Source organism: Callospermophilus lateralis, chromosome 12 (assembly GCF_048772815.1).
Source record: "Callospermophilus lateralis isolate mCalLat2 chromosome 12, mCalLat2.hap1, whole genome shotgun sequence".
NCBI lineage: Eukaryota > Metazoa > Chordata > Mammalia > Rodentia > Sciuridae > Callospermophilus > Callospermophilus lateralis.
The window spans coordinates 111,578,545-111,648,562 of NC_135316.1; the positions used below are offsets into that span (position 1 = coordinate 111,578,545).

The window sequence follows — 70,018 nt, forward strand, 5'->3', positions numbered from 1 at the left end:
GAAGCTGCCAGATGCCTGAGTGCTGGGAACTGTGAGACCCCCCCCTCCCCAGTTTTGGCCATCAAGAAATAGGTAGACAAGACAAGAGACCAAAAAGAAACAGGTGGGTGGCCTCATGCTACGACTTTGTTTCTCTCAGACTTGTGGGCACAGACTACTATTTTCTATGATAACACCACCATGATTGTAGCATGTAACCCTTACAATACATATATTTACTGTAAGGACATGCCCAGCTTTATTCCCACAGTTCTCTTTAACTATCTCATGGACAATGGCATGTCAGTCCTATGAAGTATCAGCTCTCATTGTCCCCATCTGACATACTCCAGAAGAGAACGCACAGAGAGGTGTTGGTCTTGAACACAGCAGCTCAGCTCCAGAGCCCACATCTTTCCAGGCCCCACATGTTGCTGCCTCAGATGTGGCCTCACACAATGACTTTCTAGGGCTTCCTGGCCTTTGTGGTTTTACACCTCTGCCTCTGGCTGCATCCTGAAGGTCTGCCCTCCCTACCCTGGGGCAGCCCTTCAGTGAGGAATGGGCAAGTCCCAAGGTCACAGAGTTAGAAGGAGATGGTTCTGGAACAGAATCGATGCACGGAGTTGTTTTCCAGGAAGAAGGATGGGTTTTCTTGGACCCATCTGCATTCTTACCCTTGAGTAATAAAGGTATGCCTAGGAAGGCTGACTCTGGTAAGGTGGGGTCCCCCAGATAGCCATACCCAAACCCTGACCTAGGAACATGTTACCTCAGATGGCAAAACAGACTTTCCAGGGGTGATCAGATCTAGGATTTTAACTAGGGCAAGTATCCTTGGTTATTTGGGTGAGTGCAGCGTGTCCATGGGATCCCGCCAAGCGAAAGAGGGAAGTGAAGAGATTGGAAGGTGCTGCTCTGCTGCTTTGAGGATGGAGGAAGGGACAAGGAGCCAAGGGATGCAGGTACCACCTCACATGTCCTCCAATGTTTGCTTTGAGGAGCACAAAGACTGCAGGGTGGTGAGGACCAGGAGGCAGACCAACAAGTGGTGTTTCTGTGAGGACAGGACAGGGCACTGCTGAAAGGAAAGGAAGACTTGGAAGCCCAGCTTGAAGGAGATGGACCATGTGTTAGTCTGGGTCCTCCAGAGAGAGAACAGAGAAAGATAACGGACTTGTTATGAGGACTCGGCTCACATGATTTTTGGAGGCTGGGAATCCAGGATCTGCTCTGGCAGATAGAGACCCAGGAGAGATAAGGTCTAAGTCTCAATCCAAGTGGAAGTCTGAGTCTGAAGCCAGGAGAAAATGATATCCCACTTCAGTCAGGCAGACAGTCTTTTTGTTCTATTTGAACCTCAGTGGTTTGCATGAGGCACTCACACAATGGAGTGTCTGTTTTACTCAGTCACTGACTCAAGTGTTCATCTGATAAAACACCAACCCAGACACACCCAGAGTAAGGTGTGAGCACCCTGAGGCCCAGGCCTTTACTATGGTGGCCACTCCTTATGGCACATGGGGCTGATTTGCCCTGCATCAAAACCCAACCTGGCTGGGCATGTGGCACACACCTGTAATCCCAGTGGCTTGGGAGGCTGAGGCAGAAGGGTGGAGAATTCAAAGCCAGCCTTAGCAATGGCGAGGCACTAAGCAACTCAATGAGACCCTGCCTCTAAAAAAAAAAAAAAAAATAGGGCTGGGGATGTGGCTCAGTGGTTGAGTGTCCCTGAGTTCAATCCCTGGTACTAAAAAAAAAAAAAAAAAACAAACCCTGATCTAGCAGAAATGACATGACAGAAACCCAGTCATCAAAGACAGCAAAACAGGCACTGATGGGTAAGATCTTGAGGTATGCCAGTGCACATGAAACAGAATCCCTCTGAAATTAAGGGCAACTTCCACATACTGAGATCCTGCCCACATCCCGTGCATGCCACGGAAACAGGGTCCCTCCGCGTGGAGTAGGCTGGTGGTGTAAAGACCACAGGTCACGGAAGTAATTTTTTATAAAGGATGGCTCTTTGTACTTACAGGCCAAGCTTCCACACTGGAAAAAGAGAATGCGAGAACCTGTGTTTCCTTTATTTATACAAGGGGGCTTAAAAAAAAATTTCGATGGAATGTTCTTCACCAAATAAGGCAAGGGGTAATATCCAGGTCCAGAGCTCTGAGAAAGCAGACTCCTTAGCCCAGCAGAGGTAAAGGCCACAGGCATCTGTGGCAATCCATCAAGTGGGAGGGGCCACAAAACAGCATGCAAAGCCAGACCCAAACCTCTTTGGTTCAAGGCTGAAAGAAGACACTAAATAGCTCAGGGGTGGCCCCACACACTAAGAATTAAAGCTCCAAATTGTCTTCACTTCTCATGCAGGGAACTGGTCACCCCCTGCCCCAGCTAGCAGCCTGGCATAACACAACCTAGCTACATCTGTTTATGTACTTTTGTCTCTGTTCTCTTGTAACAGCTTTCCTCACCCTTGAGTTTTCTGAAGACTGTGAAAAAAATATTTTCTCTATCCCTCTCTAGAGCTGGCTTGAATACAATCCACTCTTCTGCCAATTTGACTCTGTATTTGTGGAGCACTACCTCGAGAAAGTGTACCCCTTGTCCCCATGAGGTAATAAACATATGCATCATCCCACTTTTTGTAGAAAGGAGACATATTTGTAATTATGCACTCAGGCAAAGAACAGAAAGCAAGCAGAAAATGCACCACAATTGGTTGGAAGCCCCTGGTTTTGGGAAGAGGAAGGGGAAATTTCAGTCTTACTCCTTCATGGTGGGATCTTCAGCAGATAGAGTATATCCTGTGCAGATTATGCACTAGGATAGACAGCCTAAGAATGTAAGCCACAATTCTTCCATAGGAGGGCAGCTAAGTGAGAAGCAGCAGTTGAAAATACTGCTTACATTGGCCAGGCGCGGTGGCACATGCCTGTAATTCCAGCAACTTGGGAGGCTGAAACAGGAGGATGGAAAGTTCAAACCCAGCCTCAACAATTCAGCAAGGCCTAAGCAACCTAGCAAGATCCTGTCTCTAAATAAAATATATAAAAGGGCTGGGGATGTGGCTCCGTGGTTAAGCACCCCTGGGTTCAATCCCAAGTACAAAAAAAAAAAGAAAGAAAAAAATTACAGTTTACAGCATGCTTTACCCACATTAATAGGCACAGAGTGATCACTACCTGATACATAGGAGTTGGGGAGGAGATGGAACTACAGGGTACATAAAACTATACCCTCAAAACACTACTTGGCCATACAGGCATGAGCGTGTGTGGGAGACACTCTCAAGGGATAGAGTGGGTTCTCTCAGAAAGGACAATATATCCCTCCTACCCTCTAGTTTCATTGGGGGTCCCCAGAGAAGATTCTATAGTCCCACCCAGCTCCACCTTTTGACTTTTGACTGACAACAGGATTGCATCAGGCTTCTAAGTCCCTAATGCTCTTGGTAACACGTCCAAGGCAACTCCATTTCACTTTGGCCTTTGCTGACCAGTTGTAATTCAGCATTTATGGGTAGGGGAAATTATCCTTAGCTCCCTAAGTTCTGGAATCTGGCTGTGAATGCGTAGCAAAAGTCCACCACTCTTCTGGGGAACGTGTTCTTGTCAGCATTTCGGGCCTGCATTTCTCTTGCAGATAAAAGGGTGTTTGCTGAGAAATGCAACATAGCCTATTGACTGAAGCCAGGCAGTGTTGCAGGCAAATTGCTTTTTAAAAGAAAGCACATGTGGGTTGGGAGTAGGGTCAGCATAGTGGAACCAGTTTGCAGAACTACTCCCTTAACTTCAAGTTTCCACTGCTCATGTCTGTGTTACCTATCAGGAAGGATGTGGTTGATAGAAGTGAGAGCAGCCTTTTCTGCTGAAATGGAAGGAAATGTGATTCCTTATGGGAAATCATGTGTTCTTCCCACTTTTTTTTTTTTTTTTTGGTACCAGGGATTGAACTCACAGGCACTCAAGCACTGAGCCACATCACCAGCCCTATTTTGTATTTTATTTAGAAACAGAGTTTCGCTGAGTTGCTTAGCACCTTGCCCTTGAACTTTCGATCCTCCTGTCTTGGCCTCCCAAGCCACTGGGATTACAAGCGAGTGCCACCGCACTCGGATCATTTTTTTTTTTTCCCTCTTTTTTAGATTCAAAAGAAACATTTATTTTGAGGCAGGATCTTGCAAGGTTGCCAGTGCTGCCTCCTAACTAGCCATTTTCCTGCTTCTGCCTCCCAATGGTTGGGACTTCGGGAAGGCCATTCCTAACCATTTACCTTCTAAAGCTAATTCAGAGCAGGGACTGAGATTCAAACAATCACGAAATTCCAGGGCTGGGCCGCTAACCCCGACCTCCCGCCCAGAAGGGCTCAAGGGGGCTCTCCCAGAGGGTCCAGCGTAGCCCCTCCCTGCCTCCCTCCCTCCTCCCAGAGGGTCCAGCGTAGCCCCTCCCTGCTTCCCTCCCCAGAGGGCCTCCCGCCTTCCTCCCAGAGGGTCCAGCGTAGCCCCTCCCTGCCTCCTCCCAGAGGGTCCAGCGTAGCCCCTCCCTGCCTCCTCCCAGAGGGTCCAGCGTAGCCCCTCCCGCCTTCCTCCCAGAGGGTCCAGCGTAGCCCCTCCCTGCCTCCTCCCAGAGGGTCCAGCGTAGCCCCTCCCTGCCTCCTCCCAGAGGGTCCAGCGTAGCCCCTCCCGCCTTCCTCCCAGAGGGTCCAGCGTAGCCCCTCCCTGCCTCCTCCCAGAGGGTCCAGCGTAGCCCCTCCCGCCTTCCTCCCAGAGGGTCCAGCGTAGCCCCTCCCGCCTTCCTCCCAGAGGGTCCAGCGTAGCCCCTCCCTGCCTCCTCCCAGAGGGTCCAGCGTAGCCCCTCCCTGCCTCCTCCCAGAGGGTCCAGCGTAGCCCCTCCCTGCCTCCTCCCAGAGGGTCCAGCGTAGCCCCTCCCTGCCTCCTCCCAGAGGGTCCAGCGTAGCCCCTCCCTGCCTCCTCCCAGAGGGTCCAGCGTAGCCCCTCCCTGCCTCCCTCCCCAGAGGGCCTCCCGCCTTCCTCCCAGAGGGTCCAGCGTAGCCCCTCCCTGCCTCCTCCCAGAGGGTCCAGCGTAGCCCCTCCCTGCCTCCCTCCCCAGAGGGCCTCCCGCCTTCCTCCCAGAGGGTCCAGCGTAGCCCCTCCCTGCCTCCTCCCAGAGGGTCCAGCGTAGCCCCTCCCTGCCTCCTCCCAGAGGGTCCAGCGTAGCCCCTCCCTGCCTCCCTCCCCAGAGGGCCTCCCGCCTTCCTCCCAGAGGGTCCAGCGTAGCCCCTCCCGCCTTCCTCCCAGAGGGTCCAGCGTAGCCCCTCCCTGCCTCCTCCCAGAGGGTCCAGCGTAGCCCCTCCCTGCCTCCTCCCAGAGGGTCCAGCGTAGCCCCTCCCTGCCTCCTCCCAGAGGGTCCAGCGTAGCCCCTCCCTGCCTCCTCCCAGAGGGTCCAGCGTAGCCCCTCCCTGCCTCCCTCCCCAGAGGGCCTCCCGCCTTCCTCCCAGAGGGTCCAGCGTAGCCCCTCCCTGCCTCCTCCCAGAGGGTCCAGCGTAGCCCCTCCCTGCCTCCCTCCCCAGAGGGCCTCCCGCCTTCCTCCCAGAGGGTCCAGCGTAGCCCCTCCCTGCCTCCTCCCAGAGGGTCCAGCGTAGCCCCTCCCTGCCTCCTCCCAGAGGGTCCAGCGTAGCCCCTCCCTGCCTCCCTCCCCAGAGGGCCTCCCGCCTTCCTCCCAGAGGGTCCAGCGTAGCCCCTCCCGCCTTCCTCCCAGAGGGTCCAGCGTAGCCCCTCCCTGCCTCCTCCCAGAGGGTCCAGCGTAGCCCCTCCCTGCCTCCCTCCCCAGAGGGCCTCCGCCCCCGGCCCCCTTCCCGTCCTCCCTCCCAGAGGTCCTCCCGCCCGGCTCTCCGCCTCCCTCCCAGAGGCCTGGCACCGCCCCGCGCGCCTCCCGCATCTCCCCGAGAGTGCCTCGCGCTCCTCCTTCCGCGAGGCTCCCGCCTCTCCCCCAGAGGGCCTCCCGCCCCACTCACCGCCTCCCCCTCAGAAGGCCTCTCGCTTTCCCCCGTGAGGGCCTCCCGCGGGGACACAACCCCACCTTCCTGGGCGCGCCCCGGAACCAGCGGCGCGACGTTCCTTTCCAGCTCCTGGAGGGGCACTTTTGCTGGGGACTTCCGGGGCGGGAGCTGTCGGAGCGGAAGTGTCGTTGGCGCGAGGGTTCCGGCGGCGGGAGCGGTTCGGGAGCTGTCGGAGGTGCGGGCTTTGGAGGGCGGCGACGGTTGCGCGCACTCGGCCGGCCGTGCGGCCATGAACCTTGAGCGGCTGCGGAAGCGTGTCCGGCAGTACCTGGACCAGGTGCGGGGCGGCCGGGGCACGCGGGGCCGCGGGAGGGCGCTGGCGGTGGCCGGGGACCCGCGGTGCCTGAGGGAGCCGAGGCGCGTTCAGAGGAAGCGGCCTGGGGTTCGGCTGGCCGGAGGCGTGCTTCCCAGAGGGTCAGCTGTAACTCTGTGTGGCCGCGTCGCGCGAGTGGAGGCGAGACCCAGCTTGTCGCAAGGCCGGCACGAAGTTCTCGCGCTGCGTGGGCCCCCGCCCCGCCCCTGCACAGCGAGTCCCCGGGAGGCGGGCGAGGTCGGTCCCTGTGCCCAAGGGCCCGCTGGCCCCGAAGAGGGAGGCGGGGCAGGCCGCGTCGGATGCAGTGCGAAGCGATGTAGCGGGTTTGTGCAGCAGGCCGGAAGGCAGCGTTTCTGCTTTCCAGAAGTTAGTTTAGTCGACGCTTCGTGGTCCCTTTCGTGTGGCCCTCGGACGTGAGAGGAGTAACGGGCCTGCTGTCCGAATCCGTGAGGCGCCTCGGAGCCGACGGCCGGGCCCGGCCTCTCCTCCTGCCCGCGGCCTGCAGCTCCGTTTGGGTTGGCGTCTGGGGAAGTGAGCCCCGCCCCCGCCAGGGGTGCGAGCCAGGGGCTAGAGCTAGCTAGCTTTGACAGGCTTGTGAGTGCTGTCTTCTTGTCGGCTTTTTTGTTATAGTTGACCAGAGGAGGTGACCTTCCCTGAGGTCATTGATAGTTGATGAGTGTTTTTGAGTGCTGTGGATATTACAACTAAGGTACTTGTGTAGTGTTTTATGTACTCCAGTCCTCTTTGGACAGGAAATGCTAATGACTAGATATTGGAAAATACTGTAGAATAATCATTTCAGTTGTCTACTGTTTGCGCTTGTAGGTACTTTTTTTTTTTTTTTTTTGCTTGTGTATGAACTTTTAAAAACCAAATTACTTTCTTGAATTGTATATACAAAGATCTGAGTATGTTTTACTTGTACCATTGAACCAAAACTCACCCTTGTTGACCTATAAGAAAAAACGTGGTTGGTAGACCTTTGCTATGTGTAAAAACTTGTGTTGCTGTGCTGACTTCATATATGGCATTCTAATAATAGTACACAACTGTTCAGAGCTGTGGGAATGACAGGGTAGTCACCCCTTGTTTGTTTCTGTTTGCAGCAACAGTATCAAAGTGCTCTGTTTTGGGCAGACAAAGTTGCTTCACTTTCTCATGGTAAGTGACCAATGCTATTTTTTTTTTTTTTCTAACTGATCTTTAAAAATTTCACTTTTTACCTCTGACCATTTATTTAATGTCCTCTCCAGAGGATCCCCAGGATGTTTATTGGTTGGCTCAGTGTCTTTATCTGACAGCACAATATCATAGAGCAGCCCATGCACTTCGGTCACGAAAACTGGACAAAGTAAGTATGTTAATAATGTAAACTTAAAAAGCTTTCGAAGCTGTAAAACAGTCATTAGATAGGTATTTTAGTTGTATGCTTGTTTATTCTCACATATTTAAAGAAATTCACCTTTTTTTGAATGAAAACTTCTTCCTAATTTATCACTTTATTCCTTCCTTCCTCATCCCATCTAGTCACTAAGTTCTGAAAATTGTGTTTTTGTTGTTTGTTTGTTTTGAGATGTAGTCTCTTTATGTTGCCCAAGCTGGTTACAAACTCCTGGAATCACAGGCACATACCATCATGCATGGGCTTGAAAATCCTATTTGTATGTAGCTCTGAAACTCTGAACATTTCTTTAGATTTTCTTACCACTTACATAAGTAAGGCCTTCAGTTTATTAGTTGGAGTCTACGTTCTTGTTTTTTCTTCAGTAACGTTTTCTTCCTTTCCACCTTTCCTATATCCAGTCCTTTTTACAAACTATCACAAGGGAGAATTTCCTAAAATACAGTTCTGATTGTGTTACCCAAAAAATCATTCAGTGATTTCCCTCTGCCCACTGGATAAACTCAGACGTCTTAATAGTCGTGGAGGTCCCATCACTGCCGTTTCAATGCATATAGCGCATACTCCAGTCAGTTGGGCACCTTTCAGTTTCTTGGACATGGTAGCAGGTGTTTATGCTACATTCTGCTGCCCAACCAGCTTCTGACTTGGCTTCCCCTGCAAATGTTTTCTTTTTCAGCTGGCTAGTGCTATTATAGTGTTTTGTGTTGTGTTCATTCCCCGCCCCCCCACTGTAACATTTTCACTACTTTTTAAATTCGTGATACCGGTAAAAAGTAGGTTAGTGTTGAATATGGGCTAAAGAGACTGGAATTTTTGCTGCAGGAGTGAAAGGAGAAATTATAAAACTAGCTGTCTTGTGCTTACAGTTTTGTTTTAAAATGAAAATATGTGACAATTTTAAAAATAATTTCTTTCCTAGTTGTATGAAGCATGTCGTTACCTTGCAGCTAGATGCCATGTAAGTATGCTATTTTTCCTTTTTATTTAATAAAAGTTTGATTATGTGAGCATTGTTTCCCTTATGTATATATATGTGAGAATTTGGGTAATGGAATTTGGCAGGTTATTGTAGTATTTTGTGAGGAAATGTGTTTTTCTTTAGTATTGTTTGCTATGAAATACTTATTTACTAAAAGCTGACATATATGAAGAAAACTGTAGTTCAGACAATTTAAGTGGATATATGATCCGTTTAAAATCTAGAAGTCATGTTTGATGAATTGTATGTCTGTTTCCTACATAGTATGCTGCAAAAGAGCACCAGCAAGCTCTTGATATTCTTGATATGGAGGAACCAATCAACAAAAGACTATTTGAAAAATACCTGAAGGATGAAAGTGGCTTGAAAGACCCCTCCAGTGACTGGGAAATATCACAGTCCTCGGTGGGTAGTTTTGTTAGCATGCCTCAGAAACAGCAGTAGGAAATGCCCATGTTAAGTGGCAGACTTTCTTTTACTTGTATATTACTTAAAGTAATTAAGTAATTATGATTTCCAGCTTATTTCCCCACCAAAACCAAAGAGTCTGAGAAATTTCTGAGTAAACCATATGTTGGAAACTAATGATATCCTCTGAGGCTGTGTCTGAGAGGCTGACCTTAGACTTGCTTCTCAGATGAGGTGCCATGAATTGCACCCTCAGGGGGAATAATCTTGCTTACTTTGTTCTAACAGTGTTTTGGACCTGCCCACCCAAAGAACTTTACCTAGCTGAACTTGTTTGCAGGGAATGTTGTGTTTGGTATGCTTCAGTTTATGTGCTTCTTACCACCATGAAATTGCAAGAGATTTGTCTTAGAGAATGACCCTCAGTCAGGCCAATAACCTGGATCATTATTCCTTTATTTTTAATAGTTTAAGATAAAATTCCATACCACCTAGTTTATCCATTTAAAGTGTACAGTTTCTATGGCTTTTAATATATTCATATCTGTGCAAACCTCAGTTGTAGAACATTTTTGTTACTTAGAAAGAGACCTTCCCCCATTAGTGGTCACCCAAAGATCCACCTGTCTCTATAATTGTAAGATTTATGAAGGAACTTGGTTAGTCTGCTTTTCATCTTAAAATGATAGGTATATTATACATTCTGGGTGCTCACGTGCTTTTTTTTAAACCACTCATCTATATGTTTAAGCACATTAATTTTAGTGCTAGATGCATAGATGAGGGAGATTGGTATTATCACTATTGTTTTTTGGATTTCTTGTTCATTAACTTATCTCTTATGAAATGTATGATTTATTTGTAAAGTATTATTTCTTCTTTGAAATTGCTTTTTTTGCTGGGTGCATTGGCATACATCTATAATCTCAGCAACTTGGGAGCCTGAGACAGGAGGGTTTCAAGTTCAAGGTTACTCTCTACAACTTAACAGACCCTAAACAGTTTAGTGAGACTCAAAATAAAAAAGGCTGGAGATGTAGCTCAGTAGTTAAGTGCCTCTGGGCTAAATTCCTAATACCCCCCCCACACACACACACACACAAAAAGCAATTTTTTTTTTTAACACATCATAGGACACTGCTTAATTTAGGGACTAAACTAAGCATGTCTGTTAATTTTTAAATTTTGGTCTATGAATTTTCTCCATTTTCTTGATCATTTTTGCTGCTCATCTCTGGAGCATCTTTGAGCTTGGTTATGTGTTTCTTGAGGCTCAGGTCTGGAATGCGAGTCAGATTCTACATCCTGTTGATGGTCACAAGGTAGCCAGCACCATACATGGCATTTTCTCCTTTTTACAAGTGAGGCCAAGCCCAGTTAATTATTATCCAGGATCACACACAAGTTTCAGGGCTGGAAAGTGAACTGAGGTCTGTGGGCTCCAGCAGTCCATGCCTTTGACCACTGGGACTATGGGCTGTCTTGTTGCCAATTACTAAGACTCACCGAGATCCTCTCATTAGGATCTATCTCAAATTATTGTTTGTCTTACAGTTGGATTTTACACACATACAGCCTGCTATCTCTAAGTCATTGCATTATTTGGGGTAAAACAAGTAATATACCTAATAGCTTTGCTATTTACATCAGTTATAAAGATTTATTGAATAAAGTGATCAGAGCCCAGGGAAGACAGATGAAAGAAACTCTTAGTCTTCATGTGTCTGTTAGTTCACACTATGCTTTGATAGTTGGGATGAGTTGAATCCTTATTTAAAAGTTCTGACTTAGTATGTACATATCATATTTTTCTACCAGATAAAGAGTTCTATTTGTCTTCTACGAGGGAAAATCTACGATGCTCTAGATAACCGAACTCTAGCTACCTACAGTTACAAAGAAGCTTTGAAGCTTGATGTGTACTGTTTTGAAGCCTTTGATCTTTTAACATCACACCACATGCTGACAGCACAAGAAGGTTTGGAAACATGGGTGTTTTTATGTTTAGCACAATTAATACTGTTTGGATTGTCTTCTCTTAAATCTGTATAATCAAGAGCAGGCTGTCTACAGGTTTTAATAGACCTACTGACTTTCTTAAGGTCTTCAAACATGAAGCATGTTGCAAAATGCAATATTGTGCAGTGCCTCTTGCTGTCAGAATCTTGAGAGACTGGACATCACAAGGTCATATTTTTGAGAAGCAATTTGAGATAATATAAACCAGGATTTCGATGTCTGATTCAGTGATTCTCAGCCTGACTGCACTGTAAATTCCCAAGAAGCTTTAATAACATCAGTGCCTGGGTCCCGGCTTCAGACCAGTTTGGTCAGAACCTCTGGAGGTAGGGCTTTCACATCAGATGGTTTAAAGCTTGTAGTTGACCCTAATGTACCACAGGGACCAAGAGCCTCTGACCAGGTGTATTGGTAGTGGACAGTCAAGGAAACAGGAAATGGGGTTGTTGAAGTGGTTCTCAATTGCTGGGGTTGTGTCTGGAGACTTTGGTTGTCATAACTTGGGGCATGTAGTATGGAGGAAGGATTCTGTTGGCATCTGTGGGTAACGGCCAGAGATGCTGCTAAACTGCAGTGCATAGGATGCCTCCCAACAGAATGGTCCACAAGCATCAGTAGTGTTGAACCCAAGGCACTCCACGTGGCCACTGACTGCACCCCTCTGGAGGCCTCCGGGCCCTAGCCCTCAGTTGATCTATGTTTCCTAGGCCTGGGAACCACTGTCTCAGCTTTCTCTGGTACATTTTGATCTTTCTATTTTCTCTTGAGTTGATTTATTTAGATCAAGAATTATAAAAGAGTATTTGTAGTTATTAACCTTTTTTTCTCATATTATGAGGACATCTTTTTTTATTTCTCATCATTTTTAAGAAAAAGAACTTCTTGAGTCACTACCTCTTAGCAAGCTCTGTACAGAAGAACAGGAATTGCTGCGTTTTCTGTTTGAGAACAAATTAAAAAAGGTAAGGAAAAATGCAGCATTTGCTTATGTAAATTTCATTTCATTAAATTTGACCTTTATTCCTTATTATTTAAATTGTTAAAATTTTTTATTAGCACGTTTACAAGAAGAATTAGATTATTTTAACTATTTGGTAGGATTCCTAAAAAAGCTTTCAAAATGTCTTTCTCCCAAGGACTCCTTATTCTAAAAGTTTGAATTAGTGCATGAAAAAGCAGATTTTTTTCTTATTCTTTCTGAATCTCTGTGATATGCTGCCTATTGTGGAACTCTTTTGATTAAATTGAGAAGAGAATTAAACTGATTGTGAGGAGTGCTGATGAAACTTGAAGTTTTTAGGGGCTCACATATGTCCTGTGTAATTGTTTTAACCACTTGGGCCAAACACAGAGTAAGTCTTCCTTTTGATTTGTTATTATTCATTGAGTTTATCTTTATATTTCTCTGTTCCAGTATAATAAGCCCAGTGAAACTGTCATCCCTGAGTCGGTTAATGGATTACAAGAGAATCTAGATGTGGTAGTGTCTTTAGCTGAGAGACATTATTATAACTGTGATTTTAAGATGTGCTACAAACTTACTTCTGCGTAAGTATGCTCACCATTTTTGTGTTTGAACCTGAAGTTTAGTCCACATCTACATAATTCAAAGACGTTTTCCCTGAGTAATCTCAAACTAGATGATGGTTTAAATTACCTTTGAATAATTCTGAATAGGCTGCTGCTTTTAAAAAAGCAATTTATAGCCAAGTTTTTTCATATTTGTAGGCATATTATAACAACTTTGGAGAAACATACATTTCTATCTTCCCAATCTTGATAGTTTTTATAGTTTGGAAGTACAATTTTGACGTGACACGTAATTTCATAAAATACTTTTCTTTGAGACTAGAGTTTAGTGGTCTATAGTCTTTGAGACTATAGCTTAGTGGTAGAGTGTTGGCTTAGCATGTACCAGGTCTTGATTTGGTGTACAGCACTGAAAAAAAAAAAAAAGAAAAAGTCTAATACTGTCCTGGGTGTTCTGTGATGTCTGGCATACTCATTAGCTAAGTCATCTCCCCCACACACCAGTTTTCCAGTATGCCAAATCAGACTTGTCTTTTAGCTAGGTTGTATTCTATTATTTTGAGGGTCTTTGGGTTGTTTAAAATTCTTGGAATCAGAAATTTAATTAGCAAATACCTGCAATCTATTTAATGGTTTAAACTTGTAAGCCTTTAAATAGTTGGAGAATTTATGTATTGAGATGCTATTCACTTAAAATAAATGAATGTGATAATATTTGTTTTTATTCCTACCAAATTCACCAGAATTTTCTCTTTGCTTTATAACCTGATCATTGCTGTTTTGTAGCCTACAGTATCATGTATGATGTTTAATAATTAAACATAGCCAGTTATGATGAGTTCTGTCATGTACCACTTCTGTACCATCATTTAAATGGATTTTGTTCTTAGAAGAAGGGAAGGTACAATAATCTTGCTATGAGAAGAGATTTTATTTGATTGGGAAGGGTAGTGACTAGGGTAAAGGTCAGATCTTAAACTGTATTTTTATGAATAATTAAACTTTTTTTTCCATTTCCCTAATATAGAACTTTTCTACCTTTCTCATGTACACTTCTGATGTGTTGCTTTAACTTTCAGAGTAATGGAAAAAGATCCTTTCCATGCAAACTGTTTACCTGTACATATAGGAACTCTTGTGGAGCTGAATAAAGCAAACGGTATGAATTTTCTTTTTAATGAAGATAATTCTTGCTGGGTGTGTTTGCCAATGCCTGTAACCCCAGTGATTTGAGAGGATAAAGCAGGAGGATCACAAGTTCTAGGCCAACCTCAGCAACCTTTTGAGACCCTGTCCCAAAATTTTGAAAAGGTCTGGGGGATGTAGTTCAGGCAGAATGCTCCTGGGTTCAATATCCTTAGTACCACCAAAAAAAAAAAAAAAAAAATTCCATGTAATTCTTAAATTTAAGAAAAAGGTTAGGGTAAGAATTGTTTACTATTTAGAATTTGGAAGGGAGCATAGTTTTTACTTGGGTTTTCCACATTTTAATTTCAGGAACATTTAGTTGTGTTTGAGCAATAATTGCCCTTACATCTTTAAAACTCAGTATTAAGTCTCTCAGGGAGCAGGAAAACCTAAAAACATCCTAGTTCTAAACCCCTGCTTCTCTCTGGTCCATAGACCAGCACCATCACATCCCTTAAGCTTGTAAACTACCGAATCCAAAATCTGCATGTAGGACATGCCTGCATGAGATGTAAGGACTGGCATGTTTGTCAAGAGAAAGTACTCTATTGCTGATGGTTTGGCAGTAGCCTGGGACTTAAGAGGTGTAGGGTTCTAGGGTAGGCATGGTGTTTTGAAGGAACCTTGCCACTCCTGGAGTGCTTTACTCAGGGCTTCTGTTCCTGCATCACCCACCACATGCCCTCCACCTAGTTTTCCAAGCACTCAGCAGGTGTTCAGTGTCCTCTGTGGGACTGGGGAGGATGTGTCTGCCAGGTGGGATCTCTTTACCATCATTTAAATGGATTTTGTACTCAGAGGAAGGGAAGGTATGAGATCCTTACTATGAGAAGGGTAGTGACTAGTATAAAGGTCAGATCTTAAATTGTATTTTTATGAATAATTGAATTTTTTTTCCATTTCCCTAATATAGAACTTTTCTACCTTTCTCACAAACTGGTGGATTTATATCCTAGTAATCCTGTAAGTAATATCTTTTTTTCTTACCTGAACTTTAAGAAAATACTTAACTAGTATTTATTTATTTATTTTAATTTTTTTTATCTTTTTTTTATTGGTTGTTCAAAACATTACAAAGCTCTTGACGTATCATATTTCATACATTAGATTCAAGTGGGTTATGAACTCCCATTTTTACCCCAAATACAGATTGCAGAATCACATCGGTTACACATCCACAATTTTACATAATGCCCTATTAGTAACTGTTGTATTCTGCTACCTTTCCTATCCTCTACTATCCCCACTCCCCTCCCCTCCCATCTTCTCTCTCTACCCCATCTACTGTAATTCATTTCTCTCCTTGTTTATTTTCCCATTTCCCTCACAACCACTTATATGTAATTTTGTATAGCAATGAGGGTCTCCCTCCATTTCCATGCAATTTCCCTTTTCTCTCCCTTTCCCACCTCATGTCTCTGTTTAATGTTAATCTTTTCTTCCTGCTCTTCCTCCCTGCTCTGTTCTTAGTTGCTCTCATTATATCAAAGAAGCTTAACTAGTATTTAGACAGTAGTTTAAGTACAAGCAAATAATATTTAAATCATTGGGGCCAATCTCCTAGTCCTAGTACATAAGATTTAGCAGCATTGATTTCTTCACTCCATGAAGAGATTTTCTAATTATACCAGAGCAATAACCTTAAAACAAAAACCTTTTTTTCTAATTATAGAAATTATACATTTGTTATTTTGAAATAGTATGTAGAAAAATATAAAATATGGCTCATGCCAATCACATACCTGCCTTTCCTAAGGGATGTAATTGATTGGTAGCTTTCTCAGATTGTCTGTGTGAGACGGTGTACTGAGATGTGCACTGATTGAATCAGTGTGTCTTCCAAACTGCAGTGGATCAGAATGGAATACTAGGAATGGAAAGTGGAATTTGGAACTATGTCATTAAAAACAGAAGCCAGCATGGTCTGTCTCAGACAAGACAAGAATCTGTCCCTACCTCAGTAAACTGGAACTCTTAGTGCAGGAGAATCAGCTAATGAAGAGTCAGAAGAACTCTGCAGTGAGAGCCAGGGACAAGCCAGGATTCAACAGGCTGGTGTCCTTAGGCACCTTGTCTTCTGGGGCAGCCATCTGAGAACACCATGGAGTTAATAATCCCTTCTCCTCTAGGACCTCAGGTAGATAGACTGTATTAGATAAACTTGTAATTTGAATTGGAACATCTGATCTACCTCCTGTCTAACTTAGCTTGTTAGGGTTGTAGTTCAAAGTTAAGCATCTTTGGTCATGGTAAATATTGAACTTTTTAGGTTTCTTGGTTTGCAGTGGGATGTTATTATCTCATGGTGGGTCATAAAAATGAACATGCCAGAAGATACCTCAGGTATGCATTTTTTTCTTCCTTCTGTAGTCAACCCTAGGAAGAGATTTCTTGCTCATATCATATGCTTTAATGCTATAAATAATAAGTACTTAAAAGCAATGTGAAAGAAAAAAATATTTTCAACATTTTCAGTTCAGTTGTGTCATGTGTTCCTTGTTCTTTATGAGGGGAGGTAAAAGATATCAGTGATCTATATCTCATTCTAAAGGAGAATATTTTTTATTTTATTTATAAGCAAGAAATAATAGGAAACAGTACAGAATAACAGTTTGAGAGGTTTTATTTTTCATTTACAGAGATATCATTAACCTTTCGCCAGTGGCGGTGAAATTACACAAAACTTTATGTGAGGTTAGGGTCTCCAAACAGAATTCTTGGCAGAGTGAACAGCTTCCTGTAAGGATCAACTGTGCATTTGGCTTAAGGAAAAGCATGCCACCCAATCATACATAAACACCCAATAATAAATAATCTTAACCAGATTATGTAAATGTAGAGAAATGCCTAGGGTGATAAGAATAGTTTTTTTTACAAAGACTTCAAGTGCAATAATTCCTGTGATTCCCTCTGCAAACAAAATAGAAAAGGACATCCAAGGAAAAGAGCTTGTTTATGATCTAGAATTCTAATCCAAGATCTATGATTTACTAGCCATAATTCCTGGGAAGAGTCACTTTCTCTGAATCTTCTCTAAAAGTGGGAACAATGTAGTACTTACATGCCAGATTGACATGAAAGCACCTTGCACTCAGAATGAAACAGGAAGCATTCTCTGGTTGTGTTCAGTACTTGAGAAAAGTCCAAGCGTATTGAGGTGGTCAGTTGTGAAAGTCTTTGGACTGTGCTTCTTTAACTTAGTGTGTGATTCCATGAATGACTGTACTGGAAATGGAACATTTGGGTGAAAGAAGACATAGAAAATAAAATGCTAGAGAGAAAAGATCACTTTCCATGTTTTGTGATATGTTTTCTCTGTCCTGTCCTGGGTTAACCATTACCATGTTCACTAATTGAAGACTAATTATGTATAGTCCAGTCCATTCTAGAGCCTGCAGTGAATCTCTTCCCACCAAGGAGATCACTTAATCTCTCATGCCTCGATACAGATGTCTTTAAAATGTAATTAGTTTGTCTTGCAAGTTGTTAGGATGAGACAATGCATCTGAGACAACAGGGAGGTGCCTGGCACAGAACAGGCCCTTGTTTGATGGCTGCTGCTGCCCGCACAAAATGGGCTCCTGGATAAGATAATGCTTTTAGTCATATGCAGAATACTAATGGGTTCAGCCACAGAGCCTTTTTAAAAAGAGGTAGATGTCTCCTAAAATTTCTTAAAATTTTCATTGTACTGTTAAACATTGTTTTGGTCAGATGCATTAACACAAACGTTACATTAATATTTAATATGTTGATGATTCATTTATTCAATTACTGTTATTAGTCAATATCTTTGAGGCTGTTTATTCATATGAAATTTAAAGTTTAAAAGTAAATATTATTACTGCAATGAATGCTTTTGTTTTAGTAAAGCCACAACGCTGGAGAAGACGTATGGGCCTGCATGGATAGCCTATGGGCATTCGTTTGCAGTGGAAAGTGAGCATGACCAAGCAATGGCTGCTTACTTTACAGCAGCACAGCTGATGAAAGGGTAAGGCAGAGCAAGCTGATTAAACTCCATTAGTTATTTGCTAACCATGAAATGAAATTTGTTAGTACGATTCCTGATGTTTCTTGATAAACAAAAAACATACGTGCTTCTTGTCTAATAGTTTGGTTGTAAAATAACTGAAAATGGAGGGGGAAAGAAGGTAGTGTAGTGAGTTTGCCCAGTAGCTTATGTAGTGCATGAGGAAGTAGGAAATTAGGCTAAGGGCTAAAGCCCTTTTCATGGTTCATGTAAGAGTGAAAATGTTCATGTGAAAATTACTATTGTGTCTTATCTGTTACCAAAAGTTATTTGATGAGGCTCCGTTGGTCATGCAGGACTTTATTTGCCAGTATTGTAGGTTTATGTCAATATTATACATACAGGTATTGATATCAACTGCTGTAAAAGTACCCTAAGAATATGTACTTTGAAAAGTAGAGTATGTCTGTTTTTCTCATTAATCCTTTGGCCTTGCCATTGGTTACTCCTTGTAAAGTGCTTTTGTATGGATGGTTTCCATTGACCAGTGACTCCATCCCTGTGCGGACAGCTGTGCAGAGGGCTGGTCTGCGGTCAGACTGCCTGGACTCTTTCGCAGTTCTTCAGTTTGGTGACATGTGGTAGTGGGCAAATTACTTAACCTGGTGAAAAATAGGAATAATAGCAAAACTTCCTGGTTTATTGTGAGAAGTGATTGGGATAATACCAACTAAAGACTTTGAACAGTGTCTTAACACATAAAAGGGACTCAATGAAATTAGCTACCTTTTTTGCTTATAGAGTCCACAGATAGGATCATATATTTATTTATACTGAATTTCATTTTGATAAGTTTGATCTACCTTTTGACATTTAGTTCTACTTCCAGCTTATTTATTGTCCTTAGTTTTTATAGTCACATTAAATTTGATAAGGATGCTTGTTATATCCCTTCATGGGGACATAAACTATTACTGCCGTTTCTTGCTAAACATAAAACATATATGCTTTTTGCCTAATAGTTTATGAGTTTAGTTTCCACATGTTATGAATTTCCCAAATTTCCTTTTGTTACTGATTTCTCACTCAATTCCACTGTGTCTGAAGAATGTTTTTGTGGGGTCTCAGTCCTTTCCCTATGAGCTAACATATGGTTTATTCTAGAGATGGTGCCAGGTGGGCTTGAGAATTCTGCTTTTGTCGGGTGGAATGTTTTGTGGGCACCTGTTCTAATCTTTTTAGTGTTTTTGGAACCCTTGTTTTCTTGTTGCTCCTGTACCTACTTAATTCTGTCCTTTATTGTAACGGGATATTAAATTTTCAGCTCTTGTTGCTAAATTGTGTTTATTCCTCTGATTCTGGCAGTTTTGACTCTATGAGTTCTGAGTCCCTCTTAGTAGCTGGTGTACAACTGTATTTTCTGGCTGCATTGAGCCTTTCATCATTGTAGAATGTCCTTCCCTGTGTCTGACAGTTTCATCTTTGTCTCTCTTGTCTGATGTTGGTGTAGTCACTCCAGCTCTCCTTTGTGTTATCATGTTTTTTTTTTCCATTTTTAATTTCAACTTGTTTATGTCTTTGAATCTAAAATATATTTCATATAGTTAGATCGTTTTTTTTTTTAATCCAATCCCTACCTTTTGATTGGAGTAGTCCATTTGTGTTTCATACCTTACTGATAAGGCAGGACTTATGTGTGTCTTTTTTGATCCTGTTTCTCATTACTGCCACCTTTTGTGCTAAATACTTCATAGGTAACCATTTTTTTTTCCTTCTATATTTCTGTGTTATTTTCTTAGTGATTATCTCAGAGATGATAATTAACATCTTAAAACAATTTCATTTGGATTATTACCAACTTAATTTTAGTCGGATACCAAAACTTTACTCTTCCTGTCTCCTACGTGCTATTATTGTCATACATTATAAACCTGGCACAGATATATAATTACTGTTTTAGTCAGTTGTCCTTTAATCAGAAAGAAAGAGTTACAAATAAAATACCTTTACATTTATCTGTATTTACCAATGTAGTTACTTTTGCTGGACTGTTACCTGTTTTGTGTGGGTTTGAATTGCTATCTAGTGTTCTTTCCTGCTAGTCTGAAGGAACTGCCTTTAGCATTTCTTGTAGGATAAGTTCTCTAGTAATGGAATCTCTCAGTTATACATTTGTTACCATGATTATTTATTGGTTCTTTCTTTTCTCTCTTTAGATCCGCTTTTAAACCCTTTAAGTGAATTTTTAATTTCATCTATTGTACTTTTCTATATCAGACTTATTACTTGGTTCTTCTTTATAATTTATTTTTATTCTCTGGTAAGACATTGTTCTTATACTTTAATTTTGTAGAAATAAACTTCTCAAGTTCTTTGAATGTTTAAAATAGCTTATTTAAAGGGGATGTAGCTCAGTGGTAAAGTGCCAGCCTAACATGCATGAGGCCATGGGATAACCAGCACTGGGGGGAAAAAATGCAAACTTTGAACAGGTTATTTTAAGGTACTTGTCTTTTGGGGCCACTTCTGGGCTTCTTCCAGAACTGTTTCTGTTGACTGCTTTTTTCCCCCTGTATATAGATCATTTTTTCCTGTTTCTTTATATATCTCCTTATTTTTATTGACAATTATATAATGTGGCAGTTGTGAAAATCAGATTCCCCACCCACCCCAGGACTTCTCAGTGACTCCAGAACTCTGTTCAGTAACTTGAGGACTTTGCCCCTGTCCCAGCATCTGTACTTGCTGGGACACACCATCAACACTCTGGCAATTGACTGCTCTGCCTTAGCCTTTGTTTCCTTTGTGCACAGAGCCTTGAGGTCAGGCAGAGATGTGAGACTGGAGCCTTCTCAGACCTCTCCTTTATGTGTGGAGAGCACATGTGTGTGGCCGGAATCCCCCAGACTGTGTCCTCATGGACATCTACACCCAGATTTCCTTTCAACTTTTTGGCCTTCCACTTGTTTGTCAAACTGGGGTAGCTGCTTCAGGCAGCTGTGGTGGTGTCTAATTGCTGCTGATTTTTGGCAAGCACCCCAGGGATAATGCTTTTTCAGTGAGCTCTGAGGTCATATAAAATGGCTATGAATGGGCCTTTTCTAGGGACTGCCAGGCAGGTCCAACAACAGCAGTCCTCTGAATTGTTGCAGTATCTCCACACTCCTGCCCTCTCCAGTAGCCACTGCTGCTGCTGTTACAGTGGTGGGAAGCTGGGGGAGGAGGTAGGAACAGGACAGATCAAGACACTATACGTTTGTTGTTCTTACCAAAAGCCAGCTATGTTCTTGAATGTGTGCTCCTCAGGTTGTTGTAAGCCCTGGCTCAACTTACACAGTTCTGAAAAACATTGATTTTGACAATATTCTTGTTGCTGTTATGGGAGAGTAGACTTTGGAGGTCCCTTATGGGCCATTCTGAAAGTGTTTTCTTCCAGGTGATTACTTGAAAGGGCACTTCATGACCAAACTGCAGATGAAGGTTTGTCAGTTAGCACTAGATTGTACTAATGCACATGGCAGACAGCCAGTCATGATGTAGTGATGCAGATCATCTTCGAAGAAAGATCATCATATTGTATTCACTGACCAGATAGTGTGGACAGATGCCAATCTGTTGAGACAATTTAGTACTGACTGCCTAGAACTGTCTTAGTGTGAGACAGTTGAATTCACCCAGAAGTGGTTCAGAACTCTCCTACTAGAACCACTGAGAACTGATTATGCTGGCAGTGCACCAAAGGGAGAACTGCCTAGTCTGGGAGAGCCAGGTGGCTTCAGAAAGTGTGGAACTTGACTGCCTCAGAAGGAACATGGTACTGAGTAGAACATGGAGAAGTAGAAGCACTGTCAGAGTGTGAGTGGGCTTCACACAGGCCAGGGGCCCCAGTTCTTCTTTTCTGAATTTTTTTTTGTTTTTGTCTTTTTACTGTGGAGTAATGAAAAATAAAGATGAATAGGTTGGTGATAGATTCTAGAAGTGGCAGCTAAATAGTCTAAAAGGCCATTAGGTATTCATTAATAGTTAAGAGTTAGACAAAAGTAACTTGGTTTTTTTTTTGTTTTTTTTTTTTTTTTTTGACCTATTGTGCAGATAGTATATGAAGTTGACTGATTTCTGCTGAATTACAGTTTGGAGTGTTGATTGAACATGTGGCTTCTCTGACATTTTTAGGTGTCATTTGCCAATGCTGTATATTGGACTTGAATATGGACTGACCAACAACTCCAAACTGGCTGAAAGATTCTTTGGCCAAGCTCTCAGCATTGCACCAGAAGATCCTTTTGTCATCCACGAGGTTGGGGTAGTTGCATTTCAGAATGGAGAGTAAGTAGTGGAAGACCTGGCCCTGTGCTGTCTCTGAGTCCAGCTGACAGGGTACCTCTTCATTAGGTTTGGTCTTTACTTGTAGTGTTTTAGGAGATGGAGGTACCTAGCTAAGGAAGAAAACAAACTCTTTCTTAATCTTGGTTTTCCTTAGAACATAGACCTATGGGTTGAATCTCCTTTGATTGGGCTGTCATGAATTCTGATGCCATGTTGTAGCCCAGAGGCTTGGCAGGGTCCTAGTGATCTCTGTCAGTTAGGAGTTGGATTCATTTGTTTGGGGAAGTTTTTCTGCAATTTTTGAACAAAAATTCTATTTTTAGTTACTAATAATAAAATAAATTGGAATGATCCAGTTTCTGGTTTCTTGGTCAATTGACCGTTTTCTATAGCTTTGGATATTTGTAGAATAAGTGATTTGGTGATTTCTTTGCATGAGATTATAAATTTACAGAGAATAAATCTAGAACATCAGTTCTGTTTATGGCATATATATGTTCTAAAATCTAAAAATTGGGGTAAACTTAGAAGAAAGTTTGAGGCTTTTAAAATACATAATAATAATATAATGCAGTCTGTTTTCAGTATTTGCGAATTCACTTCCTACAAATTGGTCTACTAAGATTCACCCATCACCCCAAAACCAATTTGAAGTGCTTTCAGTCTTTTTGTACACACAGGGTGGGAGAGACTGGAGTCCTCAGAGTGCAGTTGCTGGCTAACCTTGCACAGGGCCACACTTGGCTCACACTATAAACCAGGGGCCTTGTGATCTGTTAAGTGTCACATTTCTCACATTTTGTGCTTCGCCCCCCCCTTTGGTGCTTTTACTGTTCAAAATGATCCCCAAGCTTAGCACTGTGTTTGAAGCTCAGGTAGCTGTGATGTGGCTCAGGGGAGACATGCTGCCAAGTGAACTTCATTCAGACCTGTGTGGCCGTTCTGTTGACTATGAGTTCAGTGTCAGTGGATTGACAATTCGTGTTAAACAGAAACACGTGTGGAGCAGGTGATGAAAATTGTGACCAGAGGTTTACAGGAACCTAAATACCCTGAAGCAAGATAAATCAGTTCTGTTTCCCAAATCACAGACTCGTGTGATATGGATGCTGTTAAGATTAGCCATTTAGCTGACTTAAACTCTGAAGTAAACTAGTTGATTCCAGTAATTTACTCTGCTTCATTTCAGCACTATTAGAAAGAGATACTCAAATTTTTCTTAAAATGGTCAGACCTGTTAGTTTTGAATAACCTATAATCTTTTTTTCTCCTCTCTGTTTTAGATGGAAAACAGCAGAAAAATGGTTTCTGGATGCTTTGGAAAAAATTAAAGCAATTGGGAATGAGGTATTCTATATACCTGTAAATACACATGTCCACACCCTTGAGTGTGGCTACTGTTGAATGAGGAAGATAATAGGGACACTGGAAGAAAGTAACCTGATACCCGTTGTGACAAATAGCTCAATAATGTGCAAGTTGTCAGGCAACTGTTTTATCATGTTGTACAAAATGAGTGTATTTCTGATTCATGGTCAGATGTGGCCCTGGCTGTGACATGTAGGAACAATCGGAACATATGAGAAGAATATATGAAATTGGACATTTTAGGTGGTTAGTGACCACCATAAAGCATCTAACACAATCCTCCTCTGGAGCTTGAAAGAGCCTGTCATTGAGTGGGTTATCAATAAATCTTCTACAGGGCCAGTTGTCATTCAAATGTAGACCACTTGTCATGTCCCACACTATGTGCTGACTGTATATGTAGATCATTCCATGGTTCTAGTGTGTGAAAGATGCCCCTTAAGAATTAGTGCTAGGGCTGGGGTTGTGGCTCAGTGGTAGAGTGTTTGCCTCACGTGGGCGAGGCCCTGGGTTCAATCCTCAGCATCACATAAAAAAATTTAAGTAAAATAAAGGTATTGTGTCCAACTACAACTAAGAAATTTAAAAAAAAATAAAATAGAAAGAATTAGTGCTGTGGACTGGAGCTGTGGCTCAGCGGTAGCACACTTGTCTGGCATGTGTGAGGCACTGGGTTCGATTCTCAGCACCACGTATAAATAAATAAAGGTCTATCAACAACTAAAAAAAAAAAAAAAAAAAGGAATTAGTGCTAATGAACAAACACTCCAAATAGCAAGGCTGTTTGTGCACTGGCAGTATTTAAAATACTAACACTTCTAGACATAAAACTTGTGCATGTTGCTGCTCTTCCCAGTTCCTTTCATTTATATCTTGTGTTATTCTGTTCTGATCTTCACGTCCCAGTTCACTCTGTGCTTATGCACATGTGCTCGTAGACTTTACATTTGCTTTTATCTTCTATGATTGACAGTCTGCAGATCTCCTGTGGTGGCAATCTCTACCCCTAGACCCAGATTCTCTTGTTTTATCTATTACCATCTAAACTCATCAACAGTACATTTCTTTGTGTTTGTGCATGGGTATATATAAGGCAGACTCTTCCTCAGCTGAGTTTTGGGTGGCTCTGGATTATCCTAAGTGTTTTTGTTAATACAGGGTGCCATTTACCACATAGCAGTTTTCATACAGTGCCTTACTATTCATACTGACCCAGCAGCACCAGCATCATCTGGAAGCTCACTAGAAGTGCTGAATCTCAGATCTACTGAATCAAAATTGCCATTAGGCAAGATCTGCAGATGATTCTCATACATAGAACAGTTTGAGAAGCACACTCTTGAGCCACACTTAAAGTTGAAACTATGTCCTTTTAGTCCAAGACACCTTATAGTCTTAGTATAAAAGCACAATACTTAATGTCAAAATGCCCATTAAAAGTTGTATGAGGAGAAAATACTCTTGAACTTTAATTATAAACTGCAGCAAATTGAAAGAGAAGCAGTCTTGCCCAAGAGCCACCAAAGGGTTTGTTTGCATTCACAGGGCTGGGCTTCTAGGGCCAGTCTCTCTTGCTTAGCTGACAGGTATGTGTCAAGTGCCACCCACATCCTGGGAGCTGAGCTGGGCTGTGATGCAGAAACTATTCGATATTTCCTTCCCTCTTGTCTATTGGGGAATGCTAACAAGTATAAGTTGGCAGTAATGACACAGCATGATTGAGGAAATAAAATGCTCAGTTGGATGAAGCTCTCTCTGAACTGAAGTGGTCAGGAAGGCCTTTGGGTGTGTCACACACCTGTCTTGAAGGTGACCAGATCTCAGCCAGGGAGAAATGAGGGGAAGGTATTTCAGGGAGAGAACACCATGTACAAAGATGGGAGCTGATTCAAGTGTGGCTTGGGTTTTGAGTTCACAGAGAATGTCAAGAAGCAGGGCAGAAAGCTTAAATCTGAGTCATTAAAATCAGCCTTGAAAACAGTGTTAGAGTCCACCTTATCCTAGGAGAGTTAGAACACCAGGGGTCAGGCTTGTAGGATGGGGGCCCAGGCCAGATTTTTGCTAATGGGAAGTTGAGGGTTGCAGGGTTGAAGCTATACCCCAAAAGGAGAATGAACAAGCCCTGGAGTCTTGGAAGGTTGGAATGATCTCGTACCCAGGAACTGACTGATGGGGTACTTGGCTAGGGTTAGGGAGTTGGAATGGCTGGAGAGATGAATTAGTGTGGCACACTTAATTTAGAGCTTGTTTAACATTTCTAAGTGGAAACACCTAGCAGATAGATGACCATAAAGATCAGTGTTTCAGAGAGAGCCCTGGTCTGCAAGTGTACAGTTTGAGCTCCATCAGCATGGATGGGCTCTGGCAGAATTATAAGTATTGGGGAGTCCTTAGGAAGTCTCCTCTAGTGGGGGAGACAGGCCCAGAAACCAGCACATCCTCTTGCCTGGTGTGGCAGTAGAAGCACACCAGAAAGCCCAGAGATGGGAAATGTTTCAGTGCAAACAAATCAGGCTAAACGGCAACTTGTGTAACTCGTGGGCTTGATGTTGCTATGTTTTAGGTGACAGTTGACAAATGGGAACCTTTGTTGAACAACTTGGGGCATGTCTGCAGGAAACTTAAGTAAGTGAAGCAGAACATTTTCAGAATGTACTTTGTACCAAAAGTTTGTTTGATTTTGAATAGCATTTTCCACATTTTATTTCATGAGCTCCTCCAGCTTTCTTAAGCATGACTACTCAGATACAACAAGCTTCAAAGTTACTGTTGCTATTTGTCTCTATTTATATAATTTCATTTTAGAAGCATTGAGAATTACAAATAATAGTTACTTTTTTAGATTAAAATTTGCATTTAAAATTAATTCAGAAGAGTTGGGATAATAGGATCTAATTAAAACCATATCCATATTTTCACTTTGTTCTCCTAATGATAGAATAAACAAATGACAGTTAAAAAATGAATTCCTTCTTTAAAATAAGTCTTGGAAATTCTATCCTCAAAACTTAACAAAGTTTATCTCAGGATTCCCTCAAGACTTTACTTTGCATTATAAAGTAATATTTTCAATAGAGAATATTACAAACTATAGCATTTTTCACACCTTAATTCAGCATAAAATCTTCCCCCATCCCAAAAGACTTTCCAGGGCAAGTGTCCCAGAGAATACTTTGAGGAGTGAGTTTTAGACCTTAAAGCAAAACTCCTTGGCTATGTCTAATCTCCTGGTATGGGAGGTTTGCTGTCACATGAGAGGCTCTTTGTGATAATTCACAGGCCAGGATCCAAAATGAGGTTCTGGTTCACTTGTCCCTCAAACGGTGAAACGAATGTATACAGCAGGTCACAAAGGGGTGCCTGGGGTTGGCTAAGGGGGGATGCCAGGAGAATGTTTCAAGGTGTTTAATCCATAAAAGGACGAGTGGAGGCAGTTACCAGTCTGTATTGCTATTTGGTAGATGAGAGTCACTGTCTGTCTCCACAGATTGAGGTACATCTCGGACTTAAAAAGGAGGTACTTTTACTGTGCCAGTAATTGTTTTCTTTTGTTTCCCCTCTCTCCCTCCCCATCTTCTCTCAACAGAAAATATGCAGAGGCATTGGATTACCATCGGCAGGCATTGGTGCTAATTCCCCAGAATGCATCTACCTACTCTGCCATAGGCTATATCCATAGTCTGATGGGCAACTTTGAAAATGCTGTGGACTATTTCCACACAGTATGTCTTGTTTATACCCAGCTTTAGATCTACCACTTCTTTTCTAGGCAACATTTTATTCCTTTACTATTTTAAACTTTTTTAGTCAGTCTTTTTTTCGAGGCAGAGGGAAGTGTGTGTGGTGTTCAAATTAGAGAGAGATGTGAGACTGCTTCTAAATGTACAGTGGGGCATGCTGTTGCCAGGGGTTATCATCATATGGGTCAATCTGGGTGTCTCACAGGTCAGTGCAGAATGTCTGCTCAAGTGAGGGCCTGCTCAAGACAGGGATGCCCCGTCTCTGCTTGGACCCTTAATTCTGTAGAGCACATCAGTGGATGAACAGAAACAACCTGTGCAACCATCACACGGAATCCACACACCTTACTCCATCAGAGCTAAGACACCACGAACAAGCAGGATCACACAGAGACAAGTGTTGCCAATTAAACTTTTATGTTTTTATAATTAAAATATTCTTTTTGAATGTATTTAGACATTATTTTTTTTTAAATCAGGGATCATCTTAATACATATATAAAAAAAAACATAAGTGGTTAATTTCCAACTGGGTGGTCATTATTCCCATTTTCCCAGAATAGTGTCCTGATGCCAGTACACTCCTTTCATTGACTCTGGGTTATTTCTCAGCCACATGATTTGCAAATCTCAACCCTTTCAGCCTTCCACTGGGTCAGCAGAAGATTTTCAGAGAACTACCATAGTTCTGTTTCTTGAGCCTCTCAGCTGTGGCGGATGACAATGTCAGTAGAAACCAGCAGTTGTAAGATATCCCAGGTTCAGAAACATTAAAAGTTAAGAAAATGTGAGCCTTAGAATCAATGTACTAATGGTATTTGGAGAAAGAGGTCAAATTAGGCAATGCAGTCATGCAGTATCTCAAAAGATAAATTCAGTGATAAGTTCAGAGCTGTGTTTTGTTTTGTTTTGTTTTGACTGGTGATTGAATCCAAGGGCTCTACCAATAAGCTACATCCCACATCCTTTTTATTTTGAGACAAGGTCTTGCTGAGTTGATTAGGGGCTGGCCTTGAACTTGCCATCCTCCTGCCTCAGACTCCTGAGTTGCTGGGATTACAGATGTGCACCACCATGCCTTGCATTACTGCTTAAAGGTTATTAAGAGAGATTCTCAGGCTATGTGAAGTCATGAAAGTGCCTCTGTTGTAACCAGAATACTGAGCTAGTAAGAAGTTTGGACTAAGTAAGTTTTCTGGTCTTATTTGAAATATCTTTCAAGTATGTGTATTTGAGTATAATTTATTTCTCTGTTATCTAATTAATGCTGTATCCTCAGAGGGCTTTCTTTGGAGACTTCTTGGGTGGTTTCGAGCAAAAGAACCCAACAGTGATGAACCTCCATGGCCCTCATGTGCCCTCAGCAGTCATCAATTTCTGCTCAGTCTTGGATCTGTATCTGCACCAATACCCCCAACACCCCAACCATGGAATCTCTGGAATATGTTGAAGTGAATCAACGAGGGAATATTTTTTAAACAAAAGAGGGGATTACATCTTAACCATGCTGAATCTTTTTTGACAGGCCCTTGGTCTTAGGCGAGATGACACGTTTTCTGTTACAATGCTTGGTCATTGCATCGAAATGTACATTGGTGATTCTGAAGCTTACATCGGTAAGATTGTAATTGCTCTTGTTGGCACTGTGTTCCATGTTTTAGATTGTTATGTATCTCTGCTTTGGTGTTTTGAATTCTCATCCAAGGTTTTAAGTATCTTTACCTACATTAACATCAGGAAGCTCCATTTAATTCCATATAGCTATGCAGTGGGAATTAGTTTTGAGTTGAGTACTTGCTGCATTGAGAATGCTGTATACATGTGTGAAGCACTGTGTTACAGAAGAATTGATTGAACCACACAGTGGAGGAAAAAAATCTTTGAATGTTCTAATGAAGAAATGAAGGGCTTTGGCCTTTTCAGGGTATAATAAAATGTTAGTGTTTACATTTCAGTAACCTTAGGATGTTTGCATTCACTACATGTGGCATGTAGTACTTTTTTTTTTTTTTTTTTTTTTTTTGGTAATCAGTAATGGGATATCTGATGGAACTACTACACTGGGCACTCCTTTAGGTATAGATACTACAAGATAAGGTACACTGAGGTTAGTGAGAACTTGGTAGGCAGAGTATTAATAGGATGTAAGCCCTAAGGGGAAGAATACAATAAATTGAATGATAACATTAAGAACTTCTATTAATTACAAGTACGGTTAAGAGAGTAGAAGACATGCCACAGAAGTGAATTACAATACGTAACATGTCAAAGAATTTACTTCTAGAGTGCAAGAAATCTGCAAGCCGAGGAGCAAAGGTTAAACAAAAGTGGACAAGCTCTTAAAGAGGACCTTCACAAAAGCTGGTGCCAGGAAGTTATGGAGCATGCGCTTGTATCTACCAGCAGTATTCTCAGGGGAGGGGAGTCGACACCCTAAGGAGCCATTGCACACTCCAGATGGCTGAAGTTACATAGCATTGCTCCCTGGGGAGCTGGAGTGGATACCCTGAGAGACGGTTGCATACCCTGCAGATAACTGAAGTTAACACATGCTTATATGGAGCAGCTGAAACTCTGTATATTATCAGTTACTGGTTGAGTTATAAATGGGTAAATTTCCTAGAAAACTTCATGGCTATTAAAATTATCAGTTATCTCTCGCTCCATTAACAAGGCACTCTAAAACAGTGGTTGGATAGTTTTTGTGTTTTGGTGGAAGACCTCTTGTTAGGCCTTCATCCTAGGCTTTTTGATAGTGTGGTGGGCTCTGGGATGTAAAGGACAAGAACTGAAGCTTCAAGACCTCTTGAAAATTTGTGAGTTGTGCAACATCACTTCTATCACCTGCTCATTAAAACAAGTCACATAATTAAGTTCAGAGGCACGATGGAAAGGGATGTCCAAAGGTGAGGATGTAGGATAACAAGTAACCATATGTAGTTGTACTGCTGGGTGAGCCCAACTGAAACAGTGCCAGAATTGATCAGAGATCATGTGCAAGATTGTTCATCCCGTATTTGCTCATGATTGTACCTAACTGTTCAGCCGTGGGAGAATGGAGAAACAAATTGTGGTGTGCTCAGACAGCAAAACACTATATGGTTAAAAAGACAACTGAGTCTTGTAGCAACATGAAGAATCTCAGTCTGAAAAAGCATATGCACTGAATACTTGTAAGTAAGTCTGGTGGTGATGGAAAAATCAGCGTGGTGAACTGCAGTCTTGGGAAGCTGGGAGTGAAAGCACAGGTGGCTGAATGAGTAGGCAGTGTTCTGCACTTCTGCCTGGTGGTTATGTCAGATGCATATGTAAGAATTCTTGCAGTTGTGCACCTGAGAGGAAGTACATCTCACTGTTCATCTTATAGCTCAGTTCTTCACAATGCTGGGTCAGAACCATAGTTCTGCTGCTCAGCAGCCTCTGTGACTCTGTGAGCTAAGCAAGGACTGAAGGTGCCATGAGTGAGGGATGACTCCCTGCTCTCCAGGAAGTGGTCTCAGTGAGATTTTCAAGTTATCACTCACTACTGGTTTTATTTTTAGGTTTGCATGTAATTAACTGCCAAAATACCCAATCCTGAAAGCTATTAGTTTGAACTATTTAAAATTGTCAGTTATGTCAGAAGTTATTAAAACTCATGAATCTGCTCAGATCTGTCCAAACATGTATTATTGAGGGTTTTTTTTTTAAAGTTTATTTATTTATTTTATGTGGTGTTAAGAATTGAACTCGGTGCCCCATGTGTGTTTGGCAAGCCCTCTACCACTGAGCCACAACCCCAGCCCTGTTGAGGTTTTGATATGTGGAAATGCATTTCCCTTGAGGTTTCTGAGAGAGTGAGATACCCAAGAGGCCCACAGCCAGTTCCTCTCTATAGCAGGGGAGCAGAGTGGTGCTTGTAGGCTTCTTTGGTATTTAAGGGGCTTTGTGAACACTGGCAGGAATCCATAATTACATGTGCTTTCAGAGATCCTCTCGGCGTTTCCCTTGAAAATGGTGGAAAATGAAAGAGAAGGAGAAGAGACTTTTTCCTTCTATTCTGATCTTGGAAGTCAGCTTGACTTATATGGTAGAGGCGGTGTGTATACTGATGGAAATGGCAAATCAGTGATGAAATTTCTTTATTCTAATTGTGGTGTTTCTTTTTAGGAGCAGACATTAAAGACAAATTAAAATGTTATGACTTTGATGTGCATACAATGAAGACACTAAAAAACATTATTTCACCTCCGTGGGATTTCAGGGAATTTGAAGTAGAAAAACAGACTGCAGAGGAATCGGGGCTTGCACCACTGGAAAACTCCAGGAAAACTCCAGATTCCAGACCCTCCTTGGAAGAAACCTTTGAAATTGAAATGAATGAGAGTGACATGATGTTAGAGACATCCATGTCAGACCACAGCACATGACTGCAAACAGTGGTCCCTGGTGTAGGTCAGTATTCCCTTGTGTCCTTGCCATGTCTTAAGAACTTCCCACTTGCTAACATGAACCCAAACTACATCTCTGTATTTAGGATCAGAGGCCTGCCTTAAGAGACTGGATAGCACACCTTTGCAACAAATCTTTTTTGATTCTCTGAACCTATAAAATAGTTACATGTAGTGGAATAAAGAAGATAAACATCCATTATGTCTCTTATTGGATAAACTTCTGTTTTGGTCTAACTTTTGCTTTATGGAAAAGTTGGCATCATGGTAGAGAGCTTCTGTTGGTCCCTTCCCCTTGTCCCATGTCAACATCCTAATAGCATTGACATTTGTCGTGGCTCAGATATCAGTGGTGTGGCCCTTTTAACAGCTGCCCAGATACATGCTGCTTTCACTTATTGTGTCCCCTTTGCACTCTGGTCTGGGGTTGACTCACAGTTTGGAGGAGCGCTCCTCAGGTGGTTTTTGGGACCTCCCTTGATTTGAGATTGTTGGCTGTGCTTCTTGTGATTGGATGAGGATTATGAGTTGGGTAAAACTCAATACAGATGAAGTCAATCCCTCTTCACATTTGACACAAACCTTGATCATAGTGGTGTCTGCCATGTTCTGACCTGTTAATTTCCTCTTTTTCCTTTACGTGCTTTGTGGGGCAGAAGGGCTGAGCTTCATTTCTTGTAGGGGCAATATCCATCCATACACATTTCTTCTTGAAGACCTGCCTCTTCTTTCCTATTTATTTACTAATTCACCCATTTATATTGACTCATGGGTACTTATTTCATATTTAGAATTATAAACCTACACAGTATCAGTTATTTGGTGGCTTAAATTGCTTTAGCTTTAGCCATTGGGTGCTCTTTCAGCTTGATTTCTGTGACATGCTCCCATCCATTTGTTTTCTTTTTTTGTAGTATTAGATATAACATAAACTATGTACTGTACTTAATAATAGTGTGTCAATATTGGTTTATAATTGTAACATTACACCAGTACAAGATGTTAACAATAGTGAATGCTGTATAGGCAGAGGGAGAGAGAAGCAGTACATGGTCGGTGCTTTTTGTTTTTCTGTATATCTGAAACTGCTTTAATAAATAAAGTCTCTTATTGGAAACATACTGATCAATCTATATATGTGTCTTTTTAAAATTTCAAGAGTATAGCTTGGTGGCATTAATTAGTTTGCACTGTTACGCAGTCATCACCACTATTTCCAAAATGTTCTCATTATCCCAGGGAGAAACTCAACTCATTAGGCAATAACTCCCTACTCCTCCCTCAGCCCCTGGTAACATCTAATCTACTTCTCTCTATAAATTGGTCTATTCTAGATATTTAATGTAAAGGAAATTACAATAACATTCTCAAGATTTATTAAACACAAAGGTATTGCATCTTTAAATTTCATGATACCATGTGGTGCTAGGGAAACCACATTAGTCTAAAGGTGTAGAAACAAAAGTATCTGTGCCCTCAGGGAGCCACCAGAGTGACCATGGTTCTTGAGTTCTGCTTGGTAGTGTGTAGATAAAGAACATGAGTTTCCCCACCTTTTTTCACATACTCATTTGATGACAGCTTTTTGTTTTTTAATAACTTTTTATTCTATTTATTTTTATGTGGTGCTGAGGATCAAATCCAGTGCCTCATGTGTGCTAGGCAAGTGCTCTACCACTGAACAAACTCAGCCCAGATGATATAGCTTTTTTTAACTTTAACACTTTAGTAAATGTTTAAGGCTGTTTTGGCCTGTTTTTATCTTTTAGAATGTTTTGCACTTTTCTCCACATAATATTAAGACTGAAGATGGAATCCATGTGAAATGAGCAAGTGATAACTGGTCATAAGTCATTTTTATTTTTAATACATCACAGCTAAATTACTTTTTTATAGGTGCACCTGAAAATCAGCCATAGCAGAATTGATTGAAATGCCCCATTAAATTAGGTGTTTTAGTCAGCTTTTTTTACTCCTGTAACCAAAAGACCTGACAAACAAATTTAGAGGAAAGTTTATTTGGGGCTCACAGTTTCAGAGGTCTCAGTCCATATACATGGCTGACCTCCATTCCTTGGGACTGAAGGTGAGGCTGAATATCATGGTGATGGAGGGAGGTGGCTCAGGACATCACACCAGGAAACAGTACTCTTCCCAACTTGGCAAAATATAAACCCCAAAGGGGCACACCCGGTGACCTACCTCCTCCAGCCACCCCGTACCTGCCTATAATACCACCCAGCTAATTCCTGTAGGGGCTAACGCAGGTCCCAGCTGCCATAACCCAACCATTTCACCTCTGCCTTCCTGCAGTGTCCCACACATGAACTTTTGGGGGACACTGGGGTCAAGAGAAAAGTTCTTGTACAGTTTTATACATGTGGGCTAGTGATTTATTTTTTGAAAAGATGTTAGAATTTTTTAAATACATATTAAAAGTGATACAAGACAATTTTAGAATATTTTTTATAACTGAAATTAGCAAAGGAGTCTTGCTGTGACTCCCAGGTGGGAGTTTCATTAACCACATAGTCTGCCCATTTACTCAGTCTCTTCTCTCAAACTCTTCCAGTCCTCTCTTGAGTGGAAACGTGGTTATAACATTTATTCACAGTATCATCAATAAATAAGGTGTTATAAGAGATGAACTTTACTAGCAAGTGAAGTGCTCCCTTAAATACCCAAACTTTTATCTTAAGCTATTTAGAATATATTTTTTTCTACCTTCGTAAGCAGAACAATAGTATCTCTTGTGGCGTGAGGGTAAGGCTTAACATCACCCTAGAGTCTCGTAGCGCCTCAAAGCTCCGTTATTTCGTTCTTCAGTTTCTTCTTTTATTTATGCTTGAAATACTTGGGAGAAAGATGTGACAGCCAAAGGGAAGCAGGAGCCCACAGGAAGGTGTGGCACGAGAACCGGTAAGAAGCTGCACACCGGGCTTTCGGGCGTCAGGAACCGCGGCTGCAAGTGAAGCCCGCCGCAGGGACGCGGTACGCAGCCGCTCATTTTCTTAGGATGAAATTCGGAGTTCCTGGGTCGCAACGCCAGCCTCAGTACCTGCGCGGAGGTCCAGAGCACAAGGCAGCGCGCCCGGGAACCAGACCTCTGGGAGCTGGGGAGGACGCCTGGAGCCAGAGGGGTCTGGCAGGCTGCGCGGGGGCGGGGCAGTGGCGGCCGACGTCTCGCGAGGTTTCATCCTCGCGCAGGCGGCAGCGGCTGGCGGCGAGTACGGGATGCGCTCGGAGAAGGAGCGGGCCGGAGGCCCGGGCGCGACCGTTGGTACCCGGGGCCCTGGCGGGAGGGAGAAGCTGTCTGCCGCGGAAGTTCAGTTCCGCCGTGAGTCACCACGACGAGAACCCGAGACGCCAGCCTCTTCCTCTGGCTGCGGGGGCGGGGCCGGTAAGCCTCGCGAGGAGAAGAGGACGGCCCTGAGCAAGGTGAACTTGGCCTGGGCGGGCGGGCCGCCAAGCCTCGCGAGAAGAGGACGGCCCTGGGCGAGGGGGCGGGGCCAGGACGGCCGCCGGACTTCTGTAGGAGAAAGGGACCGCCCTACGCGAGGCGGGGCCAGGGACTGGATGGCCGAGAGAACTTTACTAGGAGAAAGGGACGGCCCTAAGCAGGTGTGGGCGGTCCCGGGGCGGGGCTGGCGGAGTGGGGAAGCTCGAGGGAAAAGGACGGCCCGGAGCTGGTGTGGACAGGACCTGGAAAGGCGAGGTGTGCCTTGTAAGGGGAGGATGGCTCTGTGCAGGTGAAGGCTTGGTCCGCGGGGGACTGCGCCTTGACGCTGGTCCTTCTGGTATGAGGGGTGGGAGTGCCCACTGTTGGTGAGCAGGGTTGGCCCCAGTGTGTCTGGGAGGGGAGCAGGTCTCTCCTAGGCCCGCGGACCCTTGGTTGCAGGATGAGATGTGCTGGGCGGGGTGTGCGCGAGGCCGGCGAGACCTTTGGCTAGAGGGTGGGATGCACACTGAGGCTGGCCGGTCTTCCGGCCGGCGTTGTCCCTCAGGTGGTCCTCAGACGGCTGCCACCAGGCCTCACAAAGGAGCAGCTGGAAGAACAGCTGCACCCACTGCCTGCGCACGACTACTTTGAGGTGGTGGCCGCTGACCTCAGGTAGGTTCTGGCACCCAGGTTCGTGGTGTGGGCGAGAAGCTGAGGGTAACAGCAACCTACTCCTTTTCCATCTCCCCACAGGACCCAGAAGTTCTCACAGACTGCCTTCTGCAGGACATTCCTGAGTTGGCAGGGCATTAATGGAACTTAGCAAGTGCCCTCTGTGATGTCCTCACAGTCCAAAAGTTATTTGGTGACACCAAACCTTACTCCATGTAGCTTTAAAGCATGTGAAGAGAGAACAGTTGGTCAGTCCTGCATGTATACCCTGGTGTTGCTAGTGAAGACCAGTCCCCAGGTGGCCTCCGGCTTCTCCTAGCTGCCACACCTGCCAGCTGGGTCCTTCTCAGTGCCTGGACATACTGCCTCTGTCTAAGTCCGTATTTGACAGAGGTAGCTATGAAATAGGGGAGGAAGGCTGAGTTTGCTGTAGACCCCATACTGAGTGCCACTGTAAGTACTAAAGTGCCTGGAAGTGCCTCTCCTTCAGTATAGATGGTACAGTCAGCATTCTCTTCTGAGAGGGCACAGTGGCCTGCCTGTCCTGATGCCACAGGTGACCTTTGTTTCCTGGCTCTGCACAGTGGCAAAACTAGCCCAAAGCATTCTCCCCAGTAAAAAGCCCTCAGGTTGTGACTTATTTGTGTTTTCAGTTTCTTGCAGGAAAATATCCAGATTGTTATAATTAACTGAGAGATGAACCTTTGACATAAAGGCTTTATCTGAAGTAGTTTGCCATTTCCAGAAAAGAAGAAAAAGGGCAAAGTTCCAGGAGTATTTCATCTTTACTAACTGCTTCTGCTGTCCTGTATTTCAGTCTGCACCCTCATCTCTACTCCAGAGCATACATTAATTTTAGGGACCCTGATGACATCCTTCTGTTCAGAGATCGTTTTGATGGATATGTCTTCATTGGCAATAAAGGTTGGCTTCCTGGCTTGTAAACTCTTCTAATGAAGCTTTGATGGGATGTTTGTGAGTTTTGATTAAGAAATTCTCAGTCATATAAAGTAATACCATAAAATTTGATTGCTACTGTATCATGTGCTGATACATTAAAATGAGGGCTGGAGTTTTGGCTCAGTGGTAGAATGCTTGCCTGGCATGGGTGAGGCCCTGGGTTTGATCCTCAGAACCACATGTAAATAAATAAATTATACAGAAGATCCATTGACAACTAAAAAATATTTTTTAAAAAACCATTAAAATGATAAACCAAGGAATTCTAGAAATTGTTTGATGATGACAAGGTTATCATTAGAAAATGGAGTTTTTGAGTCATTTCTCTGGATAAATGAACTTTATGTCAGAACTAAGTTATTTTTCCTGTAATTGAAAGAAAATCTCTAAATGTATCTATATCTTGTCTTCCTAAATGAAGTGTTCTGCAGTGTATTCTTGATTAACAGTTCTTGATAATGTTGTGGGGAAGGGGTTGAAACTGTGACTGATTGTGCTGGGTGGTATTGCCTGGGGGGCTGCCTACCCTTTCTGGGCCTGCTTTTGGTGTTTCCTTTCTCCTCTCCTGTCACATGGTCCTGTGCTGTTGAGTCTATAGACCATTGATGGCAAACTGTTTTCAGCCCCCAACTGCCTGCCTCTTGCCATTCGCCTCCCCTCCTCCACTGAGGGTGTTAGACTAGAGGAGGTCAGTAGAGTGGCGGAGCTAGGGGCCAAGACACAGACAAGTAAAGGGAAGTTTTAGTACTTGAACTATCGGGACATTTGTGTTAAATGTGCTGTTCTTTGTCTTTTTTTTTTTTTTTAAACTTTTTAAAAATGTTGGTAAAATATAGATAACAAAATTATTGATTTTTCCTTTTTTAAATGTACAGTTCAGTAGTGTTAGGTATATTCACCTTATTCAACTAATTGCCAGGACTCCCTGCAGCTCACAAAACTGAAACTATACCAGTTAAATACTAACTCCACATCCCTCATCCCCAGCTCCTGGCAACCCCAGGTCTATTTCTGTTTCTGGGGTATGAATTTGACTACTCTGCCTACCTCTTATTAGTGAATCACAGCATTTGTGTTTCTGTGACTGGCTTATTTTTGTGACTTAGAATAATGTCTTCAAGGCCCATTCATGTTGTAGCGTGCTGCAGAATTCCCCTCCTTTGTAGGACTGAATAATATTCCAGGTTTTAGCTGTGTGAACCTGGGTATACAGATAGGTCTTTGAAATTCTTCTCTGAGTTCATTTGGACAAATACCCAGAGGTGGGATTGGTGGGTATACAGTCACTCTAGTTTTAGTATTTTGAGGAGCTGCGAAGCTGTTCCCCAGTGGCTACGCTCTTCCGCACTACCACCAGCAGTGCACAAGGGCTTCTGTTGTTCTTGTTCCTCACCAGCATGTATTTTCTGTTTTGCTCTCATATCGCATTGTGATTTAGATTTGCATCTCTAATGTCTGTTGAGGCAGTCTCATACTATGCATGCTAGCCACTTGTAGATAATCTTTGGGGGAATACTTAATTCAAGTCCTTTGTACATTTCTTTCTTTCTCTCTCTCTCTCTCTCTCTCTTTTTTTTTTTTTTTTTTTTTTTTTTTTTGTGGTGCTGGGAGTGAACTTGGCTTCATGCATGCCATGTAAGCACTCTACCACTGAGATACATGCCGAGCCTGCTTTGTCTGTTTCTCAGTCAGTACCTCTCTGTGGCTGAATACAAGTCTGTGTGCATGCTGGATGTTAGCCTCTTCAGATACAAGATTCCCAAACATTTTCTCCCATTCCACACATTGTTTTTATTCTGTTGATTGTATTCTTTAATGCATGGAAGTTTAAAACTTGGTGCCAGTTGATCTATTTTTCTATGGCTGCTCTTGCTTTTAGAGTTGTATCTGAGAACTCATTGCCAAATCCAGCAGTTTAGGGCTTTTCTGCTACGTTTTTTCCAAAGAGTTTTAAGTCTTTCATTTAGGTTTGTTCCATCTTTTTTTGTGAATAATGTTGGGTAATTCCTTTAATTCCTTTAATTCCTTTGCACCTGGATTCAGTTTTCCCAGCACCATTGTTGGAGAGTCCATCCTTCTCCCATTTAGTCATGACAGCCTTTTCAAAAGTCACTTAAACATATATCCAGGGGACTTTCTGGGCCCTGTGTTGTAGTTCTCTGGTGGGTATGTCTGTCTTTAGGCCAGTACTACGCTGTTTTGATTACTGTACTTTGGTAGTAAGTGTGGAAATCAGGGAGCATTCTGCTGTCTTTAGCATGTAACTGCCATGTCCCGGGAGTTGGTGCAGGAGGGAGTTGATATCGCCCCTGCTGGAGTGCCATTTTCATTCTCATTCTTGACTTTTTGCTGTGTAGTTGAGGTTGGCACAAAAAAAATGTCTTCCAGATAAATGGGAATCAAAAATCAGTCACCTGACCATTACTGACATTACTGAAAATAATTATTCATTAGATTTGGTTCCAAGGTGCTAGTGCTTCATGTGTTGATCAAACATGTGACAGATATTTTTCAGTGAGCATATGTTTTCTTTCTCCTGCTCCAAATAGTAACAAATCAGTTTCTACTGCTTCCATTCTCTACATTTTTATTGGAAACAAATTTTATTTGGAACATGATACATACCCTTGAAGCACCCTTTCCTTTTAGTTCTGTGTCTGTTATAAGCGAAGTAATTTCCTTGAATTGTATAACAGATTGGTAACTGAATTAACCTTTGAAAATAAAAAAAAATTATATAGCTCAGTTGGCTAAAGATATTTCAGTGACAAGAGTGTTTGGAAGGGGATGGGGAGGTCAGTATGGTGAAATCCACCCTTTCAAGTTAGCAGTTTGAAGATCTGAATGTGTTCAGCCATGAAGCCCCACAATGGGGCATGTCATTAGTGAAGATTGTCCTCCTACCACCAGCTTGTCCTTTGTTTAAGTCTGGAGTTTGCTTGATCTTAGGTGAGTGAGCCAGGCAGAGTTCAGAGTTTGGACTGTGTCTTGGTCACAGGCCTGGAGTACCCTGCAGTGGTGGAGTTTGCCCCATTCCAGAAGATAGCCAAAAAGAAGCTGAAGAAAAAAGACACTAAGACCGGGAGCATCGAAGATGGTGAGACTATTGAAACGCTGGATCAGGAGCTGTGAGGCTAGACACCTGGCCCAGTGTCATCCTCTCCTGTGTTTGAGGAGGAATATGTTTATTTTTTTTCTTTTTTCAACTTACAGATCCAGAATACAAGCAGTTTTTAGAAACATACAGTGTGGAGGAAGAGAAAACCAGTGCCAATCCTGAAATCCTTCTGGGAGAGGTAGAGGCAAAGACAAGAGAACTCGTTGGTCTGTTTTTCTCATTTCTCTTTTCTTTATGGAGATACTTATATATAGAATATTTATTCCTTCTTTTCATGATTACGGTAAAGATTTAGTTTGTTGTAGACTTGGCAGAATTGTAGTGTTTTTCAGTTTTTTTCCTTAAATTTATTTTTTGGTTTATTTGACACAATACCTTTATTTTATTTATTTTTATGTGGTGCTGAGGATCGAACCCAGGGCCTTGTACGTGCTAGGCGAATGCTCTACCGCTGAGCCACAGCCACAGCCCCAGTGTTTTTCTGTTTTGACAGAATGGTGGTTGACAGAGGGCATGAATGTTTCTGAGCTTTACTGATGGACAGCACCTGAGTTCTAGACAGTCACTTTAAGCCACAGCCTCTGAAGGATCAGTGCTGAAGACATAGGAGTGCTCTGGCCGTCTGGGGTGGGGCTTGGCAGCAAGCAGACTCTAGAGCCAGTAGAGATGAGGTGCTGCAGTCAGAAGAGTACCAGGCACTGGAGGAAGCCAGCCAAGCCAGTGGACACCCAGCCAGAGCACAGGGTCTGGCTAGGATCCAACTTAACCCTGTACCCCAGAAGCACACCTGTCACATCCCTAGACACTCCCCTGTGGATGCAAAGCCTCTTCTCTGTCACCAGGCAGTTGCTGTAGTTGAGTGCCACATGCACCTGGCAGTATCCTCCTTCCCCACTGGTCTGCTTAGTGCTGGGCCTCTCTACCAGGTCCTATTGCACCTCCACGAGACTGTTCCTGCTCACCCAAGACTTGTGTGATGTGACAGTCACTGTTAAATTTGTTTTTTATCTGTTGGTCTCATTCCATGTAAACTCCCTCTCCTTTCATTTTCCCCCTTCCCCAGGGGAACCATATTTTCAGCTTTGTTTTCCCAGAGCATAGTAGTTTAGGAGTGGAGTACAGTTGAATGAAGAAACAGGCTGGAGGCTGGGACTTTGCGGGAGCAGGATGCATTATCTGCTGTGTGTCGAGAGGCGTAGGAAGCCTGGTGTCTTCTGGGGGTACTAGTGAGGGGCCTAGAGTGATTCTAGGGAGCCACAGGAGCTGATTTGTTTGCTCCTGTCATTGCTGCATCCAGGGTGGTTTGTGAATATCAAGGGACAGGCTTGGGCACTGGCTGAGAGGCTTGCATACCCAGGAGGCTACTGGTACTGGACTGGGAGATGCAGCATATATTTTGGAGGTAAAATAGATAGGGAGGATAGGTGGATTGGTTGTAGAATATAAGTGACAAGAGCTGGGGATATAGCTCAGTTGATAGAATGCTTGCCTTGCATCCACAAGGCCCTGGGTTCAATCCCCAGTACCACCCCCCAAAAAAAGAGCTGATAAGTGACAAAAAGAATTAAAGGCTCCAAATTAAAATCATGAAGTGACCCCTATTATGAAGGGCAGACTGTGTCTGGGTGACCTCCTTGTTATGAAGGGCGGATTAGCATTTGTGGTATGCATTCTACAGTTTCTTCAGATACATGTAATGATGGCGCTGTTTTTGAACAGCAGTACTTACAGTATCATTTTCTGAGCTGCAGTCTATATTCTGATTTTACAGAGAATGAATATACAGGTTGAATGTATCTGAGATGTTTGGGACCAGAATTATTTTGGATTTAGGATTATTCTGGGGGCTTGGAATATATGCATGCATTTAATAAGCCACCTTGGGGCTGGCCCAGGTCCAAGCATTCATCTCCCATGTTTCAGCACACCTTGCACTTCACCTGTGGGGGGTTCTGCACTATTTTTCAGCACTTGCATTTTGAATGACTCATCACATGAAATCCTATGTGGGGTTTTCCATTCAAGGTGTCAAATCAGCGTTCAAAAGTTTCGAACTTTGGAATATTTTAGATTTTGGGATTAGGGAGGCTCAACCTGGATTATAAAAAATTGCAAGAACCTACAGGTTTATAACTAATGTATAGGAAATGGAGAAGTATAAAGTGAATATATGAATTCATAATTTAATGATTTCTTTAAACATACAAAGACATATTTGTAACATTTGGCAAGTTAAACATATTGTTCTCATTTTACTTTTATACTGTCTTTGTGAATAGTATTTTATTTTATTTTATTTTTGGTGGTGCTGGGGATTGAACTCAAGGCCTTGTGCATGCTAGGCAAGCACTCTACTAAGTGAGCTATCTCCCTAGCCCCCAAGAGTAGTATTTTATAACTCCCTTAAGAATCAAGAGCTGCATGTCTACTGGGCATTTCCAGATTGTTTGGTTTATACTAATGGAATAAGAACTCCCCTGGATACTGTATGCTCATGTAAAATTTTAAAATAACATATGTCCCCAAATTAAAGGTTAAATTGAAAATATGTATTTAAATAAGAAAATTAGAAGTTACATGTGTGCATTACAGTTTTTTTTGTGTTTTAGCTAGAAGAACCACGCCTCTTTTGGAATATATTAAAAATAGAAAATTAGAAAAGCAGGTAGGTCTGGCATTTACCTGGTGAATATCCTTTCTGCATCTGCTGTCTCCATTCAGAAAACTTACACAGTACTTGTCCATACCTTCAGAGAATTCGAGAAGAGAAGCGAGAAGAACGGAGGCGGAGAGAGCTAGAAAAGAAACGTTTGCGGGAGGAAGAAAAAAGAAAGAGAAAAGAAGAAGAAAAATGCAAAAGAAAGGAGGCAGATAAACAAAAGAAGACTGCTGAGAAAGAAGTGAAGATCCAGGTAGTTGTGAGGAACCATTCCATTTATTTTTCCAAAAATAGTTTCGCTATGTGAATTATGCTTTTGAGATCTTTTAGGTCCTTAGAATTTTAAGCAGATTTTCAGTTAACCCAGTCTTTATTGTCAGAGCTCCTTCCATTCTATAGCTGTGGTTTGTAAGACTGTGCCCAGCCCCAGGGGCTCCTGGACTGTCTAGGGGGACCACAGGACCTGGAGGGCAGAGGAGCCCACATATGGGGTATCTGCTCACATCTTTCTTTAAAGAAAAGTTTTCCTGACTGAAAAGTACCCATTTAGAACCACTGTCTTTCCATGTGCTCAAACTTGGGCTCATCATTCTCTTGTGACAGCCCCACAGTCTGGCTCTTTCTCACCTAGTTTCTCTTATGAGGGATATATTTGTTCAAATGCTTCAAGGGGATTTTTCTTTGTAATATGTGTTGGCCAGAATTGGGATCAGCTTTGTCTGCTTGGGACCTTATTAAACCCAGATTTCAGTCCAGTGTGATTGTATCTAACTTCACAGAGCTACCTTAGATCCTCTGTGAAGTTAGGTACCTTATAGAGTCTCGATAGAATCGTACTACATAAAGAAAAAGAAAAAACAGCAGGACTCAGGGAGAGCGGGAAAGAGACAGCTGTAGCACCGATTACTTTCTGATACTCTCTCTAGTCAGAAATAGAAAATTTGGTCAGAATCATGCTTCTCAGAAAACACCAGCTCTTCCAGGAAGTGGAGTTTTCTCTGGGTCTTTGCTCTAAGAGAATCTCTCCTGGGGATTCGTTAACCACAGAGAGGACAGTTTCTCAGCAGCATCCCACAGAAGCACGCACATATGTGTAACTGTCAGGACTGCTATTCCCAGAGTCTCACAGCTTGGCCTGGCCAGGGCATCCTGGCAGTGCTGTGCATCTCTGGGCACTGCTGCTGGTGCTATACCTGAGCTGATGGAGTGTCCCCCTTGGTATTTGCTTTTACCATCTTGAGGATGAGAAGGGAAAATGGATGTGGGAGACTGGACATGGATTCTTAAAGCTGCACATGGAAGTCATGCATGTGATCTTCTCCATGTAAATGGCCAGGACAACTCACATGGCCCCTTAGTTCAGAGGGAAAGCTTGAGACTACTGAAGACTGTCATAGCTGCTGAGGACTGTGTCTCCAACTGTCTCTAAAAGCTTAAGGACATTTGTGCAAAGTAGACTTCATGGAAGGAATGGGACAAGAGCCAGGTCACTCAAGCCCACTTGCTTCAAAAGTGGAAGCAGGTTCTCCAGGTAGGCAGGTAACCATTTGTTCCAAACAGCCACCCAATAGAGCTCAAGTTGACTGGGGTAAGAAGTGGGTGCAGATCTGTGTTGGTTTAGAGTACATAGTCTGATAGTGCTATTGAAATCAGAGAGCCTAGCTTTGACTGCATAGACAGACACCTGATGGGGGAACAGGGGTTTTCCTCAGGAAGCTGCTTGGAGCGCGGAGAGTTCTCTGTGTGTGTGGGTCGGGGCTCATGGTACAGTGAAGTCTGGCCGTGAAGGGAGGTGCCCATCTGCTGTGACCAGTGCTGCCAAACTAGCAGGTTTCAGCAAGGGGCATGGGATATTTGAAGGAAATAAAGAGTCAACACACGCAAATCGCTGCTCTCTGGTGGCAAAGCAGGTCTAAAAAATTACACCAGCAATCTTTATTATATATGTCTCTAAATCAGGATAAATACTATGCAAGCATTATTCTTTGTATTCATGAAAGTTACAGAGTTAGCAAGAGTATGCAGCTATTTCCTCAGTTACATTCTACAGTTGCAATGAGCAATGTTAGGAGCCTTGTGTAGCTCTCAAGAAAGTCCATTGTTTAAAGTTACTAACTCACTTGCAGATTAAGGAGCAGTGGAACTGGTGAAATGTTGTTATCTTAGCAGGGAAGTTCCTTGGTTCCCAGGAGCTGCCTTGCCTGCCAATAAGGTTGAAGCTGATAAGACTCCAGCATGGAAGATATCTCCATAGCAACTAGGCATCTATGCCTTTGCACAGAAACTTTCCCAGTCCCCAAGTATGCCACAGTCATGAAGTCATCAGGGACCTTAATCTCAGATACTGGTCTCCCAGTCACTGTCACCGCTGTCTACACCTGTCATTCCAGAACTCAGTTCTGTCTTATTGTCGTGTCCAGGAACACGGAGGGGACACCCTGTGAACCTTAGCAGCTAACCCAGTGCTGATGCTTTATAGTCCATAGATTACCACTAGTTTTTCAGAAAGAACCATGGAAACTTGTAGTCTATAATTTCAACTATAACTTTTAAGTAGGACTTTTGAAGTATTTGGAGTGTAGTGTTTTATTTCCGTATTTTTGAGTATGCAATTAAAATTTAAAATAAGCTAAAGAAATTAATCAAATTTAAGTCAACAAAAGTAAGTCCAGCATCCTTCATAGGAGGAAGAAATTAGAACATGACAACAGCTAGACTAGAGGAAGAGCTAGGCAGGTCAAACCTGAGAACAGCTATGGCTCCCAGCCTGAGGGTGGAGGGAGACTCATGAGTGAGGTCATCCACCTGTTTAGCTCTTTACAGGCAGGTGTGTGTGATTTGGGATCTCTGACTTATGCATCATCTGGAGAGTTCCAATTTTTTAAGAACCTCAAAAATAAAACCTGCAGCAATGCCAAAAGAAGTCATACAACCAGCCTAAGGGTACTGTTCACAGAGAAAGGAGCACCGGGGCCAAAGCCCTCAGGGAGCTTGATGGGGGTTGGGTCCCAGAGATGCAGATACAGTCCCTGAATCAGTGGTGGCTCTCGACCAGTTGTCTGGAGAAACTGTCATTGTTATCAAGAAGTTCTGACTGGTGTGTGCGAGTGAGTGGGGTGTGCATATGTAGTGAAGCACAGACCAGGACCTGATTGCATGTATGAGCATCAGCACACTTACTTGTACCAGACAGGAAATGCCTGACCTCAGCAGCCCTTGGTCTCTGGAAGCCTTGCTGTGTTGCGCTTCCTGAGCCCATAGTGCTGTCCCCACTGTCTTGCTCCTGGCTCACCCCAGCCCTGCTTGCTTTGTCCTTCCTAAACATGTGGACTGCTCTTCCCAGCTCTGCCCTGGCTGCTTCTCTCCTGGCCTCAGTTTCTGTCTCACCTCTGCAGAGTCTCCCTTCTTCTGCCTCTCTTCCTGGGTCTCTGTGCTTCTCAACTCTGGTTTAGTATGGATGTGGAGCTTTCAACCTCTACCTGAGCTGAGCTTGCTCCTCTCCACCCCTAGGAGGACTACTGTCTTGGCTAGAATGCCAGCCATGGTGTGGGGGGACATCTTTCTCACAGCCACATTCCCAGTGATCAACACAGGGTCCTAGTGCCCAGTCTCAACACAGCTGAGACACTTGGTTTCTGCAGAGGGATGTGTCTTGTATGGCAGCAAGAGAGCCTTAGCCTGGGGACTGGTTGCCAGAAAGACCAGGGTGGGACTGGAGAGTGGGGCTTTGAGCCCACCTGCAGTCTCCCAGGAGGGCTGGTGATTATTAGTCACTAGCAGCTGGGGACTTAATCCTGCCTTTGTGATGAACCTCAGAATAACACCTAAGATTCCTCCAGGTTGGTGAACATGGAGATTCTGGGTGGGTTTGAGTTGGAGTCAGGGCACATGGCCCCCTGCAGCCACACCTCCCTGGCTGGCTGCTCCCAGTTGCACCTGTAGAGTACACAGTGGTGGGAAGTGGAGTGCCCCTGAGTTCTGTAAGTCCTTAACTGCTTATCCAGCCTTTGCCAGGATGGGTAAGAGGGTCAGAGGCACCAGTGACAACCTGAGTTCTGCACCTGGAATGGGAACCTGCCTGGGGACAGACACCAGGTAGATGTTCTCGTAAGTGTGAGTAACTGCGGTTTTAGGCACATGAAATTATTTTTTGAGTGAAGGGACATGGAGACCATTGTACTTCTATAACGTTCATATTTATCTCAGACACACTGCTGATGTAATTTAAAGGAAGGTGGACAGTTCCCTAAAAAGGAATGTCGAAGGTCATGACTCCACACAGCTGCAGGAAGAGGGCATTGCTGGTTGACATCCACAGGGTGAGAGACAGCTGGTGCTTGTCTCGGGGATTCCTTCAGTGGAGCATGCCGTGTCAGGGGCTCTCCTGCACTGCAGGTTTAAACACGCTCCTTTCGTGGGTGAGGACAGAGGTCTCCAGAGCGCACCTCCTAGTGGTGCACGGAGTCTCTGGTGCTGGGCTCTGGGGAGGCCCATGTGCAGATGTCCAACCCCTGCTTCAAAGAATAGAAAAGGCAGTGTTTGAAAACTATAGACTGGGAGCTGGGGATGTAGCTCAGTTGGTAGAGTGCTTGCCTCACATGCACAAGACCCTGGCTTCAATCACCAGCACCACCCAAAAAAAAAAAAAAAAAAGAACTGACAACCATAGATGTTCTAAAGAACAGACCTGTGGGTGACAAGAAGGGTAATGCCCAGAGTTCCACCACCAAGAATGGTGATCAGTGAGTGTCAGAGCCTGCGGGCATTGGCGCTTCATACCACCTGAGGGCCGGAAGTGGTCTGGAGACTGAGGGCAGTATGTGCTCATGGGCCAGGCTGCAGTGGTCTGACCCTTCTCGGTGTCCCCCATTGTTGAGCGAGTATGGCTGTGTGTGTGTGAACATAAAACCAGATCATGGTGGCTGTTCTTTCTGTAATGTTCTCTTATTGCTAACATGAGCATCTTTTCATTACAAAACATTATTTTTCATAACTATAGACTATTTCATTGACAGATCCACTGTGTGTTGAACCAAAAACCTGCTTTTTGTACCTCTGGTTTAATTCTTTAGCTATTGAAGCATTTGGGCTTAATATTGATATGCATTTTTAATTATTTAAGTTTCTTTTGTAATATGCTCTGGAATGCTGATTTATTAATGTTACAATTTCTCAGCTTCTTAAGAAACCAGAAAAGGGAGAGGAATCAACCACTGAGAAACCAAAAGAAAGAGGAGAAGAAGCTGGTGTTGGAGATGGCAGGCGGGAAGCCCACGCCCCCTGCACAGTGAAGAAAACCAGGCTCCTGGAGAGCCTGCCGGAGGCGCTCAGGGAGAAGTGAGTGTGAACTTTCCTACCACCCGTGGCACGGATTCAGAGTGTCAGCGTGTGTGTCTTGTGTTCTGGGAGTCTGGAGAGTGCTGCTCTCATGCCTTTGCCTCAGTCTTGCCAGGAGCATGGTGGACATGGGGCCTTCCGTTAGGTTGCACCCAGTCAGCAGGGCGCCCTCTTCAGCCTGCACTCAGGCCTGCAGGCACTGCCTCCACGGGCTGTCCTCCTGTCAGGTTTGCCTGTTTGTTCTTCCAGCACCCCATCTAGCCCAGTGTTTCCTGCTGGCCAGGTCTTTGTGGTAGAGAAGTAGATCTTCGGTGCTTGGTCCTCCTGCTCCTGCTTCCCCTTGCCCTTGCCTCCTTCCTACCCTCTGCATGGTTTGTGGAGGGGGCTGAGGTGCAGAGGCAGCGTCTGCGTTGTTGGCCCACAGGTCACAGGATGACAGTGATGGAGAGCAAAGGGACCTGGAGAGAAGACCTCGGGGGAGAGAAGCTGAAATGCTGAGGTGCCACCTGGACGGCAATAGAAAACATGGTGCTCACTCTGAGTTTGACAGGTTTGCCAGGAGGAACGAAGATGAGCTGAGATGGGCCAGAGGGTCCACCCAAGATAGAGGGAAGAAGGGGCGCCAGGATGGGGGCATCCCCATGGAGACGGCAGAGAGGCTGGCCAGGGAGGAGGACAATGGCCTGGCCCCCAGGAAGGAGTGTCTGGGAAGCAAGGTGCTCTGAGCCCCTGGGCTGGTCCTCCCACAAAGCTCCGCTCCAGGGCATCCCTGTACTTTTGCAGTCTCATGACTGCGTTTTCCAAATTATCTTATTAAATCAAACAAGAGAATCTGCCTAGCGTGTAGCGTTCCTGCCTAGTGTGTAGCCTTCCAGGATGGGTCTCCCACCACGTGAGGCCCCCACCCGTGGATTCACTTGTCATGGTCTTCTGGATCTCTCGCTCTCTAGGGGCACATCAAACCTGCAGTGAGCATAGGGCAGAGCCCACCGTCTCCTCAGAACCAAGTTGCTTTTCACCAAGGAAACCGTCTTGTTTACTCCAAGCTAGACATTTAACCCACTGACTTCAGAGTGAGACCCTAGCATTTACCCTTCAGACAAAAGGAAAGCACCAGTGGCATGCACACGGCCTCCGAGCACCCAGTGGACATGGTGTTGGGTCCCGCTCAGCCCAGTGACAGCTTCTCTTTCTTCCACTTTTTTTTTTTTTTGGTGCTGGGGATTGAACCCAGGGTGCCTTACCACTTAGCTACATTCTTAGCCCTTTTTGTTTTTTATTTTGCAATAGGGTGCAAGTTGCTGAGGCTGGGTCTCCAGCTCATGATTCTCCTACGTAAGCCTTCTGAGTTGCTGGGATTACAGGTGTGACCATTGTGCCCAGCTGAATTTCACTTTTGTTTGGTCGCGTTTTCCCAGAGAAGCATTGGTACTGTATTGGTAACAGCGCTGGCTTCCACGTCCATGCCTGCCCAGCCTGCTGAGCAACGTGACTGTCCTCTGTCTCTGGTTGGGCATTTTAAGAATATGAATGGGAATTTGATGTGTGACCTTGGAGACAGGCTGTCTCCATTCCATTCACCTGCAATCCACTGGAGCTGAATGTTGATGATGTTCATTTGTCATGTTTCAGGAAAGACCAGCCTAAGACCCAGAGGAGAGCTTCATGCATGACAGTCTTACAGTACTTGACATTTCTGTAGACCCCTTAATCTCAGGGGACAGCCATGGGCCTTTTTTGAGAGAGCACCTTCCCATGCTTCCCTCCTGGCTGCCTGTGTAGGCAGTGGTGGTAGTCTGTTAGGCTTCAGCGGCCCACAAGGCCTGCCCCAACATGGTGTGGTGAGGCACTTTGGGGTGACAGTTGCCACTTAGGAGGCCAGGATGCAGACACCACCCTGGGGAGGACGAGGCCCTGGAATGCAGACCAGGTGCCTGCTGAGCCTCTTCCTGCTCTTCTCACTGGCCTAAAAAGAAGTAATGCTAACACTTGGGGTAACTTCCGGGGGCCCCACACCCAGCCCGGCACTAGGTCACGGTGAGCAGTGCGCCTTAAGAGAGGAGAGCTTGTCTGCAGGTCATTCAGGTCACATGTGGGGCCCCTGGTGGCCAGGAGGGTGCTGGGCAGGGAGTCTGCTCCTGGGGCTGTGGGCTGTGAGGGAAACAGGATTTGTCTCCTCCCTGTTGCTCCAATGTGGTGGAAAGCTGGCTGGCCTGTTCCAGAGAGGAGCTGCCTCAGCCTTGGTATCCTCAGCTGTAGTCATATACTATGGCTGTGCACCCTTGTGCCCTGACATGATTGCTTTTCATGTCCTCAGTCCTGCCTGCTAGTGGAATTAAATCAGATCAAAACACAAGGGTAGTTGTCTCACACAGCAAAATTCATTTGCAGCAATCAAGGAGACCACAGAGAATCACTACCAAAGCCATGACTTCCCAAGGTCAGGCAAGCTTGCAGGAGGCTGCATCACATGCACAGTGGGAGATCCTGCCTTCCTCCCTTGTGATAGAAATGAGGCTGTCGTTCTTCCCTGGGAGGACATTTGGTGTTACAATGAAGTGAAGTTGGTGTCTGCCACAGCACATACTCTTGGGCTCATGCTGCTGAACATGAGAGGTTACATTCGGCTTTCCCAGACTCCTGCTCTGCTAACAGAAGCAGAGGGGCATCGCCCTCCTGGGTTGCTGCCCTTGGAAGAGTGATTGGCACTTCAGCCAATCACAGGTGGGACGGCAGCTGTACCCGCCAAGAGCCTGCCCTCAAGCAGGAAGGGTACAGAGGACTCAGGCTATGGCGGGAGCAACAGCAAAAAGAACCAAGGGCTGGTCCCGAGAAGAGGGAGGAGGCCGAGTGAGCCTGCAGACCCCTGTGCAGACACGCTGGAATGGGCACCCCAGGGAGGAGGCCATCCTTGGAACCTGACCTGAGAAGGGAAGTGGATCTGGTTTCCTTAGCAGCCATGGAGGGGGAGGGGGGGAGGGGGAGCAGTCTTCCTGGAAATGGAATAAAATGTTCATCGTTCACCTTTCCTAGTAGTAATTTGGTCAGATTGGAAAGCAGAAAAACTTGAATGAGACTGGAGGACATTGGTATTGCCTCCGCGAATTCAGAAGCTCTTTGATATACTGTCAGTACCCACTTTGGCGGGCACAATGGCCACACCTGTAACCAGCAACTGGGGAGGCTGAGGCAGGAGGGTTACAAGTTCAAGGCCAGCCTCAGCAATTTAGTGCAGCCCTAAGCAACTTAGCAAGATCCTGCCTCAAAACATTAAAAAAAGGGGGGGTGGGCTGGGCATGTAGCTTAAACATCTCTAGTTCCAAAATAATAATGACAACACTACACCCACTTTGGGTTTTCACATCCACAAGCCTATTCGCCTGTTGGGTTCTGCCTTCCTGGCTTTCCCTGTCCTCTGGGCTGGGCCCACCATAGCCCTTGTGAAGCCTCCACGCTCCTCTCTCCCACGGGGACCTTCGGGCTGTAAGATTCCTTAGCTCTAACCACAGTCCCTTGGGCAATTTGGTTACTGCCTGGATGAAAATGGCCCATGTTTTCCAAGGCTGTGCGTGGCTTGAAAGGAGTTGCCAAGACAACATATTACCGGGGACAGGACTCTGACAGCATCTAGAGACTGGCTTGAGTCTGAGGCACTTTCATTCTGTGTGATATACCTCTATGAAACCACTTTCTACAGTGCTTCTCCCTTTCAGTGAGATTTTTAAATGTCATATATGTTTAGCAGTGTGCTTTGAACAATTTATTAAATGAAATTTTTTGTTGCTATGGATTTAAAGTCCTAAATTTAGGGTGCTTTTTCTACAGAGAATTTTATATAATAAAATACTGCATTTAAAATGGAGATAGAAAAGACAGTAGAATGAAACAAGACATTATTACTGTACGTATATGTGATTACACAACTAATATTATTCTGCAACATGTACACTAAGAAAAATGAGAAATTATGTCCCATCTATGTATGATATATTAAAGTGGATAAATACAAAGAAAAATGGGTTTCAGTTCCCTGAATATTTTGATTAAATCCATTTCCTTATTTTGAAAGTTTATATTTGTCAAAAAGTCAATAAGTTTTTGTTTTTCACTAAAAAGCCTGGGGCTGTTGGATGTGAGTCCATTTGGGCATAGCCACACGTCTGTTATTGACTACTGGGCCCTGGGAGTCTGAGGGAAGCAGGGGAATAGGGTGGGATAGTGAATGTGTAGACCATCCCTGTGTGAATGAATGTCGCTCCAGTGACTTTCCAAGAGCAGGAACAGCCCCTCTGGCATAGCTGCTGACCCCGCTGGGTATCAAAGTTTTAGTCAGAGCCTGTTGATAGCCAGGAGTGAGACTGGCAGCTCCCACCCACAGCAGGGAAATAGCTGGAAAACAGCCTGTGGCCCCTTGAGGTAAACATCCCTCAGGGTCAAACTAGAGGATGTCACCAGGGCCACAAACAGTGTGAAAGGCCAGGGAATTCAGGACTGTAGGGAAATAACGAATTCCTCACAATGCTGAACATAAAGGGTAAAAATGCAAACAGATCTCTAAATGGAACTTGGGACTTGCCAGGCAGGCACTGAAATAACTCATTATGCCTCATAGGCCAGAAATAGCCACAGCACCTCCATGTGAAGGTTGACCAGCAGTTCAGAAGGAGCAGAGCCCTGACTGGGGTGGAGGTGTGTGGGACACTCCAACGGGGGCAGTACACCAGTCCCACTGGCCCTTCCTTGCCTGCAACCAAGGCTCTGCCCTTGCCACTCTTCTGTGCTCTGTACCTACCCGTGTCAGGCTAAGCAGAGACGGGTCTTGCCAGAAAATGGAGCCATAGGAAAGCTGGTGCTGGGAGCAGTCGACTTCCACACCAAGGACCCTGGCACTTCACTAATTCATGTCAGCAAAACTGAGGGCACGTATGCATTTCAAGGGGAGGAGTACAAAGAAGAAAGAAAAATCACTAGGAGCAGTAGTTTGGCACAGAATATGGTCAGTGTGTTGTTTAAATATACAAGGGGTTCTTGTTGCTTCTTAACCTTCTTAAAGCAGCCAGAAATCAGTGGTGGCCCTTGTGAGATGCGGGTGCCAAAAGTCCCCACCAGACTTCAAGACTTTTGGGGATGGTGGGAGAAACAATGCGCTGCTTTCTTCCCTCCTAATTCTGGCCAAGGACCAAACTGTATTCTTCACCACCTTGAGGACACCCTGGGAAGGGAATCAGCCTCTTTAGCACAATGAAAACAGCATATTGTGGTCTGGAAAAGGCCCTAAAATATGTTAATCCTTCCATGGGATACACCATCTCCCTGGGAAACAATTCCATACTGAAGCCTTTGCAGGCCTGATGTAGGCCCCTGGCACTGCTGGTGGCCCCGCTGTCACTCCCCATAGCCCTTGAGCTCACTAGAGAGGCTGCATTATCCACTTTGTATCCCAGAGCCTGAAGCTTTTTCTACCACAGCAGGTCCTTAAAAATGCCTAACAAGAGAATAGACCGAGGCTTGTTCCACTCCAGATGACGCCTCTGGTCACAGCAAGGAGAGGGCCAATTATTTGCCCTCTGGCTATGGTTCTACCATGGTTCTGAACTGTGGCTATCTGCAGGAGCACTTGAGGGCAGCCTTAAACTATGCAGGATTGTGCTTGGCCCCCCGAGATTTCACTGGCGTGGCTGTGTGGAGCTAGGAATCAGTTTTAAAAATGCTCCAGTGATCCAAGGTGCAGCCAAGGTTCAGAACTATGAATGTGGCTGGGTGTAGCGGTACACACTTGTCATCCCAACAACTGAGGCAAGAGGTTCACAAGTTCAAGGCCAGCCTCAGAAATTTATCAAGACCTTGTCTCAAAATAATAAGAAAAAGGATTTTTTAGGACGTAGCTATGTGGTAAAGCTCCCCTGATTCAATCCCCAGTACCTAAAAAGAAAAAATGTGAAAACAAAAACACCACTGTGTGCCTCTCTCTCCACGAGGAAATGCTGGTTTCATCTCAGAAAGCTGTACATTCCAGAAATTACATGCTGGTCTGTGTATCCAGCTGGTGCTTACTGATTCCCTGCAGTGTCCATGACACAAGACAGTTGCTCAAAGCCAAAAGAAAGAATTAAGATCTCAGTAAAGGCAAATACATAGGTGATCACAGAAGTTGGCACTATTGTAGCAATAGTTTTGTGGGCTTGTGCATCTCACAGAAGGGTTAGTGTATGCTTTGGGGCACATGATGTATAAATAGGTAACTTCCCCACACAGTGGCTGAAAGGAAGGGTGGAAGGCTGAAAAAAAGGAAGGCTGGTTCAAATCCAAGTTCCAGTGTTCCAGCTGTAGGGTGTTCAATGCAGTTCCCATGACAACCACAAAGAAAAGGGCTACAGAATATACACAAAAGGACACAAGAAAGAAATTTAAATGTTTCTTCACAAAAAATCAACTAAACATCAAAGATAGTGCTGCAGGAAATGAGGGACAAGAAAACTTTATAGAAATCAAAAAGCAAAATGACAGGAGTCCCTCCATGTTGGTGATTACATGTAAGGTGGATAAGCATTCTAATGAAAATACAGAGCTGGGGGTGGGGCTCAGTGGTAGAGTGCTTGGTTACCTGTATGAGGCACTGGGTTCTATCCTCAGCGTCACATAAAAATACTTTATAATGAAAATACAGAAATCAGCAGGCTGGATTTTTAAAAAGATCCAATTATATGCTGTCCAGAAGAGATTCATTTTCAATCCAAAGACACAAATAGATTGAAATCAATGAAAAAAGATACTCAAATAGGAAACACAGATGAGCAGGGTAGCTATACTAATATCAGATAAAACAGATTTTAAATCAAAAAGGTTACAGGAGGCCAAGAAGGACTTTATATAGTAAGTTTCAATACACTAAGGCTATATGACAAGCACAGACCTAAGGATAAGTGTGTAAATCACACCTAATGACAAACCATCAACACACATGAAGAAAAGACGACAGAAAGAAGGCCAACCCCTATAATGTGTAGATAAAGCAGTCAGAAGTGAGGAAATGGCAGCACATGAACAACACAGCAGACGAACTGGGCTCAGTGGACGTCTGATGGGGTCACCAGGAACTAAGGCTTGACCTTCTGTATCTCTTCTTGGGAAGGGAGAGGCAGCTCTGAGAAGAGTGTCAGGCTATCTGGAAGGAGCAAAAGAAAGGAGCTGGGTTTATGGGCTTGTAGGGTTGCTGGGCTTAGGAACACTGCTGGTGTGCTCTGGCCTGTGCAGGCACTTTACCAAGTACCCTTGCCCCGTGGTGACGTCAAGTTAACAAAACACCCTGGCTCCGATGATGAGCCTGGTGCTCCCTGAGGGTGGAGAGATGACATGCATCTAGCATCTGACAAAGTGAGCTACAGTGGGACATTGAATAGCTGTCAGGCCATGAACCCAGGCCCAGAGGTGCATCTGCCCTCTCTGCCCATGGTAGTCCCTGAGCATCTCAGATCACAATAGCAACAATGCGTCTGTTTTTCCCAAGTGCATGTGGGACTTTCTCCAGGATGGATTATGTGTCAGGCCAGAATTAAAGTGTCAGTAAACATAAAAAACAAATATCATGCAATGTATTATCTCAGATCAGGTAGGACGGAGTTAGAAAACCATAAAAGTTAAAAAAAAAAAAAACACAAAAAAACCATGAAGTAAAACTAGAAAATTTATAAATTTGTGGGAACTAACATACTCTGAAAATAACAATGGATCAAAGACAAGTCACAAGACAAATTAGAAAGTACTTACAGATGAATGAAAATTAAAACACAACAAGCAAAACTTATGCAATGCTGTAAAAGAAGCAATAAAGGGGAAATTTATAACTATAAACATTAAAAAGCAAGAAAATCTCAATCTACAATCTAACTTTACAACTTAAGGAACCTGAAAAAGGACAAACTAAACTAAAAAAAAAAAAAAAGTAAGAAATAATAGATTAAAGCTGAAAAAAATGAAATAGAAAAGCAACAGGAAAAAATCAATGAAACAAAAATGATTCTTTAAAAATATCAATAAAATTGAAAAATCTTTACTTAGGAGGACTAAAAGAAAAAATTAGAGTAGATTAAAATTCCTAAATCTCAAATCAAAGTGGGAATATTTCACTCATTTCTTACAAAATAAAAAGAATTTTAAGAGAGTACTATGAACAATTGTATACCACCAAATTAGACAACATATTTGAAATGGACAAATTCCTAGAAACACAAAACCTAGCAACACCAAGTCACAAAGATACAGAAAATCTGAATAAATCTATAATCAGTAAGCAGATTGAATCAAATTCTCTAAACAAAGAAAAGTCCTAGACCTTACATCTTCACTGGTGATTCTACCAAACATTAAAGAAAAGCTGAAAAGGAAGATCATGTTGTTCTCAATTTCAAAACAAACTGAAGATGAGAAATACATCCTAACTCATTTTATGAGGCCAGCCTTATTCTGATACCAAAGCCAGAAATCACAACACAAGAAAATTATAGACCAATATCCAACATCATCAGGAATGAATACTGATGCAGAAATTCTCAACAAAATACTAGCAAATCCAATTCAGCAACACATTAAAAGAATTATGCACCATGACAAAGCCGTATTTATTCCTGGAATGCAAGGATGGTTTATACAAAAACTGATCAATGTAATACATGACATTAGCAGACCAAAGGAAATAAAACAATTGATCATCTCAATCAATGCAGAAAATCACATAATAAAACACCCTTTTATGATGAACACATTCAACAATCAATAGAAGGAAACTACCTCAACACAATAAAAAACAGGTATGAAAAGCCACAGTGAGTAGCATACTCATGGTGAAAGACTGAAAACTTTCCTCTAAGAAACCATGCAAGCATTCCTACCTTCACCATTCTATTAAAGTAGTAGTGAAAACTCTAGCCTGAGCAATTAGGCAAGAAAAATAAAAAGAAGTAAAATTATCTTTGCTTATATAGATTTTATATGATTTTTTTTTTTTTTTTTTTTTTTTTTTTTAGAACAAGGGCTTGCTATGTTGCCTAAGCTGGTCTCAAACCCATGATCCTTCTGCTTCAATAGCCCAAGTAGCTGGAGTTACAGGGATGCCCAAGTCCAGGCTATATGATTTTATATATAGATAACCCCCAAATTAGCATAAAACCCTGTTAGAACCAACAAATTCATTTAGCAAAGTATAGGGAGATAAAGTTACCTAAAAACTGGTTGCATTTCTTAATGAGAAACCTGAAAAGCAAATTACAACACCAATTCCATAACTACAACATAAAAGTATGTAGAAAGTAAGTTAACTAAAGATGTGAAGGACTTAAACACTGAAAACTACATAGCAATTGAAAACATCACTGAGAGAAATTAAAGATGACATAAATAAAGAGAAACACATCTCATGTACATGAATTGGAAGACAATTTTTCTTTTTTTCAGTATCCAGGACTGATCCAAGGAGTACTTTACCACTGAACTACACCTCCAGCCCTTCTTCTTTTTTAATATTTACTTTTTAGTTGTAGTTGGACATAATACCTTTGTTTTATTTATTTACTTTTTTAATATTTATTTTTTAGCTATAGGTGAACACAATATCTTTATTTTACTCTTACGTGGTGCTGAGGCTTGAACCCAGTGCCTCACATGCTAGGCAAGCGCTCCACCTCTGAGCACATCCCCAGCCCTTATTTACTTATTTTTATGGGGTGCTTAGGATCCAACCTAGGGCCTTGCACGTGCTAGGTGAGTGCTCTACCACTGAGCCACAACCCCAGCCCTCTAGCCCTTCTTATTTTGAGACAGGATCTCACTAAATTGGCAAGACTAATTTCAAACTTGCAATCCTCCTGCCTCAGCCTCCACGTAGTTGGGATTACAGGTGTGCACTACCCATTGGACTGGAAAACGATACTGTTAAGCTGTCAATCATATATAAAGGAACCAAGAAAGTCAATACATTTTCCTAAAAAGAAAATTTGTCCTAAAAACCAAGGCATCTCAAGGGAACTCAAATAGTCAAACGATCTTAAAAAAGATCAGAGCTTGAGGACACGCTCATTCTGATTTCAAAAGGTATTATCAAAAAAAAAAAAAAAAAAAGGTAACAAACCGCACAGTATTGGCATACAGACAGACATACCAATGGAACACATAGCTCCCCACTCTCAGAAAACCCTTGCACATATGATCAAATAATTTTTCACAAGGGTGCCAGGTCCACTTAAGAGGAGAAAGGATAGTCCTTTCAATAAATGGTGCTGAGAAAACTGGATGTCCACATGCAAAATAGACTGAAGTTGGACCCTTATCTAATGTCACACACAAAAGCTGATTCAAAGCATATCAAGCCCTGAACGCAATACCTGAAAGTATTGAAAGAAAACAGCATAAATGTTTAGGACACTGGGTCTGACAATGAGTTTTTGGATATGATACCAAAGGCACAGGCAAGTAAAGAAAAAGCAAAGCAACAGAACTTCATAAAAATCAACTTGTTTAGAGGATGTTATTTCCTAGATTTTATTGTAAATTTGTATCCTAAAACAGTGTTCATTTCACCTTTATACATTGCATTTTTGTGTTTACATTGTTTCATGTATTCACAGTATATTAAACTGTGACATTTAAAACTTTTTGTAAGCATTTAAAGTAAAAATACAGGCTCGGGATTGTGCTCAGTGGCAGACCGCTTGCCTAGCATGATTGAGGCACTGGATTTGATTCTCAGCACCAAATATCAATAAATAAAATAAAGGACCATTGACAACTAAAAAAAAAAATTAAATGCAGTAAATTAAAAAAAACAAGCTTCAAAAGTCAATGGTTATCAGGGTAGGGGCAACTCACAGAGTGGGGTGGGGAATACCTGCGGATTGGAATCTCTAAGGGGTCGATCCCAGAACTCTTACACCTCAACCACCAACCTCGACGACTGGATCGGGAAAGGAAAGGTCTGCGTGCCCATTTCCGAGGCTACGGCCTGAGAATGGCGGCGGGCGGGCCTGCCGAGTGCTGCCTTCCCGCGCCCCGGAGACGCACCCAAAGGCGCGGCAAAGGTGGCGGCGGCCCAGCGGCCGGCCCAGAGGCGCGGGCACCGCAGGGCACGTGCGCACGCGGCGACGCCGGCGCTGAGCAGGGGGCCACTGGCGGCAGCGCGGACGACCCCCGGGGTGCTCTGTGGACCGCGAGCTGGCCACGAAGAACCAACGCGCTCTCCGCGTGGGCGCGGTCCCGGAGAGTCCGGCTGACCCCAGGCCGGGCAGCGCCGCACGACCCGGGAGCGCGACGCTTCGCGACCGCGCAGGCGCACACGCCGGCCCTCCAGGCGACAGCGGCGCAGCACGCGCGCCTGGACGGTGGCGGTGACACCACGAGGCCTGACCTCCAGCCACCAGGCGCCCCGCTGTTGCACGGCCCAGCCCTGCGCCTTTAAAAATAAACCCGCTCAAACGGCAATAACCACAGAGACCCGCGGACGCCGGAAGCCAGGAGACACCGGGAGAACTCGAGGGACGCCGGCACTCGCCTGCGCAGCGGAACCTTCTGACGCTCGCCGCGGCACTGGGAGGACGGAGGCGGGAGGCGCACTGCACTTCCGGGGCGGGCACGCGGCACTTCCGGTCCCCGCGTCCAGCCGCCATTAGGGATCCCGCGCAGCAGGCCTCTCCGCGCCACCGCGCCGAGGGTGAGAGCGGGTGCCGAGGAGCTGGCGGGCCGGGTCGCTGTGTGGGCCGCGCGCCCTCCCCGCTGTTGTGCGGTCAGCGGCGGCCGCGCGAGGCTGCGCCCGGGGCCGTGGAGCGTGGGCGAGCGGGGGCGGGGTGATGGACCCCGAGGAAAATGCAGTCCCGCTACGAGCTGACGGTTCCGCGCGGCGGCGGGCGCGGGAACCCGCGGGCGGTGACGTTTCCGAGGGACGCTGGCGGATGCCCGTGAGCCCGGTGTTTGGGTCGCTCTCCAGGCGACTCTTGTTGGAAATGCCCCACGCTAATTAATGCAAGCTGTAGTCATAGAAACGGGGGGTGTAGGAGAGGTTTGTGGGAAACCTTTGTGTCTCCTGTTAAAATTGCTTAAAGCATAAAACTATTCGAAAAATAATTTTGTTAATTAAAAGAACCAGCCAGCGATGAAGAACAGAGCTAAAGCGTATGTAGACTAAGAACACGATTAGGTTTAAACGTGCTCTGCATAATTGGATTTTAATGTGAAAAGCTACATATCAGAATATATTTTAAAAGACAGTCCGTCGGGTGGCACCTCAAGGAAATAAATGCTGTAGAATGTGGTGTGGCACTGCATGCTGGTGGGTGGGCAGAGCATCAAAGATGCAGTCCGTAGTAGTGAAAAGTAGGCAGAGAGAAGTTTTTATTAATCTTGACAATTTGTAGTTAGTATTAGAAGCTCAGAAACTTAGGGGAATTTTTCTTATCTTTTTAATCTTAAAGCTGGACTTTAAGATTCTGGACTTTTCTGGAATGCCCCTGTGAATGGTGCAGCCAGAGTGGGAAAGAGAGCATTGTGTTACAACAAAGACCTGGACTCTAGAATCCATGGTCTTCTGACCTAATGTTGTAATCTTTGAGAAGCTGCTTCCCTCCCTCAGCATCAGTTTTCTCAGTTGTAAATCAGAGAGATTGGACTCAAAACTCTCTGTTCCTATACCAGTTGCTAGCTTCTAATTATGGCCCTACTGACAAAGCATCTTGCTCCAGTTCATGGTGGAGTAGTTTGTAAAACTGTGGAGCTAAAATCTGTTCTGCTGGCTTCCATTGTTGCTTCTAGAACAGCTTCTGTGTTATCCATAGTTTTTCTGCATGTGAAGTTAAGTGACTTGTTTTCCAGTGCCACCTGCCATTGCATTGCTGTTTTGCATGTTCACTAGTTTGCTAGGGACTCTTGGAGTGCCATCTCTCCTGCCCAGAGCTAGAGACTTTGTATGTGGAGTGTGGGATGCTTTGCCCAGTGCAGAATATGGGACATGGCTCTCTGTAGTGCTGTACTTATGCAATTGGTGTGTGAATTCTAAATGTTCGATAAGGTTCATTTTGTTAGTTTTGGTCCATTGTACTGGCTTCTCAAGGCCTTACTGAATTTCAGTGTGTTCATTGGATCATGATGCACTCAAGAGAGTCTGGAGAAACAGAAGTCTGTTTTGTCTTGGTCAGATGCTGGTTATAATCTTGGGCAAGCCACTTAATGTCAGATTTGAGTTTCCTCGTCTCCTAAGTTGGAATTTTAAAGTAGATGCTCCCTGAAATGGGTGCTTAGGTCACTTCTGGTTTTAAAGTTCTTGAGTCTAAGATTGGATCCTCAGCCTTCTTAAGAGAATGTTGGGATTGAGCAGATGTTTTCTGAGCACACAGTGTTTAAAGGGTGTACGAGGGTTTCAGAGGTAAGTAAGTGGATAGTCCTATGTGCTGAAAACCATGACCTGGTGTGGAATCAGGCTGACTTCTACCATGGAAGTATGCATATAGCTGGATGTAAGGATGGTTGGGGAATGGGAAATTGGCCATTGTCTAAAAAGGTAACCAATTTGAGGGATGAAAGGATTTGCCTGATGGGTATGTAGCAAGGCAGAATGTAAAGGGCAGGAAATGTCTATGGAAAGACCCAGAAGGTTCAGAAGAGTCAGGGAGTTGTATGTGGTCAGCACTTTTGAAAATGCAGTCTGGTCGGGAGCTTTCTGTGCTGTGCTGAGATGTTTTTGTACTGTAGGTGTTTGGCAGATAGGGATTGTAAGCAGGCAAGTTACATTAGGCTTGTAGGGTCTGGAGTTGTCCATGGTAGCAAGCAGAGTGATGAATGGGGGAGCATGGTCAGGTGTTGAGCCAAGGGGAGACAGGAAGGAGTAAGTGGAAGTGCTGGAGTTTATCAGGATATATAGGCAGTGGTTTTCTGTTCATGGCCAGTGTATTCTATTCTGCTCTTGTCAGCAATCTCAGCAGATGAGGAAACTTTCTCATTGAAATGCACACAGGGAGAGAATAGGCCAGAGCAGTCACTGGGTAGTCATCCCTTCCTCCTCTCCATCAGAACACCTCCATCATGCCTCCTGCCAGTCCTCTTTCTTTTTTCCTGTGGGTCCTGTCGATTGTATTGTTTCTTCCACGGCTGCATGTCAACAACATTGATGATCAGCAGAACATCAGTTCCTTATGCGCTGCACCAGCAGGTGTGTGAGTGCCTGACAGAGAAGTAAGAAAGAGTATGGGTCACTGTACCCAAGACTGTGTAAGCTAAAGTCAGGTAGTGAATTTGAGAGGGGTCTGGTTATAATTATAGGGGTATAATTACATAGTTGATGGTAATGCACAGTGAGAAAAGAACAGTGGGTATCTACTGCAGGCTTTGGTGCTTTGTCTAGGCTTACTGGGTGGGATCCCTCACTATTGAAGGAGTCCCCATGGCAAGAGGGACATAGAACCAAGAGTGGTCCAAATGATCACGGAGTTGTAATTTTGATTACCTTTCCTTTGTTTTGTCCCCGCCACCCCGATTCAGCTTCTCATCTTTGCCCCACTGAGGCTGTTTTCTGTGTGTTAGAAAGCCATGTAGACCACCTCTCCTTTGAAGGCCACTTAGGTGTCCCTGGAGATAGCCGGTAGGTGGCAGGGAAGAGTCTGTTATACTGTTTCTTCTCCACCCTAAAAACATTTTTCAGGATTTATAAAGCGCTATTTCCCTAGCATTTCTTTGCATGTGCTTTTTGTTTGTTTGTTTGTTTTAATACTTACCATTTTTTAATGTTTAGGAGAATATTTTATAATTAAAAATTTTTGAAAAGTGCTGGAGTTATCGAGGAAAAATTCCACAACTGTCTCACTACTGCATGAAGGTATGCTGCATATGCATGTCTCTGTAGAATTGGGGTATAAAGAATGAATTATTTCACATTCTTTGAAGAACGTTTTGAAGAAAGAGGTTATTTGAGTGCAGTGATGAGACTTGATGGCAGCAGGCATGAATGGTGGAATTTAGGTGCCAGGAAGAGGAAGGGAGACCAGCTGAGCTCTGTGATGCCCGTGAGATGTGTGTCGTGATGCTGCTTTGCTACCAGCAGCTCTTGGCTGTTCACTGTCGCCACTGCCAGATGGGGTTATTGAGACAAATCTTTATTTTATCTTAATCTGAAGCATGTTTGATCATCATGTTTATAAGTTAATCATTTTAGAGATTTTTCTTCAGAACTTATAACTATATTTTTCTACTGGTATAGTCTTGTTGGGCCCAAAAGTGATTTTCTAAAAGACATAATTGCTGGGCAATGTTTATCTTCTGTTTAGCTTTAGATCAAAAAAAAAAAAGACTAAAAAAAGCAAATGAGACACTACTGATAGAGGTAGTTTAAAACAGTAGTCAGCAGTAGCATTTTTAAAAACATAATTTATGGGCTGGTGGTATAGCTCAGTTGGTAAAGTGCTTTCCTATCATACACCTGGGTTCAATCCCCAGTGCCACCAGAAACAAAGAGGGGGGGAAAAAGCAGAACGTATCAGAATCAGGCATGTTCCCAATCTTTCTCATCTGTGTTCTGATGCTGTGACTGAAGTGTCTGACCTGTTCGGCTCTCTGAGGATCAGTCCCATAGAAAGAATATGCCTTCCCCATCGTCCTTGGCACAGAACATCCCACATGCTGTCTGCAGTGGCTTGTCGTTTTGGTAAAAGGTCAAGTGCCATTTGATAGGAAAACTTTTTTAAAAAAAAGTTTTAGAGACAGGCCCTCCCTGTGTTGCCCTGACTGACTTTAACCTCCTGGGCTCAGGCATCCGCCTGCTTCAGTTTCCTGAGTAGCTGGGATGCCGGCACATTGCCACTGTGCCTGGCTGGTAATGAGAAAAGATTTTGCAGCCCACTTGGGGCATAAACTCAACAATATACAGTGATTATAGAATCTCTTATGCTCTTATGCTGAGATTGGCATACCAGAACAGAAGTAGCAATGAAGGGAAGTAGAGAGGGAAACAGTGCAGAGCAGAAGAATATGGAGTAGAGTTATACATGGAAGTTAGTAAATACTAAATGGTCCTCACATGGAAAAAAAAGCTATGTGATCAGGGTTGTTGAGACAGGTGATTCAGGGTGAAAAAATGGGGCTAGATTCTTGTTTCCTTAAACCAGATGGAATTAAGTGACATCAGGTTGGAGGTGTAGCTCAACTTAGTGGTAGAGCTTGCCTAGCATGCGCAAAGCTCTGGTTTCCATCCCAGGTCCCAGCACTGCAAAATACCCCAATACTAAGGTAAAAAAAAAAAAAGAACAAGGGGCTGGGATTGTGGCTCAGCGGTAGAGCATGTGCGGGGCACTGGGTTCGATCCTCAGCACCACATAAAATAAAGATAGTGTGTCTCAACTAAAACAAAATATTAAAAAAAAAATCAAAATTAGGAAAAGCTTATTAAATGGTTAAAAAATTAAGAAATGAGAAAGCATAATTTAAAACTCAGTTTTGCAAGGAAATTTTTATGCAAGCTAGTGTTTTTGGTGAATAAATATGAGACAGATTATTTCAGGCCTGCATTTCTCTTCAGATAATAGGTAGTTTGCTGAGGAATGTGACATAGTCTGTCCACTTAGGCCAGTCAGTGCTGCAGGAAAATTGCTTCTTAGAAAAGAAAGCATGTGTGGGTCAGCACAGTTGCCCATTCATTAGAATTATGTTCCTACCACCTGCGCCTGTCTGTCTCCTGTCCTGATAAGGTATGGAAAACCAGTAGAGTACCTAGGATTCTAAATTAGTTCCATATGCGTCTCTCAGAACCTTTAGAGATATATCTAATAAAGCATATGCTATTCTAGACCTAAAATCATGCAGTTATAGAGTGAGCTAGGACAGCATTTTATTTAAAACAATGTCTGTAAAAATAATTTATTTTTACTTTGTTGCACAGTGTTGAAAGTTTTTCAAGAACACAGTTGAATGTGTTGGTGATAGAAGATGGAAGTTTTCCAGGAACTTCGGAAACCATCTGTACGTTTGGAGTGTGACCACTGCAGTTTCAGAGGCACCGATTATGAAAATGTGCAGATCCACATGGGCACCATCCACCCAGAATTCTGTGATGAAATGGATGCTGGGGGTTTAGGTAAGATGATATTTTACCAGAAAAGCGCAAAGCTCTTTCACTGCCATAAATGCTTCTTCACCAGCAAAATGTACTCCAATGTGTACTATCATATCACATCCAAACATGCAGCCCCAGAAAAATGGAATGATAAACTGAAAAGTCAGTTGAACAAAGAAACAGATCCTTTGAGAATGCCCCCTCTTCCCGAACACCAGAAAACACCCTCTAATTCAGCAGAACTCCTGAAACCTGGGACTTCCCTCTCCATAGAAACACAGAAACTAGGTCCAGTTCTGTCTCCAGAGTCCCCTGAACCTGATCCTCTTGCTCCACTGGAGCTTCAGAAACCCGGCCCTGCTGTTCCTCCTGAGCAGGCAACAACTCCTCCTCTGGAGCCTTCGAAACCTGTTCCTGTTTCTTCTGAGCTTCCAAAATCAGCACCTGTTGTGTCTGAGTTGCAGAAGCCTGTCCCTGTCCCCTCTCCAGAGCCACAGAAACCTGTCCCTATGTCTCCTGAGCCAGTAAAGGCTGCTCTTGCTAACCCTAAGCCTCAGAAGCACTCTCACTTTGCAGACACAGGGGGACCACCTTCAGCCTCATCTCCTGAGTCACCGGTTCTGGCTGCTTCCCCTGAGTCTTGGGGGCTGTCCCCAACTGCATCTCCAGAATCTCGGAAGCCCACCCGGACTGCCTCTCCAGAGCCAAAGAAGCCATCCCCATCAGAGTCTCCTGAACCTTGGAAGCCATTTCCTGCTGTCTCCCCAGAGCCCCGGAGACCAGCCCCAGCTGTGTCGCCAGGTTCCTGGAAGCCAGGGCCACCTGGATCCCCAAGGCCTTGGAAATCCAGTCCTTCAGCATCTTCAGGACCTTGGAAGCCAACTAAACCTGCTCCATCTGTTTCTCCTGGACCCTGGAAACCAATTCCTTCTATATCACCTGGACCTTGGAAACCAGCTCCATCTGTGTCCCCTGCATCCTGGAAGTCGTCTTCAGTCTCATCTGGCTCCTGGAAAACTCCCCCTACATCTCCAGAGTCGTGGAAGTCTGGACCACCAGAGCTCCGAAAGTCATCCCCTGCCTTGTCACCTGAGCACTGGAAAGCAGTTCCCCCAGTGTCTCCTGAACTTCGCAGACCAGGCCCGCCACTCTCCCCAGAGATCCATAGCCCAGCAGGCTCTCCAGAGCTCAGGAAACCCTCAGGGTCACCAGACCTTTGGAAGCTTTCTTCTGACCAGCGGAAAACTTCTCCTGCTTCATTTGATTTTTCTGAGTCTCAAAAAAGTTCCCGTGGTGGTTCTCCTGATCTCTGGAAGTCTTCCTTTGTCATGGAACCTCAGAAACCTGCTGTCTTCCCTGAAACCCGGAAGCCAGGTCCTTCTGGGTCATCTGAGTCCCCAAGAATGGCTTCGGATATCTGGAAGCCTGTCCTTTCTATTGATGCTGAGTCTCGAAAGTCTGCACTGTTTCCTGAGCCCACCAGAGCAGCCCCTCCTGCTTCTCCTGAGCCACGGAAACGTGTTCTTTTCCCAGAGTCCCGGAAGCATGCCTTGTTCCCTGAACTGCCCAAGTCTGCTGTGTTCTCAGAGGCTCAGAAAGCAGCAGAGCTTGGGGATGAGCTGCAGATAGATGCCGCGGAGGACCAAAAATGTGATCTTTTGGTTCAGGAAGGGCTTCTGGCCACTCCCAAGAAACTCTTGGAAGATGCCCTATTTCCTTCCTCCAAGAAGCTCAAGAAGGATAGCCAGGAGAGCTCAGATGCTGAGCTGAGCAGCAGTGAGTACCTCAGAGCAGACCTGGATGCCATAGACATGAAGGGCCAGGAGTCCAGCAGTGATCAAGAGCAGGTGGATGTGGAATCGATTGATTTTGGCAAAGAGAACAAAATGGACATGACAAGTCCAGAGCAATCCAGAAATGTGCTACAGTTCACTGAAGAAAAAGAAGCATTTATCTCAGAAGAGGAGATTGCGAAATACATGAAGCGTGGGAAGGGGAAATATTATTGCAAGATCTGTTGCTGTCGTGCTATGAAGAAAGGTGCTGTTTTGCATCATTTGGTTAATAAGCACAATGTCCACAGTCCTTACAAGTGCACAATTTGTGGAAAGGCCTTTCTTCTGGAATCTCTCCTTAAGAATCATGTAGCAGCTCATGGGCAAAGTTTACTTAAATGTCCGCGTTGTAATTTTGAATCCAATTTCCCGAGAGGCTTTAAGAAACACCTAACTCATTGTCAAAGCAGGCATAATGAAGAGGCAAATAAAAAGCTGATGGAAGCTCTTGAGTCCTCCTTGGAGGAGCCACAGATTTGATTTTTGAGCGCAGTGTGAACACTTGCTGTACAGTGCTGTCTGGAGACTGCAGCTTGTTACGTGGCCTGGTTGGGCAGTAGATGGTAATGTGCAGCGTGTGCCGTGTGTGATCGTCTCACTAGTGTTGAAAGGATAAGTACTTTTTTCTGCTGTTATGTGGCTGTCTTGTAAATCAACAAATTTCTACTGTATATTTCAGATGGTTAAAACTTCTCATTTCTTTTAAATATATTTAAATAGTAACACAGAGAAGTAGGCATTCTGTATAGTAAATGAGCAAGTTCTGAACCCCTGTTAAAATATGTCTGCGTGTGTGTAAAACCCAGTTTCAGACAATAGAGGTTATTGGGTACAGGGCTCGGGAGCAACTCAGTGGTAGAGCGCTTGCTCTGCATGTGCCAGGCCCTGGGTTCAGTCCCCAGCACCACATGAAAAATTATTAGGTGGAATGTTCAAGAATAGGCATGAAAAGTAAACTTAAGAAAAATTTTGTTTCCCTGATGTATTTTAAAATCCTAAGAGTTATTTTCTATTTGATCATGTAAGATTATTTTATAAATCTTGAACAGTTTTTAGATGCTCATGAACTTCTATGTCATGGAAAGCTGAGTCTCAGGGTTGCTGATTTTCTGCTGACAGGGAAAGGCAAGGAAGTCTGTGAAGTGATCTGCAGCCTTCTGCAGGGGCTGTGAGGAAGGCCTGGGGGCTCTTCTCGTCCTCAGTCAACTGCATCTGAGTCTTCCATCTGCTGTCCTGCCCTCACTTTCCTGTCAGCCCACACTAACAAATTAATGGATGATCTCAGATGAGCTTTTTTCCCCCTCTTCTCTTCTGAGGTGCTGGTGATGAAACCCAGGACCTCTTGCTAGGCCAGTGCTCTTTCTGCCACTGAGCCACACCCCAGCCCACAGCAGATCCTTAACTGCCAAATGTGTTAGTGTTCTGTACCTCGTACTGCTGGGCCTCGCTCCCCCTGTTGGGTTTAAGACCAGAGTAGTGGGTAGGAGTTGAAAGTCTTCCAGATTCATAGTAAGAGCTTTTGTAAATGTTAAAGAAATATATCGGTTTTGATTTTCACAGTTATGTTACTGTAAATACCTTGTACCTGGTCAGGATTATTTTATTCTAAGATATTTTGTCAAATGTGTATTAACCAAATTAAAAAGACTTTCATGTCAGTAATGTCTTCTGTTTTCCTTGCTGTAACACAATATCCAGGTCCCTGCCCCGCACCTTCACTTGTTTTCAACATAGCAATGAGCAGCACTTTCTAAGCCATGTGTTCTGTGGGTCCTGTGACCAGCACGTCAGGAACAGTGGGAGCTCCATGGGGGAAGCCTCTTCTCTGCATTGAGCATTTAACAGGCTGTGTGATCCTGGGCTTTCCTATCTCCCTGCCCTGTGCAGCCTTGTGAAGCATGTGGTGTTGGAGGCTCCGGAGCACAACCAGCAATGTGACACTGGGCTCACTTAGCTAACTGCCCTCAGCCTGAACCCTGTTTGGGGAAGCTGCTGTTCTTGGCTCCAGCTCTTCACCTCCTGTCATTTCTTCAGAGCTTAACTTATGGGACTGGACTTATGTGCCTCCTATGTGGCAGCATCTTCATCAGTGTGGCCCACTCCAAGCCTTTCCATTCTCATCCTGGGAGTGAACTCAGTCCATTGTGTGTTCAGTGACTGGTTATTAATTCTGCTGTACCTGATCTTGGCTATAGCAGATACCACTCTTGTTGTTAATATTGGTGTAGTAGATTCTGTGACTTTGTTTTGAATGAAGACCTGGAAGAGTTTATTAAATAGATCTGCAAGCATCATGAGACAGGGTTACTTTTTTAGTTGAATTGCAGCCCCAGACCTCAAAATCCCCAAATTGTACCCTTCCTAATCTGGCGATGACTGTTGAGGTGTAATTGTGATCACATGGTGCATTAGTTGCCTGCTGCTGTCACAGTATCTAGGATGTGGCTCAGACCCACAGTTGCTGACACTGGTGGTTCCCTGACTGTCCCATGTGGTGGCATGGCCCCTTCTGGAAGCTTGAGGAGAACCCACTCCTGTGCCCTCAGCTGCTGGAGTCCCTGCTTTCCTTGGCTCAGTTCCCTTCCCACCTCTGCAAAGCCAGCAGTCTGCTGCTGGCTTTGACTGCTCTGTTGTTAGCCCTTCTCCAGTGGCTGCCTCGCCTTGCTCTGAAGGGTACTGTGGTCACTTGGACCGCTCAGGTGGCTTGGGAGCACCTTCCTGCATTGGGAAGGGCAGCCTTAACCCTTCTTGTCGTGTCAACTGCTGTGGTCCTAGGTTTTAGGAATGAGGACCTGGATATCTTTGGGGGCTGTTCTGGCTACCACACCTGGGTTTTGAAGTTGGGATTCTGACTCCTTGCCTAGCCTCCTCCCTGACACATCTGTTCCACTATCTGTGGATCAATGATTTCCACTGCCCAGATGTTACAGTCATCAGGCTCACGTGTGCCTCCGCAGTTAACCCAGCCCCATACCCATGATCACCAGGTAAGATTCCCCAAGACCAAAGAAGTGATCTCTTAAGGTCTGGTTATTGTCATTGGCAAACTCCATCCAGCAACCTTCCTACCTTGGACACCTGGCTGACTTGTTTATGTTGGGTGTGACTTCTCTGGGAACACAGTAGACAGTCATGTCCAGGGTCACCCCCATGTGGCTTCAAAAGCCTCATCCCCACTTTGGGGTTGTGTGGGTAGG

General features: G+C 44.1%; 3 protein-coding genes across 11 annotated transcripts; all 3 read left to right on the forward strand.

The window, feature by feature from the left end:
- Positions 1-6,180: 6,180 nt before the first annotated feature.
- Positions 6,181-32,845, forward strand: Cdc16 (cell division cycle 16). Of its 3 annotated transcripts, none has more exons than XM_076872729.2 (18): positions 6,181-6,322; positions 7,465-7,519; positions 7,612-7,709; positions 8,683-8,721; positions 9,007-9,147; positions 10,969-11,128; positions 12,040-12,131; positions 12,584-12,717; positions 13,779-13,858; positions 14,801-14,850; positions 16,157-16,230; positions 17,756-17,881; positions 22,034-22,186; positions 23,470-23,533; positions 26,118-26,179; positions 27,141-27,276; positions 28,820-28,910; positions 31,444-32,845. In XM_076872729.2, the coding sequence occupies exons 1-18, from the start codon at positions 6,275-6,277 to the stop codon at positions 31,701-31,703; spliced, it is 1,863 nt and encodes a 620-aa protein (XP_076728844.1). In that variant the 5' UTR covers positions 6,181-6,274; the 3' UTR covers positions 31,704-32,845. The 3 variants fall into 3 exon arrangements, with proteins under 3 accessions (XP_076728844.1, XP_076728845.1, XP_076728846.1); XM_076872730.2 differs by having other exon boundaries at positions 31,538-31,653; XM_076872731.2 differs by having other exon boundaries at positions 6,193-6,220.
- A 2,054-nt stretch (positions 32,846-34,899) lies between these two features.
- On the forward strand, positions 34,900-50,877 carry Upf3a (UPF3A regulator of nonsense mediated mRNA decay). Of its 4 annotated transcripts, none has more exons than XM_076871888.2 (9): positions 34,902-35,162; positions 35,729-35,835; positions 36,653-36,759; positions 39,794-39,892; positions 40,009-40,119; positions 42,523-42,578; positions 42,667-42,828; positions 47,749-47,909; positions 48,334-50,877. In XM_076871888.2, exons 1-9 carry the CDS (start codon positions 34,959-34,961, stop codon positions 48,632-48,634), a joined length of 1,308 nt encoding a protein of 435 aa, XP_076728003.1. In that variant the 5' UTR covers positions 34,902-34,958; the 3' UTR covers positions 48,635-50,877. The 4 variants fall into 4 exon arrangements, with proteins under 4 accessions (XP_076728006.1, XP_076728003.1, XP_076728004.1 ...); XM_076871889.2 differs by having other exon boundaries at positions 34,903-35,162; positions 42,667-42,825; XM_076871890.2 differs by lacking the exon at positions 34,902-35,162 and adding an exon at positions 35,171-35,345.
- An 8,643-nt stretch (positions 50,878-59,520) lies between these two features.
- Positions 59,521-68,633, forward strand: Champ1 (chromosome alignment maintaining phosphoprotein 1). 4 transcript variants are annotated; one of them, XM_076872440.2, is made up of 3 exons: positions 59,521-59,607; positions 64,813-65,007; positions 65,563-68,633. In XM_076872440.2, exons 2-3 carry the CDS (start codon positions 64,860-64,862, stop codon positions 67,299-67,301), a joined length of 1,887 nt encoding a protein of 628 aa, XP_076728555.1. In that variant the 5' UTR covers positions 59,521-59,607; positions 64,813-64,859; the 3' UTR covers positions 67,302-68,633. The 4 variants fall into 4 exon arrangements, with proteins under 4 accessions (XP_076728555.1, XP_076728551.1, XP_076728552.1 ...); XM_076872437.2 differs by adding an exon at positions 62,674-62,757 and having other exon boundaries at positions 59,546-59,607; positions 64,813-68,633; XM_076872436.2 differs by having other exon boundaries at positions 64,813-68,633.
- The last annotated feature ends 1,385 nt before the right edge of the window (positions 68,634-70,018 follow it).

Excerpts from the sequence above, each read along its gene's own strand:
- Cdc16 (XM_076872729.2), top strand. The coding sequence starts at position 6,275 with ATGAACCTTGAGCGGCTGCGGAAGCGTGTCCGGCAGTACCTGGACCAG. Across the intron at positions 12,132-12,583 it reads TTGAGAACAAATTAAAAAAG|TATAATAAGCCCAGTGAAAC; the intron begins GTAAGGAAAAAT and ends TCTCTGTTCCAG. Across the intron at positions 13,859-14,800 it reads GGAGCTGAATAAAGCAAACG|AACTTTTCTACCTTTCTCAC; the intron begins GTATGAATTTTC and ends TCCCTAATATAG.
- Upf3a (XM_076871888.2), top strand. The coding sequence starts at position 34,959 with ATGCGCTCGGAGAAGGAGCGGGCCGGAGGCCCGGGCGCGACCGTTGGT. Across the intron at positions 42,829-47,748 it reads AAGAAGTGAAGATCCAGGTA|CTTCTTAAGAAACCAGAAAA; the intron begins GTTGTGAGGAAC and ends ACAATTTCTCAG. Across the intron at positions 47,910-48,333 it reads CCGGAGGCGCTCAGGGAGAA|GTCACAGGATGACAGTGATG; the intron begins GTGAGTGTGAAC and ends GTTGGCCCACAG.
- Champ1 (XM_076872436.2), top strand. The coding sequence starts at position 64,860 with ATGGAAGTTTTCCAGGAACTTCGGAAACCATCTGTACGTTTGGAGTGT.